Source organism: Stylophora pistillata, chromosome 2, assembly GCF_964205215.1.
Source record: "Stylophora pistillata chromosome 2, jaStyPist1.2, whole genome shotgun sequence".
NCBI lineage: Eukaryota > Metazoa > Cnidaria > Anthozoa > Scleractinia > Pocilloporidae > Stylophora > Stylophora pistillata.
In genome coordinates this window covers 38,581,481-38,653,569 of record NC_142520.1, presented here as the reverse complement: position 1 = coordinate 38,653,569, position 72,089 = coordinate 38,581,481, and the positions used below count along the sequence as shown (strand labels likewise).

At 38.6% G+C, this 72,089-nt stretch overlaps 2 protein-coding genes, 1 long non-coding RNA gene and 2 pseudogenes across 3 annotated transcripts in view; 2 read left to right on the top strand and 3 right to left on the bottom strand.

The window, feature by feature from the left end:
• The window catches only part of LOC111318843 (uncharacterized), a 77,103-nt gene extending 66,903 nt beyond the window's left edge, over nt 1-10,200 (bottom strand). Inside the window, exons 1-4 of the mRNA XM_088749474.1 lie at nt 9,467-10,200; nt 8,766-8,915; nt 8,368-8,490; nt 6,318-6,440 (exon numbers count right to left, since the gene is read on the bottom strand). Of these exons, the coding sequence (XP_088605600.1) occupies nt 6,318-6,440; nt 8,368-8,490; nt 8,766-8,915; nt 9,467-9,779 (709 nt within the window). The 5' untranslated portion in view covers nt 9,780-10,200. The remainder of the gene's footprint in view (nt 1-6,317; nt 6,441-8,367; nt 8,491-8,765; nt 8,916-9,466) is intronic.
• Nucleotides 10,201-24,871: 14,671 nt separating this feature from the next.
• Nucleotides 24,872-25,990, bottom strand: LOC148739409 (uncharacterized). The gene has a single exon (XM_088749473.1). It carries the CDS (start codon nt 25,988-25,990, stop codon nt 24,872-24,874), a length of 1,119 nt encoding a protein of 372 aa, XP_088605599.1.
• Nucleotides 25,991-28,218: 2,228 nt separating this feature from the next.
• On the bottom strand, nt 28,219-64,270 carry LOC148739407 (uncharacterized; annotated as a pseudogene).
• Nucleotides 34,345-35,411, top strand: LOC148739408 (uncharacterized protein KIAA1958-like; annotated as a pseudogene).
• A 3,747-nt stretch (nt 64,271-68,017) lies between the features above and the next one.
• On the top strand, nt 68,018-69,292 carry LOC148739406 (uncharacterized). The gene is made up of 2 exons (XR_015997376.1): nt 68,018-68,247; nt 68,758-69,292. It is a non-coding gene; the product is annotated as an uncharacterized LOC148739406 (long non-coding RNA).
• The last annotated feature ends 2,797 nt before the right edge of the window (nt 69,293-72,089 follow it).

Sequence of the window (72,089 nt, the reverse complement as noted above, 5' to 3'; positions counted from 1 at the left end):
TTTGGCCCTTAAGCAACACCCTCAAAAAATGCTGTACACGGGGCGAAAAATTGGTAAAATTTAATGCGATAAAAGTATACCTGGTACATAATGTTTTAACTTTTTAACTAGATATTCATAATAAAATGTCCGTCTTCAATACCTGAGTAAAATTTGGTGCTTTGAATCGGAACGCCTCCTTTTGGAAATACCACGAATATTTGTGTCCTGAGCGAACAGAAGATATGTGTTGTGTAAACAAACGCTAATCTAATTATTCCCTTCCAGGTAGAAAAAGGTTTTGAAATCAACTTTAATTTTGGAAATTTTGGCTGGTATGCCACAAGATATTAGGCAAAAGGGAAATCATACATTTAGAGTTGCGTGAGAGCAAAGAGAAAATAAAATCAGTGTCAAAAATGTACATACAGTTGTTACGTCGATCACCATTAGGCAAGTTATGACCTCAGCTGTAGGAAAACTATGATATCTCTTGCTCAGTTTGTTGAATGACTCTTAAACAATTCAATGGTTGTTTTTCACATATATAGAGATAATATGTATATATTGATCAATAATTCCTGAGAATGCAGGGGGAGAACAGTATTCTGTACAAGCATTTCAGTGTACCAATGCGAATTATTTCTATTTATCATAACCGACGTCCGATCCCAGCAAACACGCACCACATGAGACCCTAAATGGGCTGTCATAAATATACCAAAGACTGAAAAAAACGAAAACTTCATTCAAGGTCTGATAACCACACGATAACACTTCTACACTTCAATCTCAGATTTACTACAAAGGGCAAAGGATAGTACGTCAGTATACCCAGTATACTGTGGGAAACGTAGATTCTCGTATTTCTCTGAAAGAAGGCTGGGCTGTCAGAGTAATAAAGAAGGCTTACAGATTCAACGAAAAACAAAAGTCGTACCTTCTGTCTAAATTTCGAATAGGGCAGACGACAGGCCACAAGCTTGACGCTGAGGTAGTTGCTCGAGATATGCGGCGTGCCCGGGGCACCGATGGTGCACGACTTTTCAAGTCATCGGAATTCCTCACAACTACTCAGATCACCTCTTTCTTCTCAAGACAGAGTGTGTTAGTACGCCAATGAGATGCTGATGACGCTGATATCCGAGAAGCTCAGGAGGAGAGTAATTTTAGCGAGGCAAAGGAGACTGTCACGTCAATACAACTTGACCATCCCCTGATCTACGATCAGTACGATCTTTCTGAAATGGTGCTAAAGGACTCTTTGAAAATCTTGAGGTTACCCACGTTGCAACAAATGTGTGAAGATCTTGGCCTCAATATACCATCAAAGTCCATTCATAAAAAAACCCCGTACTTGGCTCTACTGAAAGAGATCGTCAGCAAATGTACTTGCCAAAAGTCACCATAATGCTGACTTTACTTGAATGTGAGAAGGTGGTAATGTAATGTGTACTTCACTTGCAGATTTTTCAGCCCAAAAATGTTTTGGAGAACCTTATCAAACATCTTGAAAAATTTTTGACCTGTCTCTTTACATTTTACAAGCTAGAAGTCATTACAACGGAGACCCAATTTAATTTACATATTTAACAACTCAATATGGTTAAGTATGATGCACAATCTTCACAGTAGAGAGCGCTATTTATGCAATAGCGAAAATCAGACCTGAAAAAGATGACGCCTGTACGGGATTCGAACCACTGCCCTCTGCGATACTAGTGCAGCGCTCTACCAATTGAGCTAACAAGCCAACGGGGAGCAGGCTGCTAAGTTGATTCGTAATAAACTCGTGATGATAAATCAGATACAATGAATATATGAAAGTTCATATATTTTGGACTGTTCCCCCTAGTAATTTATTATAAACCTGTAATTTATTCCATCCTAACCCTAACCCCAACCCTAACCCTAATCGTAATTTAACCCTAACTCCAACCTTACCGTAATTTATCCCTAACCCTAACCCCTAAGGGGTTAGGGTTAGGATAAGTAAAAATTTTTCTAAGCTCTTCCATCCAGTAATTTATTATAACCCTGTAATTTATTCCATCCTAACCCTAACGGGTTTATTACGAATCAACTTAACGGCCTGCTCCCAGTTGGCTTGTTAGCTCAATTGGTAGAGCGCTACATTAGTATCGCAGAGGTCAGTGGTTCGAGTCCCGTACAGGCCTGATCTTTTTCAGGTCTGATTTTCGCTATTGCATAAATAGCGCTCTCTACTGTGAAGATCATACATCATACTTATCTAATACCGCAGTTCAAAATATATGAACTTTCATATATTCATCGTATCAATATGGTTAAATTACCTAGTTATTTGTTTACACAGTCCATCATTTTGCTCGCTCAGGTCACGAACACTTCTGACATTTTCGAAAGAAAGCAATACGATTCAGAGCCTCAAAAATTGCACAGTGAATGGAAATAGCAATGTTTGACGAATATATTGTTAAAAATCCAAAGTGTCAGGTAGCAGCTACATTTTTTTCGCGCGAAATATCACCGTTTTTCAACGCCATTTTGCATGGTCTGTAAGGTTGTTCTTTTAAGGGCTTAAGTAATCCCAAAATCGATGTGCCCGAAAAAATTTACTCACCAGAATTGAATAAGAATAGCTTTCCTTACAACGTGTGAAGTTTGGTGTTGATTGATTTCATTTTAAGTCTTGAGCGGAGCTTGGTTTTCGCAGTTAATTTTTGACTGTCCGACATGCGGAGACTGAACTCAGGTAACCTAAAACCGCGTTTTCAGATTTTCGTAAATTTATGAAAAGTTAAGAATCGCTGGAACTTAAAAACATGGTTTTTGAAAAGGGTTTACTGAAAGGTTTCTTTGGGCGAAATATTAGCAATTCACCAAAATGGTTAAAAGAGTCATTCAACAAAATGAGCAAGAGATATCATAGTTTTCCTACAGCTGAGGTAGTAATTTGCAGAATGGTGATCGATGTAACAACCGTATGTACATTTTCGACACTGATTTTATTTTACTCTCTGCTCTCACGCAACTCTGAAAGTATGATTTCCCTTTTCCCTAATATCTTGTGACATAACAGCAAAAAATTTGCAAAATTAAAGTTGATTTCAAAACCTTTTTCTACCCTGGCAGGGGATAATTAGATTAGCATTTGTTTACACAACAGATATCTTTGCTCGCTCAGGACACAAACATTTGTGGTATTTTCAAAAGGAAGCGTTCCGATTCAAAGCCTCAAATTTTACTCAGGTATTGAATAAGGACATTTTATTACGAATATCTAGTTTAAAATTTAAAAAAATTATGTACCAGGTACACTTTTATCGCGTTAAATTTTATCTATTTTTCGCCCCATGTACAGCACTTTTTGAGGGTGTTGCTTAAGGGACAAAACAAAATCACAATATAACTGTGTACGGAAAAAATTAACATAACAAAATGAATGGGAAGACTTTTTCTTAAATCGTGTGAAGTTTGGTGTTAATTGAATTAATTTTAAGCCTTCAACGGAGCTTGGGTTTTACGCAGTGAGTTTTGGACAATTTGCCATGCGGAAAACCGCACTTAAACCGCGTTTTCAAATTTTCGCAAATTTCTGAAAAATGAACACTCGTCGGAACTTTTAAACTTGATTTTTGAAAACAGTTTACCAAAGGGTATCGTTGAGCAAAGTATGAGCAACTCACCAAAATGGTCGCTGACGGACGATTCTCGATCCTTACAGGCAGCCATTCTTAAGTGCTGCTTGTTTTCATCAGGCAACGACGTTTGAATAGCTACCCGTCGCTAATGTTGTGGTATAGTGACTTGTTACTGATATGTCTTAGAGCACTGTTGTTGATACATTAATGCTCCAAGATGGCGTTGCTCTGCCACAGATCTGTTTTGTTATTGGCTGGACTGACTACTCCGCCTTTAAGTTGCAGGTATTCGCGCTTACTCTCGATTCCTCTGTATCTTCTGATATTGTTTGCATAAGCTATCAACTTATCGGAAAATTGAGAAAACTCACACCGATAGCAACAATAATGCAGAATTAATAAGCGACAGTGACTAAACACAACTTTTAACACAGTTCTGGAATACCTTTTCCACTTCACGTTTATCCTGTGTAACTGTTTTATTATGCTGCAGCGAAAGGTGTGTAGAGATTAGATTTAAAAAGTTTTTTTTAGTTTTTTGGTGATGTTTATTTTCCTACTGTACACCATGCGTACATACTTTTTTTCCAATAGAAATCTTTCATGCATTACTTAAGCACGTATATTTCCACCCTTAAACAGGGATGGTTATGGTGTGAGACAGGATAAAACCGAACGTATCTGGCTTTGAAGTCAGTTCTAAGTGAATGCCTCACGATGCTTGTTCTATCTGAGTTTCCTTGAAAGACCTAGAATAAAGAAAACCGAAAAAAAAAAAAAAAAGAAACTGAGCACCTTGTTGTAGTCCACCAATTCTAAATTCCATTTAAACAAGGAGGTACTTGTAGGTGAAGGAGGGGAGGGAGGGGATGGAGGGGGCATCTGACCATGTCTCAACAGCTCACATCATTAACATCATGTTGTGCTTTTTTGTTGCGGCCGGAATTTTCTAAACGGAGTAAAATTTTCTGTCACTTTTCTTGTTTTGATCGCTCGTTCATACACCCTCCTATACTCATAGAAAATGTTAAAGATGGCACGAATTCCTTAGCTTTATATCTGCTTGCAAACTATCCGTATTCGCCACAAACTCTTTGATTTTTTTACTAAAAAATGTCAATTGTAGTGCTCTCCAAACCTTTTAGACATGTAGTTCTTTTTTAATGCATTTAACAGATGGCTATTTTGTTTCTCCAGCTGTGCAATATTTCTGGTTCACTGGTCACAAGACTTTCTGTCCCACCGTAAAATAACCATATGCATACTGTACTCGTGAATAACAACAATTCACACTCTTGCTTGCAGTGATACAATGTTGTAACTCACTCACGTTATTCACAGACCAAATTGGATTCCCCTTGCCCTATAACCATTACTGATAGTCGTTGATCAAATCAACGCTTTATTTACTGGTACTTCCAAACCTTTGTCTTATTCGTCTCCTCGTAAGTGTTCCAAGTTAAACCGTCAATGGATAGGCGCAGTTTATAGCTGGTGGTCCATTCCGGAAATCGCACTTCTCCTTGAGTAGCCACAGCACAAACAGACAGCACTGAACCCATATCTACTTGAAGGTAGTCGGTTCTATTAAATTTATTCCTAGGACACCACCCTCCCCGTCCTCTGGTTTCACTCAGTCGGCCGAAGTATGAAGCATAAGAATCATCATACACACTGCTTGCTGTCATTCTGGCATCTGGAATTGTGTTGCGGTCTGCTACACCAACAGGCCCACATGTGTTTCCTTTTCTATCTGGAAAAGTATGATATGATAAGTATACACTTTGGGCACGTATAATATTACTTTTCTCTCGAATGTGATGGTTCACAAATGTAATACATTAAATACCTGTACAATTGCTTCCATTTCCAGTACATTCGGGCTTACAAGTACAAACGTATGATCCGTTGCCGTTCGCGTAGGTAGCATTCAGGTGACAAGAGTGATTTCCTTTACATTCGTCAATACTTGAGACACCATAAATATATTTTGCACTTTTTTCATTTTTGTTGCCTTAAAGTGGATAAAGAATGTGAATCGTGCGATGCTATTAATCATTGCAAAGGATAAAACAACGGTTTCTCCTTTTTGTGTTTTACGAGTTAGATATTGTAAACGAACATTTCATCACAATTATTTTTAACCCACCACTATAATGGCTCTGAAACAGGCAAAATGTAGATCACGGTGAACCCTTGCATAAACAGGCATGGGTAAGGCTGCTTAAAATGCAACACGTAGCACTTAATAGGATAATAGGGACTTTAAGCAGTCAGGACGGCAACGCCACGGAAGACGTCGATTAAAAAATGAGTTTCTACTTTTAGTTAGAATTTCGAAAATGGATGGATGTGTTTACCGTCTCATAGGGACCTCAAACGCAACATAACGCATAAAAGTAGCGTTGAGTTCAAAATGTAAATTGAAATAATTTTCCGCCGCGGTTTAGCTTCACAGACGACGCAAATTTTGGTGATTTCACGTTGTTGTATTGCAAAGGACGGCTAAGAAATGTACAAAGTTTGAAAACGCACATGCTGGGCTATTGTTCTGCAAATTGGATCTATTGTTTTTCCACGTTCTCGTTGCCGTAGCCGTCATGGTTTGCTTAAAGTCCCTAATAGTTCCTGCTAACGATGCTTTGTTTAAGGCTAAGGCTACTATAATGTAGCGTGCGATCGAAGTCATATTTCTGATTCATTATTCGCTCGTACCTTGGCATGACTGTCCATCTCCGATGTATTCTTCCCTGCAGGTGCAGTTGTGGGAACCGTCAGTGTTGGTACAGTTCGCATGGACGTCACAGAGATGGTCTCCGTTACTGCACTCATCGATATCTGGAAGTAAAAGGGATGTCGTGGCAATTCAATAGAAGCAAAAAACCAAAAAAACAAACAAACAAACAAACAAAGGAATAAACGAACAAAATTATATCGCTAAAAAGTATATCAGCCGTGATATACGAACAAAATAGGCGATTTCGGTGAGTTTCGTAAAATTAATGCTAGCTAGAGAAGTGTCCACATGACTTGTCATCGGTATATTGCCATTATCATCTCATAGATGGAACAGCATTCAAAAATCCAAGAAGTAACAGCTACTAAGGCGATAGTAATTATATAGTTTCGGCTAGTGAGGCTAATCTGAATTACCCTCGCATGACCATCCATCTCCACCGTATCCTTCCTTGCATGTGCGATTATAAGGTGGTGCAGTTACGAGAGCCCTTAGTATTGGTGCAGTTGGCTTTCATATCACAAGCATGGTTTACATTACCGCACTCATCGATAACTTCAACGTAACTCTTTGGACAAAAAAATATCGTGGATGACTAGGAATTAAGTTAAGCAAACCAGGTTTTTTCTTTTTTTTTTTTTTTTTTTGTCTTCTTTTTAAATCTCTATTGTCTTTGAGCGAAAAGAATTGAGTATTGCACCTCGAGATGACGGTAAGCTTTCTTTTTATCTGAACATGTGTCCATCTCTAGTAAATCCATCTTTGCAGGTGCAATTGTAAGACCCAAAGCATTGGAGCAGTACGCATTTTCGTCACAGAAGTTATTGCCACCTTCGCATTCATCGATATCGAATTAGATTTGTCGAAAGAAAACATTGCAAGTAGAAAACATTTAAACAAAAAGGAAGTTTTAAGGCGAAACAAACTTTGTATAAACTGATTCTGCTCTTTGTATACTGACTTAACTCCCAAGTTCAAAGTAAAATAACAATGTATCAGTTATTAAAATGTTTCATTCACAAGTCAGGAACATAACCCTAGAGGTCCTGACGGCTGCATAAACTAAAACTAGTCTAACTGATATATTTTCGAATTCCCTGGTAACTTGGCTGAATGGCGCGGCATTGTAGTCAACGCGTCTTGCTGGAATATTTTGATCAATATTTTATAACACAGAGATTCAATTCACCTGTACAATTTTGTCCATTTCCAGTATATCCAGGGTAACATTCACATAAATGTGATCCAATGTTGTTTGCGCAGCTAGCGTTCACGTGACAAGAATTGTTTCCTTTACACTCGTCAATATCTGTAAGATCATAAACATAAGAAAAAAATACGTAAGATGCACGATCCTCGCAGTAGAGAGCGCTATTTATGCAATAGCGAAAATCAGACCTGAGAAAAATCAGGCCTGTACGGGATTCGAACCACTGACCTCTGCGATACATATATTCATCGTATAAGAAAAAAAATTGAGTTCTAGATGCATGCACCAGATTTTTTTACGATTCCCTCGACTTCACATCCGTGGTTCTTCCCCATTAGTAATCATCTAGTCTGTCTTCTACCAGTTGATATATTTCATGACTAATACATTTGTTTCATTAAAAGTTTTTATCACGGAATGTTTATTTAATACATTTCTGTCATTGTCAACATTGTCTTCAGGCCCACACTCATCGCTATTTTCTGTAAGGCATGCTAGTAAAACAAGTCTTGCAAAGATGATAGTACTTATCTTTCTGATATCAGGGGTTTCAAAAAGAAAGGAATCTAGTACCTATACAGTTGCGTCCATTTCCTGTAAATTCAGGGTGACAAGTACAGGTATACTATATGTTGTTCATATTTTTCAGCAGAGTTTTTTTACCAGATCTATCAACACAACAGCTTTGAAACAAGCCGGATGTAGATCATGGTAACTGTACGAAAACTTACATGGGTACTGCTGTATAAGGTTATGAGACGATACACCAAAAAAAAAAATGCTGAAGCATTTATCCACTAGACCATCTTCAAAGTTACCTGAACATGAGTGTCCATCGCCGGTGTATCCCACTTTACATGTGCAGTTGTAAGAACCATATGTGTTAGTACAATTTGCATTCACGTCGCAGTCGCTGATGTTATATTTACATTCATCCATATCTAGAGTTTAGAAAGAGAAGCAGTGACTAAGTTAGAGCAACTTAATTACGAGAGGCATCCACACTGGAACGGATCCAAACCAAATATTACGATGGAGATATTAATGAAAGCACATGCATAATTCATAATACTTTCATGGTACGGATAACTATTCATAAAATAAAGTAACTCAAAAAGTAACCACTGTGATAACGACAGTATAGTTTATAATACTTTCGTGATACTGACAACTCCGTGCAAAATAAAACAATTCAAACAAAACTTATGGGACTTACCTTCGTTAACCATGTCGCAATAAATCAGTTGTGCCTTCCCTTTCTCTGTTGGATCCAGCCAATACTTGCCGCTTATGGTGTGTTTCCCTTCACTCGCTTTTATTTCTTGACAAGACATCGCCGGTAATTCAGGGATAGAGCCTAAGAGAGCTGCAATGATATATATACTTATTGACTAAGTGAGAGGGCCGCACGGAAAAATATTTGGTTCGAGGTCATGACGTAAGGACCAAGTGCAGCGAGGTCCGTGCCTTATGACCGCCCCGACCAAACTCAGTCAATAAGCATTTTATAATATGACGACTTAGTGTTGAATATTTCAACCTAAAATAGGACGCGATAGACGAGCACACAGCCACACAAGCACAAAAAATAGTCAGCAATTAAAATTATTTCTTTATTTTTCAAGTCAGAACAAGAAATTCGCAGTTCCTTGAAAAACGAGACCTTTTTTCTCATTTCTCTTTCTTTTAAGTTTTTTCAACAAAGATACGCGAGGGCAGCAAGGCGGCTTTTTTTCCGTACCGACGCACGTCAACCCGTCCGGCCATGCACCCGTCAGCTTTTAGTATGGTTTTCTATGGAATTGCGCGAGCGGGGTCGGACGGGTCATATGATAAAGACAATTATTTTATTTTCTTCATATTCTAAGTGTTATCAAGTGAGAAGAAACCGAAATACATAGACTTTTGATTTCTTACCTCTGCCGTTTAATCGCCGGATGTAAAACCATCCAGGGGCTGAAAGGAAATTCTCTGGTCTCGCCTCCTTGGTGCGGTTATTGAGTTCACATATCTGGTATTTTCGATCGTAATTATAGCTTTGGCACCTGATCTCTTGTCCACATTTTACATGGCAGAGGTGAGGAGCCGCCACTGACCATCTTTTAAAGACAGAGCGCTTGAGAGCCATTCCTTCTATGCTTACTTCTGTCCCGCATTGATCAATAGCTGTGACAAGCTCCATGACAGAGGTGAAAAGGGCAAATCTCAAATGGCGGAACAGCCACCACATACTTCTTTTCTTGTGCTGAATCTGAAAACATTGAAAGTGAGACCACGTAAGAACATTGTGAGAGCTTATCTTGAAAGGAAAAAATGTCGTTTTTCTCTAAAAAGATTGATTATGTACTAGATAGAGACATATAGCAATCATATCTCATCCACATTAAACTATTGCTTCACAGTTTTATTTTGTAAGAACAAAATTTACACAATGTTAAGAAGAACAGAAAAACGCTTATTGACCTTTATTCAAATATTTGAGTTTTAAAGGATCTTTCAGCGTCTGTCGAATTATGAATTTGATATGCTTCACCCATGATATTGTAATCCTTTTTTGATGTAATAACTCTTTATTGTGTTCTCCTGATGAATTCCAAACGCTTTACGCGACCTAAGAATAATGTATATACAAGTATGAAAAATATCCACCCAGAAATGTTGGTTCTAAATGCTAAGTAAAAAGATTCTTATGTAAAGAAAACTTTGAAAGAAATGATCTGGTCATATTGACCGAGAAAAAAAAACTTTTAAACTGAAATCCAGAAGCTCCTGATTACAGGTATTCTCCGTTTTTTAAATAAAAATCCTGAAGCGTTTTACCCGTCATCTAACAGACTACGAACAGTTCCTCCTATTCGGCGATTCCTCTCGCGCAAGTCAAAAAAATACCAGTGAAAAAGAATTGCTGAAAGCTGACGTCATGCTGCAAAGTCAAATTCGTGCCGGAAAAAAATTGAAGGCGTGCCAGAATGATAAAGTCTTACAAGAAAATTGAAGGTGTGCCAGAAAGTTGAAGTCGTGCCGAAAAAATTGAAGGCGTGCCTGAAAGTTGCCACAGGGTGACCAAACGTGCGCAACACTTCGCGCACAACACTGTCGCAAGTGGTTGCATTCAAATGTTGCATGAGTTTGGCCGGGCCACAAGACAAATGTGAGCAAAATAAATATGTACCAGGCAGGTGAAAACCGCAATGATTGTTGTCAGTAGAATGTTCTTATTCCAGTTCGTGTGAAATGATCGGTTGGTTTTGCCGTGATGTTATTGGCTGTAAGACTCAAGCGACGTAAGTCGGTCGCGATTGGTCTGTTTCGATCTGTCAGTAAAGTTATGTCGTTCTTTATCGGTCGTTTGTGATGTTTATGTCGTGAATGAGTCGTTTGTATGGATCGGGTAGTTGTTGACATCTGTTTAGGGGAGTCTGTTCTAAGTTAGTAAACCAGCTTACCAGAGTCAGTCGCTGAAAATAGTCAATGCTGTAGGTTAGGCATTGTGCAGAGTCCCAGTCAATGTTGTGGTTGGTAAGTCGATGGTGTTCAGCAATGTGATTGCTGACATTACCTTTCCTCGTCGCCCGTCAATTGGCATTACAATGCACTGAGACTGCAATCCGACAATCTACTGACCAAATACCGCTATCGACAGACGACATTATGTGTTAGTTGTGAAACGCTATTTATTTTCTTTGTCCTTTAGATTATTGCTTAACCGCCTATTGTCTATGCTTAGTTAATGTTTATCTACGTTACGGTTTATTTTTGGATACAATGAAATATATGAAGTTCATATATTTTGAACTGCGGTATTAGATACGTATGATGCACGATCCTCGCAGTAGATAGCGCTATTTAAGCAATAAATAGCGCTATTTGTCGATTACTGTAACTGGTGTGAAAATGTTACGCAAGTTATGTCAGTCATTCGCTCATATTACGGGCTTGCGACAAAGAGAGAACCATTTTTTGATCGCTGGCAAGAGGTCGTGCGCTCCGCTACTCAGTGTAAAATTGTTTTGTCTACTCCGCTACCCGCGCTTATCAAGTACGCTAGGAGCTCTACCAAAGCAAGTTACCTATATTGTTTATGCTCGATTTAGTTTATCTTTTCTTTCATTATTAGTTCAGCTGATTTCAAGAATAGGTCACTGTGCTGTGTCATCGTTTTGTAGGTCAATTAATTAGCTTCGTTTCGTTTTCTGTTACCTTCTAGTTTGAACCACACACACATAATTATATCACATTTGCTATCGCAATCACACCAAGTATTCAGCAACTACCTTATTTATCGCTACCTGGCTACGTTCCATTTTGTATCACATAAAATTAAAACACTTGGGATTGTTACATGTGGTGCTTGTGCGTTCATTTTGGGGCTCTATGTAATAGCTATCCTTCCACTACTAAGCGACGCTACCATGTGATTCTCTGGAATTCACATCATGGACTTGCTAAACGTTTGCCTAACGTCTACTCACTTTCAGCACAACGGTAAGGGTCTCCAGTTTCTGTTGTTATAGCAGAAATTGTGATGCAGAACATCGAGAAACGCGCCCTTTCGACTTGCCGACAAACGATACCGCTTTGGCTAAGTTACGTTGACGACACATTCACCGCCGTTCGACACGACGAAATTGACGCATTCCACCCCCACCTTAACAAACAAAACACTGACATACAGTTTACCAGAGAAGTCGAAGAAAATGGCAAACTTCCTTTTCTAGACTGCCTGGTAAGCCACAACGACAACTCATTACGGACGACAGTTTACAGGAAACCGACACACACCGACAGATTACTAGACGAGTCATCCTACAACCCTACACCACACAAAGCCACAACTATCAGAACTCTAACACGACGCGCACAACTAGCATGCCACTCGGCAGACAGCTTATCCGACGAAAACAAATACCTTCATCGTGTTTTTACGAAGAACAACTACAGCAACGACTTCATCCGACGAAACACTCACCGACCCACTACCACTACCGAAACAAACGACACGGCAACCCCTACGACTACAGCAACCATATCGTACATAAAAAGACATGTCTGAAAATATCTCGCGCATCTTACTACCCTTCAATATCCGCGTCGCCCACAAACCCATCACCACACTACGTCAGTTACTAACCAACGTTAAAAACAAAGACGAACCGAGGAACAGACATGGAACGATTTATAGGATCAATTGTTCCGACTGCCAAGCCTCCTACATTGGTGAGACTGGCAGAAACCTCACAACAAGACTGACTGAACACAGACGGGCGACGAGAAAAGGTGATGTCAGCAATCACATTGCTGAACACCATCGACTTACCAACCATAACATTGACTGGGACTCTGCGCAATGCCTAACCTACAGCACTGACTATTTTCAACGACTGACTCTGGTAAGCTGGTTTATTAACTTAGAACAGACTCCCCTAAACAGATGTCAACAACTACCCGATCCATACAAACGACTCATTAACGACATAAACATCACAAACGACCGAAAAAGAACGACCTAACTTTACTGACAGATCGAAACAGACCAATCACGACCGACTTACGTCATTTGAGTCTTACAGCCAATAACATCACGGCAAAACCAACCGATCATTTCACACGAACTGGAATAAGAACATTCTACTGACAACAATCATTCACTTGACTCTGCTGATGACTTCCGCACGGGTTGTCGAAACGTCAGTCACTACCACCGACAACAGTCCTTTTCAGGTCTACACTCACCCGGACGATCAGACTACACCCTCACATGTTACCCCCGGGTTCAAGCCATTTACTGCACAACTAGTGTTGTTTACATTCTCGCTCGCTTTATCAGTCTTGGAAATTACTGACTCATAATAATACATTGTTGGTTTTTATCTTGTGTTATCAATACGAAACGAAGTTTTACGCCAGCTATCTTTATTCTAGAAGAATTACATTGAATTGGAGGTGATATTTCTATAGACCACTATTTCTTTCCTCTAGCTGTTTATGCCGACTTGTCCGTATTTCCTGACCTTACATTTTCTGAGGTTGAAGCGTATACCCAGAAAGAATCTGGCTGCAGGCACACAACCACAGGCTTTAAGTTTTTCGCTGAGCTTGGATATTTACACGATGTGCGTCGAATTTTTACGATCCACTCTGCTCTGAGTTGTTCGTCTTTCTTAGGAAAACGATGAAAAGACAACGAGCTGTTGTAACGGGTGTCATTTTTACATTGTGGAACACAACAATGCAACGCACAGCAACGTTTTTTCTTGTTGGCAGGTTATAAAACAGAACAAAATATTGTAGTCAGTTGTGAATCCGCAATTGGTTGGCGAAAATATTATGATTACGAAATACCAAGATGGGAATTTGGCCACTCAGTTGCGACAAAAATGAAAGCGAGCGAGAGTGTGAACACTAGTTGCGTTCAACGAACTCAAAAGAATTCAACACGCAAAATCGGAAATACAGATCATAATTTTCTGGATTCAAGCAAATGTAATTCCTAACACTAGAAACTGTTTTCTGTATCGAACGACATTACGTTTATAAGATTGAAATACGACTGTTAACAAAGAAACTCACCGTCACTCGTTCTTGGGGAATCGACCATATCTTGTCTTATATTTGGGCTTTTCGCTGGTCTTTACTCCCAGAGCAAAGGTAAATCAGGCGAAATTCAAGCTCGATGAAACTAAAGTCACAATAAATCTCGTTTTTCGTTCTTAAACAACAAGCGTTTGCGATGTTTTCGACCAAAATGTCAAAGTTCGTTTCGCTTGAGTTGAACGCCACGATGAGCGGGACGCGGGTTTGCTTACTCACCAGCAGTGCGTTGCTATGTGGTATCCAAGCAAGCGATTAAGTCCTGCAAAGAGCCTATTTATCTTTTATTTTCCGTCCTAAGAGATGTTATGCTTGTTTTCGGTTTTGACAGTTGGTTTTCTAATCAAGAAAGGAGTTTTATTTTTTAACTTTGAAATTTAGTCTTAAAACTTCCTCTGGCCTCCAATAGAGAGAATTACTATTTTGTAAAGTGTCAAATCGTCAATCCACTTTTAAAAAAGCACATTTGCAAATCTCAAAACTCACTTCCATCCAAACTAATTTTTTAGCAGAAAACCAAGACGGTTATTTTCACCTGATTATCATGATATGAAAACAAATTAAAAATTCAGATTGAAATATTTTGAAATTACAACAAAGTTTTCATACAATGGAAGGGTCATAGAATTATCTTATATCGCAATAGTCATGGTTTTTGATTCCGTTTCTGTTCACCACGAGAGGATGCGAAACACATTTTTTGGTGGTTTAAGGGCCTCTAGGAGGTGAAAATTCAAAAAATTATATTTTTGGAAAATATCAATTACAAGAAACCGAATCTTGTATTTCCTAAAAGAGCTTTATAAGGGATTTAATGTAACAAAGTTTGGGCGACCTCGATTTTTCCATCTTGGACACCTAACCTTGGTATTTTACAGAAAGTCGTTCTTAAGTGACAGAACAAAAATTCTGAGAAACAGCGAAAATATAAAAAAAGGTGCACCGCATTGGCTTTATAGACCCAAAGGGACTATTCCTTTTTTGACCCTCTACTAAATACTGTTAGTTTACTTGAATAATGTTGTTTTGTTTTGTTTTGTTTGTTGTTTTTTTTTTATTCGCAAAACTTTAGGTTAGATTAATTAAAAACTGGTTTGGCGTCTCTCATCCGCAACATTAAAGAAGAAAAGTATTTCAAAACTTTGCACCTCACAAAAATTCGTAGAAAGTTGTAGAACGTCAATAAAAAGCAATTCCATTTGAATTTCCTTAGGCTCTGGCCAAATTTCAGAATGTAAAGGTTTCTTGTCACCTTTGGCGATCAGTTATGCCTCATTCACGTCCAATGTGCTGCATCGCACACGTAAATTTCGAGATGTAATGAAGAGAATTTCATCATTATAAATGGACGAAAAGTTTGAAAAAATGTCATGTAAATATCATGTCTCGAATCTGTCGATTAAAAAAAAATTGCGTTCTCTGTTATTTAGATATTTAGTGATATCATGTCAATTTTACCATCTTATTTCTTGACAGAAAATGATAAAATGCGAAATCTAGGCAAGGAATATAAAACTCAAAACTAATCGCTTTAAAGTTTAATTTTCTTCATGGGCGGAAAATCATCAGATCTTATTCGCTCGGAAACTTTTTAACTTTTTTATTTTTAAAGGGGAAGAAGTAGTATTGTCTCAATTATTTAAATGTAGTGTTTTCATTCATAGAGTGTCGACAAGTGTTAAAGAAACTAGCTTACCTTTCAAGATGCAACACCTTTTCTATGGAGTTTTTATGTTTTTTTCAGAAATTCAAAACGTCTTAAAAGGAGGCTGTTGTCAGCATTTGCCGTCTTGTTACCGTAGTTGCAGTTAAATAGTCAAAAGAAAAAAACATTATCAATAATGAATTTCTTGTTCCTGTTTGTTTCTTGAGGATACATAACAACAATTCCTTTTTTAGTCGTGAAACGATTTAGAATTTATCTATTAAAGTCGCAACTTTTCGTAGTAGCATGAGTGTCTCGAGTGTTGCTTTGAGAAACACTTACTTTCTTAAATTTGCCATCAGCCATAAGAAAGAAGAATATGAAGGACTCGGTAATGATGGAAGGAATCGCACACACCCTGTGGAGTAGAATAACAATAAGAAATAACACGTTTTTGATCCTCACAATGCACGCACGGACAATAGTACCATTATAAAGTAAGTATCCGCTTAGATAAATTATTTGCCTAGCACAAATCAAAGCTATACACGGGTTTCTACTTGTATTTTACTCAGTTTTCTAATAATTTAGTATCATTATTAGGTAACTTCTTTCCATAAAATGTCCATTTCAAAATTTTATTCTACCGCAAGGACGGCGTTAAAAAAAAAAAAAAAAAATTCTCGCTCTCGATTTTCGCTTTCTTCAGGAGCGGGAATCCCATCTTATTTGTTCGGATAATGCTTTTCTTTTTACCTTCAGAAAGGAATAAGCACATTATTATTAGTTGTATCCAGATGATTTGAATGAAGTCTTTCATTTTCAGAGTTTTAACATGGTAGCATCAAAGAAAACTGGCCTACCTTTTCAGCGTGCAGCAGGCTTTCTCTAGGGTTTTTAATTGAGGAATTAAAAACATCTTAAAAACGATTCTGCCATCGACATTTGTCGTTTTACAACCGTAGTGACAGTGACAATAGGTAATATATAACCTGTAATTAATCATTTAGGTGTTGTTCCTATCTGGTCCTTGACAATAAAAATGGCTGCTTTTTTTTTTTTTTTTTTTCTTCAGTCTTGGAAGTTTGACATTTTTTGAAAGAAATGTTACAACTGTTGAAGCGGTATAAGTATCGTGAGTGCAACATTTAGTAAAATAGAACGTAAATGGTTTTCTTAGACTTTTCATCAGTTGTTGACATAAAAATGAATCGCATACATCCCGTAGCGCAGAATAATTAGAAGGAATAACGCGCTTTTCTCCATCACGACACACGCATGTATTAGCGACCCAAAGAATCAATGATCAGCTATAACATATTACAGTCAGTGTACACACATCGAATCGGATCCCTTTATGTATTTTACTCTGGCCTACTGTATTTTCGTATCGCTATTAGTGTGTGAAGCATTTCATAGACGCGAATCCCCAGCAAGTCTGGGCGATTTCAATAAGTTAAACTATGAATTTGTTGCAATCCACTGAAAACCATTAAATTAAATATAATAAAAATACTTGGAATAAAAGGCGTCCTGTACTCTTAATATATATGATTGAAAAGAGCCAAGACACCGAAAACACACCGATACTGGACACAAAAACCCCTTAAATCCAGCAGATGGAAAAACGGGAAACGTGTACCCCCAACTAAGGCAGTGATACTAATTATGATTATGTGCAAGAGGTAAGAACGTCACCTTACGTGCACTGACATACAACTCACTATAATATGATGCGATCCACTACTTTGCTAAATGGAAAATATTAATTCCGGAAGCTGAGACCTTCATATTTGCAAAAGAATTTGTCAGCATAACATCCTACGCCGGTAATGGTATAATGAATAGATAATGACTAGATGTCAGAAGCAAATTGTCTCACACGAGTTAAAACATAACCACACGAACAGTGAGCCACGATATTTTAAAAGCGTACAACTTCTTTGTAGAGCAAAGAACAGAATATCCGTACTTGAACATGCTGTGTCCTCGAAAAGTCTGGAGTTATGCTTTTCCCTACTTTTGTTTCCTTTGGAAGATTTCTGTGAACGGTTCGATATTTATTTCGCTTTTTTTTTTGGCGAGAAAGCGGCTGTTTCTTGTGTTTTCATTTGACATTTCGCCAGGGAAATTCGCATGCAGTCGGCAAGAATTCATTCCCTCTCGCATGCCCGACGTTTGACCGCTATTTTACAAAAATTGAGCATGGTTACCCAATTCGATTCATCGTCGGAACTTAGATCTTTTCCGGCTTTGTCTCGAACCCTTGGCAAAATTGAATAGCATATTTCTTTGCATCACAACCAAGCTCAAATTTTACCATCTTCCTAACTCTATCTATTGTATCGCATCTCCCTTGAAAAGTACCACGCGAATAGACTTAATGACTATCTAATTGCAAAATAAAGCTCGTTACGCTGTTTAATGCTTTATGTCAAAGTATTTATATAGGTTATTCTCCTCTTCTACCTATTATAGGTTTCCCAAGTATTTGGTGTTTCATCATCATCACGTCATCTGTTTTTAAAGGGGAAGAAGTTGTATTCTCTAGATTATTTAAATGTAGTGTCTTACTTCATAGAGTGTTGACTAGTGTTAAAGAAACTAGCCTACCTTTGAAGATGCAACACCTTTTCTGTGGAGTTTTTTTCTTTCAGAAATTCAAAACGTCTTAAAAGGAGGCTGTTGTCAGCATTTGCCTTCTTGTTACCGTAGTTGCAGTTACAACAATAATAAAAAAAAACATTATCAATAATAAATTTCTTGTTCCTGTTTGTTCCTTGAGGATATATATAACAATTCTTTTTTTAGTCGTGAAACGGTTTTAGAACTTATCCATAAATGTCGCAACTTTTCGTAGTAGTATGATTGTCTCGAGTGTTACTTTGAAAAAACAAGAAATGTATTTACTTTTTTTAAATTTGCCATCAGCCCTAAGAAAGAAGAAATTAGAGACCTTACGATTTGAGGACGTCACCTGTCTAGGACGCCACCGGAAGTTCGTTTTCACCTAAAAATGACATTGCGCATGTCTGTGTGTGAATGGGACAATGTTTCAGATGTGGTGAGTACGCCATTTTTTAAATTTCCCGTCGTGCACAAAACGTGAGTATTTGTTTGGTTTTGGAGCTGAAATTATTAATTTATATCGCCGTTTTCGCTGTTATTTTGTATAATCTGTGGTTAACAGTCCTTGTTTTTTCAGAGATAGACGATGGATTCCAGTTCCGAGTAAGTAGACTCCACATGTTTTCCTTATAAACAGAATGGAAAAAATTTATCATGTTTAGCATCAATTTATCATGTCATGTGAGAGGTCGGCTGATGTAAGTAGAGTATAGTTATAATCAGAAGTCAAACTCGCAGTTTCTACAGCGAGCCTAATAAAAAGTTTTCGAGCGCTGCGATCTTTCTTTTAAAGTCTCAATACATTTTCCTCCTGTTTGCCATGTTTACCGATTTATTCATGAATTGGTAATTTAATGGTTACTCTCATGCCGTTTCCGCGACTTGAGAAGAGATATATCGAAGATGCTTGTTTTCTCGGCTTACCTTTAAAGCCAGTTTCATCCCACTACAAAGAATACTCATTTCGAAAGCCTCCATTGCATTAATTTTTTATACTTTATAAGAGACCAGCTAACCTCAGGATTTTAATTATATTTCGTCAGGTAAGCCAAGAACATCAACCAAGAGAGGGATGTCGTAATTTTCGTAGCGAAAATCTGTCTTACACTCAGTCTCACTTTTATCTTGCAATGTAAATCTTTCATAATTCCAATAAAGATACTGTGGATTTTTCGACTCGTTAACATCATACAACAACAGAAATTCATCCTCATTGATTATTTCCTCGCAAAAACTTAACAGACGTTCTTCCAGCGCTTTCCTGAAGGACGCTATTCTCGACCAGGGGCTGGAAAAAGTTCGCGTCTTATTTACCTTTTCTTAAGTCTAAATTCCCGCACAAAGAACGGCGTCCTCGCCCCAGGCCTTTATATGCCGTGAAGTCCCAGAAGAAGACGCCGTCCTCAAATCTTAAGGTCCCTATTGAAGGACTCGGTAATGATGGAAGGAATCGCACATACCCGGTAGAGCAGAAGGATGATAAAAAATAACACGTTTTTGGTCCTCAAAATGTAAGCGCAGACAATAGTACCGTAATAAAGTAAGTATCAGCTTAGATAAACCATTTATGCTCTTCTTTTAACTTCCCGCTTGAAAGTAAGTGCTGGTCATGCTGCTTTGCCTGAGCTCTGTTTGCTGGGCCACGGGTCAATAAGCAAGCCAAGGTTGAACACAAAGGACTATGGGTAAAAACCCAAAGCCAGTTCTTAGCAAAATAAGTTCAATCCAGTAACAACATTAAAAAATGAAATTGCTTGAATTTGGCCCAGGGAAGGTGAGGGCAAAACAAACGCCAAACACATGTACAACCGGGCCGGGCTGGGAGGGAAAAAAATTGAAACTCTGTAAGCAACTTTTGGGGCAACTGGACCCACTAGACTGTTCACGTTATCTGGGGTGCCCAAGACTGAGAGCGCATGTTCGGTTTGGGCCTAGTGACGGTTGCCATGTAAATGGTGAAGTGTCTATGCTTTCATAGCAACTTAAGAACCACAACAAATGAGGAAGTTATAAGGAGCATAAAAATCCTATTCGCTAGCAAATGTTTAATTTACTTTACACAAATCAAACCTATACACGGGTTTCTACTTGTATTTCATTCAGTTTTCTAATAATTTCGTATCATTATTAGGTTATAAATTACTTCGTGGACACGAGTTAACACAACTAAGTAATTAACTTAAACAAAGAAAGACGTACAAATAAGTTAAAAAAGGTGTCTGCATTCTTAAAATATGCATGATAACTGAGAAACTCTGCACGTCTTAAGTGAACTCCGTGCCATCTAGGTTTGAAAAGAAAAAGAGAAATGCATGCTTAGCGAAATCATCCAAAATCGAAGAAGGCTTTCGTACATCGTTAGAACTTTGGAAGACTTTGATTTGAAAGCTATCGTTTAAAGTTATTGGTTTTCTCTTTTTTTTTTTTTTCATAAGTGAAATAATAGAGCTGGTGTATCAAATTTGTCTCCAAAGGGTAAAGATCATAATAGGCTACCACAACGTCAGTTATTCTTTTCTTCTTCACTTAAAACCACCTCCCGGTTAGCTCAATTGGTTAGAGCGCTGGACTGTTGTGCGGGAGGTCGAGGTCGATGGTTTGAGTCCCGGCCGGACCAACACTCAAGGTCTTAAAGTAACTGAGGAGAATGCGCTACCTTTCTATAATATCAAGAAATGGATGGACTTTCTAGTCTTCTCGGATAATAACGAATAAACCGTAGGCCCCGTCTCCTACATCTATTAATTAGTTAATTTAGTTAGGCAGGGGACGTTAAAGAACCCACTCACGAGATTACTATGATGTGGTCTGGCCTGTTTACTGGGAATTGGGGGGAGGGGGCATCTTCAAATAAGTTTCCTTCGATTGATTCTAAACTGCTGATGCAGTCCAGCCAAAGTCCCCCGAAAAGTGTTGTGATGCGCATTTCATCATATCCACATGTTAATTTGCGCAATATAAATATTAATTTTTATTAATAATAAATATTATAATTCTGATTATCATTATTAAATCATAACCGTTATCTTCAATGGCGGTGTGCGTTAACCGCCATAGCGGAAGAGTACAAACTATTTAATTCAAAAAGCGTGGTGTTATTAAAATTTCCTTTTTGAAATGCGTTTGCAGCCACAGCAGACAATGTTAGTCGTTTTATTGAAAGGCAACTACACATTTCTGCATAGTTCTCGATATTAATGGTGATGTTTATTTCTTATAATGATAGTCACGCAGCAAGACGTTTTTGAATCTTCCTTGCAATGATTCTTTAGAAACAAAAACAACCTTTCTTATTTTCATAACAATGAAAACTAAAATCGTGCTCACCCTTAAGGAATAATGAAAAAAATTACCACGCAACGAAGGAGGATATCCTCTCTTGCAAGAGATTTTTCTTTATAGCCCCCCGTCCTCACCAACATCGAAAAGAATTGATTATCGGCTCTTATGGGCTTTTAACCTTAAATATGTCGAGGCTAGATCTGCTCAGGCCAGATGTCCTTAAACAATTATGGATGATGTGCTGACATACTGTAATATAGAATGCCACAGAGATTACTTCCATTGCTGCACTCAACCATATCTGGAGGTAAAAGTAATATCGTGACAATTTCATAGAAGTAAGTCCCTCTAAAAAAAACCAAGCAAACAAACATATCTTGCTGAAATTTATATCCTTGTAACACGCATAACTATAAAACTAATTAATACCCCAACTTATTCCGCTGGATTAACGCCTGCTTTTTAATGAGGGAGTCCTCGAAAGATCTGCATTTTTTATGAATGCCGTGCCTGTAACAGGCGGAACAACATGACGAATGCGACGTGTGCGACTAAAGTTTTTTAAAGTTTAACAGAATGATAAGGTGGTGCCAATGAGCAGAGAACGAACCAAAGTCTAGATCTACATCAAGTCTAAACGAAAACTGTCAAAAATGGTATGTCATTTCGCATTTTTATAACGATCAGTAAAACGAGGGAAATGTGATGCTAAACTTTAAGGGTCCGTGAGAGGTCTGATGGATTTTACGGTCAATTCGCCATCACAACAAACTCGCCACCACAAAACTTGCCTGCACTCAAAGTCAAATCGCCACCGGTGGCGATTTGACTAAGGACGTTATGTGTGAAACTTACATCAAATAAAAGCTAAGACATAGTATATGTAGAGCGAGGTTTACTCAATAAACTTTGGCGTCCTTACTTTGTTTGGTAAACCCTTAGTTTTAATGAATTATCGAACGCGATCGTCAGAGGGAACATCGCTGACATGCGACTTATTACTCTAACTCATTCTAAGTTTGATCCGTTTGCCCTTCAGGGACTCCTAGAGGATGCTAAGTCGCTTTCTGCGAAATTTTTCCGTGTTTGGATATAGTCTTAATATCACATCATAACAATTAAACGATCAATAAACAGCAAGATCTAACCTTCTGTTTAACATAAGTCATTAGCTTTGATTGCGAATCATGTTTATAAGAACGAAATTCGTGTTAAACCTCACGTCGACATTCTTTGTGTTTGAAACATAGGGTTTACCAAACAAAGAAAGGACGCCAAAATCGGTTGAGTAAACCTCGCTGTATTTATACGCGCTTTTAATTTTGCAATATACTTCGACTTCTTAGCATTTATATGTTGTAAGTTGCATGTACGATTTCATTCCTATCGGCGGAAATCACTTATTTCACTGGGTAAATATCACCCTGGTTTCGCTGTTCGCTAACTGATCACAATCTTTCGTGATATCAGCATGTTTTGTTTCGTTTACTGTCCCATTATTGAGACGCTACATTTACCAAAAAGCTCTGCTCGTGTGGTCGGGATTCGTTTTGTGGTCATTTGACGGAGGCCGTATAAGAGACGGTTTTTTCAGAACCACCACAAAAATCGCAACGTTTAACTGATGAGTGTTTTTTTCTTCAACTTAGCAATATATATAATTCTGTTTCACTGGTCACGAGACTTTCGGTCCCACCATAAAGTCAATAACCATACTTGTGAATAACAACATTTCACACTCTTGCATAATATCACGATAAGTGAAAATAGTGCTTGCTGTCAGTCTGGCATTTGGAATTACATTATTGTCTGCCTCGCCAACAGGCCCACAATGTTTTCCCTTTCCACTTAGAATATTATGATATGATTACAGAATTAAACGAGACTTACCTGTAAGTTGAAATTTGATTGGGATTCTATCCTGTCATCAGTCTGGAACGAAGGAGTCACATGAGATGCGCGCGCATGCTGCTGATCAGTCTTCAACGTGAATGGCACAGGATAAGGAACGAAGGAGAAGGGTGGGTGGGTTGGGATGTTACTCCTTCGTTCCGGACTGATGACAGGAGAGAATCCCAACCAAACTTCAACTTACAGGTAAGTCTCGTTTAATTTTGTAATTCTATCCTGTCATCAGTCTACGTCATTACGGTGTCACATGAGACTTCAAATTCCTGTGCCATGAGTTATCAACAAAATCAGACATAGTTCAACAACAATAACGACATTTATTGTCAAAAGGGGCTACAGATGTGAATCATTGTTCACTCCAATAACGTGTCCAAAATTTGCTGCTCTATCGACCGGCTTCTCATAGAAACGTGCAAAAGTTCCAGAGCTGAGCCATCCTGCTGCTTTCAAAATTTCTTGTATCGCAAGTCCCTTAGCTTTACAAGACGAAGTGGACGCAGATCTGGTACTGTGTGCAGAATAGGCAGTGATGTCAATTCCTGCTGATTTCATAGCTGCCTTTGTCCATCTAGATACAGTGTCCCGCGAAACAGGATCATGAGGCTTGATGTAGGTTGAGAGCAACTGGGAATACTCCTTCCTTAGTGGCTTGGTCCTACTAAGGTATTCAGTCAGGTGCTCCACTACACAAATTTTTTGTCCTCTTTAAAGGCTAAAAGTTCGATAGGCCCCAGGTGCTTTCCTGCCTTTGATTGCCTTAGCTTGTCCATGACGGTAATCCTATACATGTCCCCAACTGCTCGTATATGATTGATGTCAAATAAATGAACCCGTCTGGCCTCGTTGGCCAGTTGTTAGATGTAACAACATTGTCAATTTTAACGAAAAATATTTCAACGATAACTCCTAGGCCAACTTCATGGTCCTGAAGTAGTCCAAAACAATATTAACGTCCCAAATCTCGCTGTATCTAGGCAATGCAGGCCTAAGTTCATAAATCCCTTATAAACAGCGACAAACTAAGGGTGCTCCCCAAATTTACTCCCATCATCAATGATTATCACCGCTGAGAGTGCTGAGCGTGCCGAATTTACAGCAGTATAGCCAAGTCCTGAAGAGTAGAGAGATACTAAAAATTCAATTGCCTGGGTAATGGTCGGATGACATCTGTTAATGCCATTATCCTTGCAAATAGTCAGACCAGGTAGGAATCATACTGTTTCGAAATACCAGGCCTCCATGATGCCATTACCTGTTTTTGTGCACTAGAGGACAGCCCAATGCGATTTAGGTTTCCCTGATAATAGACATACCATCAGACTGAGTTTTTCCCACAGGGGATGTACTTCGGACGGGTGGCTCGGTAGAAACAGAAGTTCCTTTCTTGCTTTTATCAGCACTCTCTCCTTGACCATCATGTGCAGAACTTTGGGAAACCAACTCTGAGTTGGCCAATCTGGGAGAACAACAATTCCTGCTGCCTGATCTGATACCATTTTGCTTAGGCAGGCTGGAATGACACTAAAGGGGGGAAATGCATTTAATTTCAGCACCGACCAATCCAATGAGAATGCATCTATAGCACTAGCAGTTGGATCTGGTTTGTAGGAAACACAACTTGGAAACTGATTATTAATGCGAAAAGCGAATAAGTCAATTTCTGGCAGGAACGTTAATTTTTCTAAGGCATGAAACAAGGCATCTTTGTCTAGCATCCACTCTGACTCTCTCTCATTTCTCCTGGATTCAAAATCAGCAACCAAGTTATGCTTTCCTGGTATATGGGCAACGCTCAGCCAGATTCCCCTGTCCGTACACCATTCCCAAATTTCTTTTGTCATTAGATTACAGCTATGCGAATGGCTAGAACCCATATGATTTAACACACTGACAGCTGTTGTATTATCACACATTATTCTGACATGGAAATTTTTCTTTTCTTTTGCAAAGGTTTTCAGAGCCAGTAGAATAGCATGCATTTCTAGCTGATTAATATGATTCTGGGATTCAGAGAAAGACCAGTTTCCTCCAGTTGAGATCTCCCCACAATGAGCACCCCTCCCAAAGAGTGAGGCATCTGTGGTTATAAGGAGCTCAAGTTTAGGGTGGTAAATTACATAGAAGGACTTTTCGACTTTTCTAACCCACCACTGTAGCTCCTGAAGGGCTCCATGTGACAATGTCATATAGTAGTCAAAATTTCCTTTATTTCTTTTAAGAGCTGCAGTTTTGTCAGCCTCGAGTTGTCTGTAGTATAAAGGACCATGCATGACCCCTGGGAAACTTGATACTAGTTTACCAAGTACTCTGGCTTCTTCTCTGATGGTAATTTTGCCATGCTGAACATCCTTGCACGCATCGCATATTCCTTTTTGCTTTCTCATTGATAAGTCTGATAGTCATTGTCACTGAGTTTATGAGAAAACCAAGGACTACTATCTCATGGGAAGGGATCAAAAGAGACTTCACAGGGTGTACAATGAAGCCAAGCTACTCAAGAATCAGCATAGCCTCTGTGACATTCAAAATAAATTGATCATATGTCTGCGCTTGGAGATAAACATCATCCAAGTGAGCAACTGACATGTACCCTTTAGTATGCAGGTGGGCCAGCACTGGCCTAAGTATTTTAGTAAACTTCCGGGGGCACAAGCTAACCCATTTGGCAGACAGGAAAACTGGTAGGTCTTATTTTCCCAGTGAAAACGTAAATACTTTCTTTCTGATTGCTTGATTGGTATAGAGTAATAGGTATCCTTCATGTCTATGCCTGCCATGTAGCAATTTTGGGTAGCCAATTTTGTTATAGTGCCAAGAGAATCCATTTTAAAATGATAGTTAGTAACAACCTCATTAAACTTTTTTAAGTTTAAAATAAGTCTATGAGTCCCATATTTCTTAGGTATTAGAAAGATATTTGAGCTTATTTGTTCTGGATAATAGCTAGCCTCTTCAATTAGCCCTTTCGAAGGCAATTTTTGAACTTCCAGATTGATGTTTATAGTATCATTCTCATTGTGCTTGTTTGTTGGGAGTTTATGTTGCACTGGAGTGTCATCACATTGGATGCTTACTCCGAGGACATCAGATAAGATATCCTTGTCACTAGTTAGTTTTGTCCAAGCTGAGTAGTGTAATTTCACCTGCCCAGCTGTAAAACTGGTACATCGGCTATGAAGGTAATTCAATAAGAGTGGCAAAATTTGTGTAAACATACTTACCGAGTTTTGGATTTCTCTCAATTTTTTTACCACTTGGTGGCTCTCTGGCCCTGTTGTTTGCCTTGATTGCCCCGGCTTTTGAAAGGTGGCTATCTCCCTGAAACGAGTCTTTCCTGGCAGGCACATTTCGATTGGGGTCGGTTGCTTGCAGTGTTTTTGGGTTTTATAACCTTCCTCAGTTTACTAGTTTCCCTTGCATCCTTTAGATGCTTGGACAATTCGTCCCCAAAGAGTTGTTGTGAAGTAGCAGGTACTTCAAATGAGCATATTGACTTATACTCGTAGCTTAGTGCAGGCTTAATTTGCTCTCGTCTTAACTGAGACATCTGGGTCTGTACATGACCCAACATTGCAATGGTATCGGCGAGATTATTTATAAGCTCTGGTGTATTTTCAGCATTTGCAGTAATCCACTGAGGGGTTTGTAAATTGATGATAGCTGTCTTATTGACAAGCTGCTGAGGATTGGCAGTTTGTAAAACAGCTTTCCGCTGGCGGGCATTTAATTGCGCCCATATCTCCTGATTGACCTTTATCTGTTTGAGTTCAGGACAATTTACCGGACGTTTGTGCTTTTCAACAATTGTCTTGATTTTATTAGGATTTAATTTCTTACCCCATCGCTTTTTGACAAGAGTTGTCACATTCTCATCCAAATCATCGCCGATGGCGTCTTCAGTGTTATAGGCATCAGTCAATGAGTTGAGCATCTTTCCTTTGCTACTTTTCTGGTCGGTGACCTTTTTAGGGTTTTTATTACGCTCGGTGAGCACTTTGACGGCATCGTCGTCCTCCAATTCACCGCTAGCATACAACTTAACATTATCATCCATGTGATGAGAGGTTGAAAGCCCGGCCTCCTCCTCTGACTCTGGGTCAGAGGCTGACATGCTGTCTTCACCTCTAGCCTTTCGTTTCTTGGCCGGTGGCCCTTTAGTGTCGCACATGTTCTCAAAAATGGCCGCCATCTTAGTCATATTTTCGTTAATTGAGAAAATAGCCTTGTTAAGGCTGCCCTCCTCGGCACTCTGTGATCTTCGTGAGGTGTCCTCGTGCAATTCATTCATTTCAGGAGCGGCATTGTTTGAATCGCCCATCAGGATATTTTCGCTGAGATTTGTGGACAAATCAAAAAATCATGGACTTCCACGTACCTTAAGCTTGGAATTTTGTAGAAAGGATTCCAAAGGAGCGCAGGATTGCGGATATTTTCCTTGCATTACGAAGTTGAAAAAAGATGGTTTGAAGATCTAGACCAGCAAGCGAGCACTGACCAGCAGCATGTGCGTGCATCTCGTAGTGACGTAGACTGATGACAGGATATAATTAATATACACTTTGGGCAAGGATATTACTTTTCTCTCGAATTTGAAGGGTCACAGTAAAAGACATTAAGTACCTGTAGAATTGTGTCCATTTCCAGTATATCCGGGCTTACAAGTACAAACGTACGATCCATCGGTGTTCGTGCAGGTAGCATTCACGTGACAAGAGTGATTTCCTTTACATTCGTCAATATCTGAGACATCATAAATATATTTTGCACTCCTTTTTTATTTTTGTCACCTTGAAATGGATGAACACTCTCAGTTGCACGATGCTATTAATCATTGCAAAGCATAAAACAAAGGTCTCTCCTTTTTCTGTTTTACGAATTAGATATTGTAAACAAACATCTCAGCACAAATATCTCTTAACCCACCAATATGATGGCTCTGAAACAAGCAAAATGTGGCCGGATAATTGTGACTCCTTGCATAAACATGCAAGGAGACATGATGCAAAACGTAGCGCTTAATAGGATTAATATTTCCTGCTAAAGATGCTTCGTTTAATGCTAAGGCTTCTTTGATATTGCGTGCGAGCGAGGTCGTATTTCTGATTCATTATTCGCTCGCCTGATGGTAGCTCAAACTTACCTTGGCATGACTGTCCATCTCCGATGTATCCTTCCCTGCAGGTGCAGTTGTGGGAACCGTTAGTGTTGGTACAGTTCGCACTGACGTCACAGAGATGGTCTCCATTATTGCACTCATCGATATCTGGAAGCAAAACACCCCAAAACACCAAACAAACAAACAAATAAACGCACGAAAATATGTCACTGAAAAGTATATCAGCTGTAACAAAAAAACAAGATAGGCGACTTCCGTGAGTTTCGTAAAATAAATGCTAGATAGAGAATTGTCCACATAACTAAGCATATTCAACTCATAGATGGAACAGCATTAAAAAATCTAAGGAATAACAGCTACTAAGGTGATAGTTGTTATGTAGAGTCGGATTCTGATGCTAATTTCAATTACCTCGGTATGATTGCCCATCTCCAATGAACCCTTTCTTGCAGGTGCAGTTACGAGAGCCCTTAGTGTTGGTACAGTTGGCTTTCCTATCACAAATATGGCTTCCATTGCTGCACTCATCGATATCTGGAAGCAGTAGGTATGTCAATGTAACTTTTTGGATACAAAAAATAAAGTGAATGACCAGGAATTAAGTTAAGCAACCGGTTTTTTTGTTTGTTTTGTTTTGTTTTTTGTTTTTCAAAATCTCCATTGCCTTCGTGCGAAACGATTTGAGTATTGTACTTCGAGACGACTGTAGGTTTTCATTTTACCTGAGCACAAGTGTCCATCTCCAGTAAATCCATCTTCGCAGGTGCAACTATAAGACCCAAAAGTATTGGAGCAATTTGCAATTTCGTCACAGAGGTTATTGCTGCCTTTGCATCCATCGACATCAAATTAGAAAGTTGTCGAAAGAAAACATTACACGGAGAAAGAATTTAAACAGAAAGGAAGGTTTAAGGTCCTGGAACCAAACTTTGTATAAACTGATTCTGCTCTTAGTTTACTGACCAAGTTCAAATCAGAATAACAATGCATCAGTTATTAAAATGTTTCATTTACAAGTCAGAACAAAACCTAAGAGTCCCTGACGGATCCTTAAACTTAAACGGGTCATGAGTGATATATTTTCTAATTCTCTAGTAACGCGGCTGAATAGCGCGGCATTATAGTCAACGCGTCATGTTGGAAAATTCTGGACATGATTTGATTGCAATGAGACTAACTTCGCTTGTACAGTTTTGTCCATTTCCAGCATATCCAGGTTAAAATTTACATACTTAGTTCTTACCCACTAGTAATCATCAAGTCTGCCTTCTACCAGTTGAGATTTTTTACCACTAATACAACGATTTGTGTCATTAAGATTTTTTATCACGCAATGTTTATTTAATATATTTGTGTTATTGTCGGCATTGTCTTCAGGCCTACACCCGTCGCTATTTTCTTTAAGGCATGCTGGTAAAACAAGTCTTTCTAAGATGACAGTACCTTTCTTTCTAATATGAGGGGTTTAAAAAAAGGAAGGAATCTAGTACCCGTACAGTTGCGTCCATTTCCTGTAAATCCGTGGTGACAAGTACAAGTATACAATCTGTTGTTCGTATATTTCAGCACAAAGATTTTTTTTAAATCTATGAACACAACAGCTTTGAAACAAGCCAGACGCACATCACGGAAACTTTACGAAAACATTGCATGGATAATGCTGTATAATGATATGAGACGATATACCAAAAAAAAAAAAAAATGCTAAGGCAGTTATTCGGAAGGCATCCACTAGATCATCCTCAAAATTAACTGAGCATGAGTGTCCATCGCTAGTGTATCCCACTTTACAAGTGCAGATGTAAGAACCATACGTATTCGTACAGTCTGCATTCACGTCGCAGCCGCTGATGTTAAATTTACATTCATCCATATCTACAGTTTAGAAAGAGAAGAAGTGACTAAGTTAGAGTAACTCACGAGAGGCATCCACCATAGAACTGGTCCAAACCAAATATTACGATAGTGATATTAATGATAGTACATGAATAATTTATAATACTTTCATGATACTGATAACTATTCATAAAATACAATAACTCAAACAAAACTTATGGGACCTACCTTCGTTAACCATAACATGGTAAATCAGTACTGCCTTCCCTTTCCTAGTTGGATCCAGCCAATACTTTCTGTCCATGGTGTATTTACCTTCACTTGCTTATATTTCTTGACAAGTCAGCGCCGGTAATTCAGGGATAGAGCCTAAGGGAGCTGCAGTAAAGGCAGATATTTTAGTTTCTTTATATTTTAAGTTCTTTCAGGTGAGAAGGAACCGGATCGGCCCAGGATAGAGAATAATTCAAGGAATACCAACCAAACATAGAGATAAACTTTTGATTTCATACCTTTGCCGTTCAGTCGCTGAATGTAAAACCATCCAGGGGTTGAAAGAAAATTCCCTGGTCTCGCCTCCCTGGTGCGGCTATTTAGTTCACACATTTGGTATTTTCGATTCTAGTTATAGCTTTGGCACCTGATCTCCTGTCCGCATTTGACATTGCAGAGGCGAGGAGCCGCCACTGACCATCTTTTGAAGACAGAGCGCTTGAGAGCCATTCCTTGTATGTTTACTTCTGTCCCGCATTGATCATTAGCTGTGACAAACTCCATCACAGAAGCGAGAGGGGCGAGTCTTAAATGGCGGAAAATCCACCAAATACTTCCTTTCTTGAGCTAAATCTGAAAATATTGAGTATAAGACCACATGAATACATTGTAAGTGCTTGCGCTGAAGCAAAATAATCCTTTTTTCACTCAAAGAAGAAATGATTGTGTGCCAGATGAAGACGTACAACAGTCATATTACTTCCACATTAAATTGTTGCCTAAAATTAACAAATGGTAAACACCACAGCGTACACTATTGAGTTATGGATGCACGCGGGAGGTTGTTAAGCACGAAAGAAGCGTAAGAGTCGCTCAAGGCGATAGCCGAGAGCGACTCTAGCTTCTTGAGTGCTTAGCAAACCTCCCAAGTGCATCCATAACTCAATAGTGTACGCTGTGGTGTTTACCATTTGTTTTATTTATAACATTGATGCACTGTAGCTAAAGAGTTCCTTTTATTTAACAAATCTTACGCGACCAGAAAAAACAAGCGCGCGCGGAAAAATAGTCTTTGCATTTGCTCACGTCAGCAGCGTACACCCATGGGCAAATGGGGGACGCTAAATTGACCAATCAGAGCGCGCGCTTTACTTTGGTTATGTTATAAAAACTTTTAAAAAACACTCCATACTTTAAATTGTGAGAACAGAACGAAATTACTCGTAATTTGCTATATTTGAATGTTTTAGTTTTGAAGGATCTTCAAGTTCAGCTTTTGTGGAATGATAAATTTGATATGCTTAAAGCATTTTGATCTCGTAGCCCTGTATTGCGTCCTCGTAATCAATCTAACTTTCCCCAGCCAATGCCTATGCAAGCAAAATGTATCGTATCAAGGGCTATCAGAATCCAATACAAAAAAAAAAAAATTGGGGGTAGCCACGCAATATTACGAGATAACTGGCTTTGAAATGTGAGAAAAGTGCTGACTTTGCATTTTATGGAAAGTGAAGGAAAATAAAATTTCCCCGTCAATTCCATTTGAATTCGATATTTTTAGAAACAAAATGAATAATACACGTAGAAATTCTTTAAAATAACTAGCAAATACAATACTCAGAACAAGGTCCTGTAAGTTTTTATAATCAAAATGACTGCATTGAAGCCATTTTTAACCCTTATCACTACTACTAACACAACCAAAAATACTGGCAAAACAGTCTTTGCACAGGATGAAAAGTGAACTGCGTGTTTATAGATTTTTTCCTTTTATTCGGTGTCATTAAAATAGGAATCACTGCGCGTTTTTTTTTTTCTTTAAATCATTTCGTTATTTTTTAAAATTCTCATCGCACTTTGTTCAAGCTAGCCTACTCCCCTCCTCCTCTCCCCCATTGTATGTAAACACATTGACGTCCGCGTGGCGCGCATGTCTCGCGTAAAGTAATTTCTTGAAAAGTAATTTCTCCTCAGAATAACAACACACTGTCAAGCAAAGGTGATGACAGGGCAGAAAATTTAAATGAATGGGGCATTACTTGCTTTATTACCAAATTCTCCAGATAGGAAAAAAATTTGCATTGTATGGTGAGCAGAAAGGGCAATACTCGAGTTTTTGAAAGTGGTAAACATGGATTAAAAGAAAACTGCTAACCTCCAAAATTAGTTAGTTGATTCACAAATTGTACCAGTATTACAATACTTTTTATTTAACTGAAAGTACCTGATATAATCCTTTTAAGCCGTTTGTTCTCACAATTGACTTAACTGCATCAGTAAGTCCTTTGTAAGCGAGTAACTTTCCACTTCCATCATTAACTAAGAAAAATTTATTTAAAAAATGTTTCATTGCATACAGTCACATACATGTACACTACAAACACATTCTTGCAGTAAATACTCTTGAGAAAGACTGTTCCTGGTATTGGTAGTTGATGTTTTGACAACCTTAATGGAAGTTGACTCCGCATGCTAACTTCAATTAAAGTCTGCGACACACTGGGCCATTTAAAACGAAAGTCACCGAGTATGCTTGGTATGGCAATCGTGATATTCGCAGATCACTGTGATTGGCGTATAAAATCACCAGGTGTGTCTCCGCATTTCTAACATGCTAATATCAGTGATTCAATAAGCCAATCACAGCTATGAAATTTGTTACGATCCCCAAATAAAATTGCCACATGCATCATCAGCATAAGATTGTGGAAATAACAGTCACCCCAACCAACTTACCAACACATGGACAATAAGATTTTACAAGCTAAAACATTTTGCAGAAAAGCCAATCACCTCACATTTACAATAATTATAGGCATGAGGCTGACTTTTATCCACAAGTTTCCATTACGACCAGTATCTGTACAAGCAGACTAAACTAGAATTTCCCTGACAACATCAAAGGACACATTTTTTTTTTCATGACAAATTTTTGTCTCCTCTGTTGCATCTACACTAAAAATGTTGAAGCTGCTTAAACTATCAAGTTCGGTTAACAGCCAAAAATAAGACCGATACCATATTTCACTTTATTACATTCATTTTGAAATCACTGGTGGTCCCTGTAATCTGATTGGCTCTAATTGGTGCGATTTATTCCCAAATCGCACCATTTTTTGCTCTAAATCGCATCTTTTTTCCAGCCAATGAGGAATTTACACTTAAAAAAAACAACCAATCAGATTTCAAGGCTTGTTTAAAGTGACCAATTAAATTGCAGGAAAATGAAAAACAAGGAGTATCATCTGGCAAATTTTGCAACTTTCGTTTCCAAAACTCTTATTTTTTTCCCCCAAAAATGGATGAGTTTAATTTCATCCAGTTTTTGAATGATGACAATGATATTCTTCAGGCTGAAGACCAACATGCCAGGGACTTTCCCACTTTTTGTCTACATTTTAGTGAATATTTTGACGATTTTGTACCTTCTCAGGCTCAAAATCCGCGCGATCCCGAGTCCACCGAGTCAACAACAAAAGAAGAAAATCAGAAGCCACTACAAGAGTTGGATATTGCAAGATTTCCCATCATTTCAAGCGATAAAATACATGAGCGTAAGTCTGTTACTTCCAATAAAAATACGTCCCGCTCCACAAAACAATGGATGAATGTTTTCAGAAGCTGGTGTCAATGCCGCCACCTTGAATAAGTCTCCATCGAAACAATGGCGCCTGAAGAACTTGACAAAGTCCTGAGTAAGTTTTACGCCGAAGTAAGAAAAAAGGACGGAGATGATTACGAGCCAGAATCCCTTAAAATCATGCAGAGTGCCATAGAAAGATATCTAAAGGAGAAGAACTATCCATTGAGCATCGTGCAATCGAGGGAGTTTCACTCCTCACGAGAAATCCTCAATGCGAAAGCAATTTCCCTGCGTCAACAAGGAAAGGGAAAGAGACCCAACAAAGCTCAGCCAATCACATCTGAAGAAGAGTCAGCCCTGTGGGAAAAAGGTCAGTTGGGCGATTTTAATGGAAAGGTCTTGACCAATGGCAACTTTAAAAATTTGACGGAACAACTGGGATTTCGTGGTCGCCAAGAACACTACGATGCGTACGTGGAAGATGTAATTATAAGACAGCGAGAAGATGGAACTGAAGTTGTTGAGTTCAGAGAAGGTCCCACCATATGGTCCCACTAAAACACGGAGCGGTGGTCTCACCATCAGGCGAAGAACAACACCACAAACAATGTTCAGCACCGATGGCGGAAAAAGCGATCCAGTGCGGCTATTCAAGCTTTGGTTGTCCAAGCGACCCGAAGGAATGAAGAACACAGGGCCACTCTATCTAAGCATCATAAATCGTCCTAAATCAGCAGATGTTTGGTATACCAAAGTTCAAATGGGACAAAACACCATCGGCAATTAAATGAAATCTATGGCCTCCTGTCTCAGGACGATTAAGAAGCTGACGAACCACAGCATGAGGAAAACATTGGTATCAAAACTGAAGAAATCAGGTCAACCGCGCAATATCATCTGTGAAATAACAAGCCATGTACGTGAATCTTCATTAGACGACTACGATAAAATAGACGAGAATCACAGGAAAGAACTGTCTCTTATTATCAGTGGATATAAAGACGTGTCAAACGAAAATCAAGCAAACGAAGTCACCCGCCAAAACACTGCATATTAAGCCTTAAATCAGGAGATTGCAGTCCAACATTTAAAAAAACATTTAAAAAACTTGCGAGTAAAAATGATATCCTATTCCTAACAAGTGGTTGTCGCATATATCACCATAAACTAAATCATAATTAATAAGGAAGCCAACACTAATACAGGGATATTTAATTAACAATTGGTTCATGCTTTAGCGTGCACTATCAAGTTATGGAGCACACGGGAAGTTTGGAGATCATGAAAGAAGCATAAGAGTTGCCCGAGGCGATAGCCGAGGGCAACTCTAGCTTCTTGAGTGCTCTCCAAACTTCCCATGTGCTCCATAACTCGATAATGCACAGCTGAAAGTATGAACCAATTGTTTTAGAACATAGCCGGTGGAATTGTGCATCAAATCCGACGCGAGAAGCGGAAACAATATCAGTTGAAGCGAATCGTGACGGCGCTGATGCCAAGTCTCCTTTTCCGTTGTTTTTCTCTTTTTCTGCCTCATTAAGAACTCTAGCCCAAGGGAAAAGGTTGAAACATTGTCTTTGTTTTCCGACTAGTAGGCCAAGCTTCTGTTTGTATCCATTATTATCGCGAAATATATTATTTTTCCCTGCACTAGCAATGGCTGCTCGCGTGAAACAAAAAATTTCTCGCGAAGCGATTTGCTGACGCTGTCAGCGTGCACTATCGGGATTTTGAGCACGCTTACAAATAATTACTGAATTTGATTGTGCGGTTCTGCTAGCTGTGTTCTAAATTAGAAATAAAACATCCATTCATTAAGTTTAAACAATAAGAGTTTTTAGTAAATTAAAGTTTCCAGTAAGTCGTACAATGAGAAGTTTCAAATACTTCCCACAGCATTGCTGTAATCAATTCCTTTTTTGAATGCTTTTGCTAAAGCGAAAGTCAAAACAGTTCTGTATATGAGAAGATTTAATTATTTCAAGATCATCTAAATTGCTCACGTCAGTTCAAATTGATATAAAAATGTGCGGAAACTTTCGTTCATTAAATAGAGGTGAAAATTTAATGAAATAGGCTTATCTGTGCGGAAATAAACTCAGACAGGAATGTTTTACATCGCTGCTGATGTTCCCGTTTTCAAAATAGCCTCGCCTCACAATAAATTGATGGGGGTCTCCTAATATGTTATTTTATACCGTGCCTCACCTTGAAATCTAATTTTGATCAGGTCCAACGGATGCAGCACAAGAGTTAAAGTAACCCCTCCGGACACGCCGGCTACAAGATGCTCGTAGCGAATGAACCGAGTGATTGAAGGCGTTTTTGAAGCTGGTTGACGGTCAGAATTGCTTGTTGCTCACTCATGTTGTTTTAAATTGAATATATACTCTGACCTCATTATTACGGGTAAGGAAACCAATAACGGTTCACACGATCACATTCGGAATTATTTCATCAGCTTCGTCCGCCATGTTGACAAAAGGTTATTACCAGTTTCCCTCTGCCCCTCTTGACCGGTGGTGTGCGCACTCTGATTGCGTTGCATCATGGTCGTAAAACAAAAATTGAGCATATGCATCTTGACGCGTTAGAGTAAACATCTTTTGTGACAGCGTGATGCGGCGTGAACATACGTGGATTGTGATGGGGATTCACTGTCTGTTGCTACTCCTTCGAAAGTTAAATCGTTTGACGAGCCTGTGCGACTCCTGTCATTCTTCCGTGACGAATTCGTTCTTAGGAGGCAACTGACGTTATTTACAAAGATTCGAAACTGCAATCTGCCTAAGAATCTCGACACAAATGGCGACAGTTACGTTCACAACCGATGGCGGGATGAGTAATTTCAAAGTCAGTAGTTACATTCCAAGACGCGAGTTATTCAACTGTGAATTGACCCTTGACATGCAAACGGATATTAGAGAGAAAGAGACCTTGTACTAGACGAACTTTTTCCACTGAGCGTAAATACGGGATTTGTAAAAGGAGAAGCCCCACGCCTCCTAAGAACGAATTTGTCGCGCTCCACGTTTAGTAAAAACGTAGAGTTTCAAAATACCCTTCGAGAGTAGAGGAACCTACATGAGGGTTTTGAGAACGTATCTCTAGAGTTATTACTTCAAAGAAAATAGCGCGGGCACAAAAAAAAATATTGCCTTTTGTAACACAATCTCATCCGGCTTCGCCAAAGAGAATTATGACACCTCAAAACTGACCCATATTATCACATCGCAAAGGAAAGTCATCAAAAGATATCCTAATAAGAGCTAAACGTTGAGAGTAGAAGGTTTAAAAGCGCTAGAAAATGGTAGGAGACGCACTGGCCTACCAACACCTTTCAATAGTCGACTGCGTTTTACTTTCTGGCTTTCCGGCGTGTCGCCTCACGCAAGGTAGAGGTTTTCATGGATCAAGTGACTCTTTTCATTGCTCTAATTAAACTGTCCTTCATTCAGTGATCAAGATAGAAGATTTACCCCACAACACTCGCTATTATTTAATTTTCCTTCACTTAGGAAAGTGGGTTTACAACACGATTGATAAATGCCCTTGCAGTAGTAACGCTATGTAACGCAACACACTAAACGCAACAATGGGCCTTTTCGCTCCACAAAAGAGTCTCAAACACTATCACTTGAAATGCCTAAAACATTTGTACCATTGGAGTGCGTTTGAGCGCGTTTGGTCAGAGCTGCTGAACAAGGATCAAAGTGGCCGTATAAATCTTTGAAAGGCTTTAAACTACGACGTACAACGAGTTTGATCTGGTCGAAAACCGGTCTAAAATTACATGCTAAAACGCAGTGCTTGCGTTTGTTCTTGAGAACGATATAATACGTGACAAATACGCACGAAAAATACTTCTACACGTTCGGACTATATCAAACTATATTTACCTATAGTGAAAGGAAAAAGAAATGGCCTTACTTTTACGGAATGTTCACTCAAACTCTACCCATTTCTGCGGCTTTTACCGCCATATTGAAAATAACGCTACCACAATGCAATGCAATCGGAGTGCGCACACCGCCTGGGTGAATGGAGACCGAACAGAAATAGTAAGAGTACATCTTATTAGACGTTTTACTGTGTAGCATAGCTGAGTATTTTTTCGATTTGTGCCGTATTTTGACGAGAAAAATATGAATATTATACAAACAACGATGATTAAAAATAATCCAAGATACGACACACCAAAACGTTTAGTAAGTATTTATTATTCAACACGCCAAATTGTTAATTGAGTGAGGGCCAATTTCACGGATGTTTATTTAAGAGGAGTGCGTGACAGAAATATGCGAAACGGAACGGAATTGAGGCGTTGCATAACGAGCCTCACGCCGTTAGCAACCAAAAAAAGTCTAGGTATCCAGCAGAGAATCCGTACTTTTAGTCCGCATTCTCTGCTGGATACCAGTGGCTTGCTTGGGTAAAATTTTTGATCGTTTTTCGCTCCTAATCTGATAGAGGCGTCAACTTTTACACAATCATGTCATCATCCTATGGCGTGAAAAGGTAATTAAAGAAGCCGTATCCGAAAAAAGTGTACATGGCCGGCGCTTAAAAATAGTGACAAGACGAAGCGCTCGCCCGTAGTGTGTTGCGGCAGTTACAGTCACGTCGAAGAAACATTTCTTAGTCAATGCTTGCGGATTTAGTTAACTTCATTAATACTAACATAGGCTGCGACGCTTATTTACTACGACATTTAACTGGCGGCCTGAGTGTTTTGTTTTCTAATCAATTTTACCAGATTTTTGAAAGTAAATTCCAGAACCGATGACTTTTTTTCCGCTGTGTTCGGAATCTTTGACAGCTGACGCTTGGTGCTGTAATTTTTGAGCATCCGGGTACCAGTTATTGGGAATAAACTCGGGGTATTACAACCTATAATTTCATTTGCTGTTTAACGCAGAGTCCACAATACATGGCGGCTTTTTCTCACTGATATTTTAAGTCGCATTTATAGTTTACATACTGTTCCAGTTTTTTTTAATCTATATTCATGCAGTACTCATAAGATTCTTTGTCACTGGCCTTCAGATGACCTATATTGGTGCCTGAATCCTCTAGATAGTTGCGACAGATTACAGACATTATAGGTACGATGTGATTAAGGCACTGGTGTTGAAAATCTTTTTGCGTTACCTCCTCCGCAACGATGATTCAAATCGTGAATAAACAGAGACCGGGGGTAGTAATAATTGTTTTCAAATCAAGATAGGTGTTGAACAAGCTGACAAAGCTTTTAAACAGACAAAGACCAACTTTCGTTTAATGACACGTTACGAACAAGTTTAAACTCCCTTGAACTTTAACAGGGTTCGTACTGTCTTGCAAGTCCGTTAATTTCAGGGCAAGTCCCCCAATGAATTTAACCAATCCTTGGAAAGTCCTTGAATTTTTATATTCTAAAAGCTTCTTGAGAGGGGTGGGACGTTGACTTTTTCCGAAACACCAACTTAAAATACTGAGTCAAGCGCTCTGCGCTAGGGTGGTTTGGAAATTAACATAGAGCGCGGTAGATCCAGTAATGCGTTATTGACCAAGCAGGAAGACTCAAACCTGAGCCAAGCGTTAAGAGCCGAGCGAGAGCTTGCCTGCAGGTTACACAAAGACAAAATGGCTGCAACGCTGGCCACCGCAGAAAACGAAAAATAAGCAAGGGTTAATAGCCAATCAGCTCACAGAATTCGCTGCATCTTGCACCGCTTGCGAAGCCAGCCATATAAAAAGGAAAGGTAATACATCGGCGTAATATAACTCTTAAAGCAAGAATCTCTCCCAACATATTTATCTAAGGTAGTAAAAGTTTAAAATGTTATGAAAGCTGAAAAAGAAAGGGTTCCGGTGTCGCGCTTATTCAGAGTTACAAGTTTGAATGGCCGAGGGGTGGACACTTATTCAAGGAAATACGGTATATCGATCACTTGAGGCTGTGCGCGTTACTTCGCGTTGTTTCATACTTTATATTATCTCATATTACCCAGTTTGTCAGGAAATCAATCGTCGTCGTGTGTTTACGTCCTACAAAAACGTCGCATCAGAGATTTCACGATCTAGCTTCGCAAACAAATGTACCAGCAATGTTTTGCCTTCCGTTATTTATTGAGTTTTTTGGCAGCATTTTTTGTTTTGATGTTCTCTTCCCGTCGCGGTTTGCAGGGCGACTTTTAACAGTAAATGAGCTGTTTTTCAAATTTTTGTCTCAAACGACTATTTACTCCTGTCGCTCTGCTGTAGATATAGGTGAAGAGCTCAAATAACAGAAAAGTTTGCATCACAAGAATTTCTTCACATATATCCCAGAAAACCTCAGGCATTACTCTGAATGCCAGAACTTCAGCCTGGGTAAACCAGGAAGGATAGACAACACTTCCCTATATTAACCATGAATGAAAAGCTAAGTAAGTCAAATATCTCAGAAGCGCTCAGGCATTAAACTGAATGCCAGGACTTCAGCCTGGGTGAACCAGTAAGGCCGATAGACAACACTTCCCTAGATTAACCTGTGAATGTCAAAGAAAATAAGAATGTTAGGTATCCCAGAAGCACTCAGGGATTACTGTGAATAGCAGAACTTCCGTTCAGCCTGGGTGAACCAGAAAAGATAAACAACACTTCCCCGTATTGACCATGAATGAAAAAACTTGAAGTATGTTGTATATCCCAGAAGCGCTCAGGCGTTACACTGAATGCCAGGACTTCAGCCTGGGTGAACCAGAAAGGATACACAACACTTCCCTATATTCACCATGAATGAAAAGCTAAGTATTTTGAATATACCAGAAGCGCTCAGGCATTACACTGAATGCCAGGACTTCAGCCTGGGTGGACCAGAAAGGATAGACAACACTTCCCTATATTGACAATGAATGAAAAGCTAAGTATGTTATATATCCCAGAAGCGCTCAGGCATTACTCTGAATGCCAGGACTTCAGCCTGGGTGAACCAGAAAGGATAGACAACACTTCCCTATATTGACAATGAATGAAAAGCTAAGTATGTTATATATCCCAGAAGCCCTCAGGCATTACTCTGAATGCCAGGACTTCAGCCTGGGTGAACCAGAAAGGATAGACAACACTTCCCTATATTGACCATGAATACAAAGCTCAGTATGTTGTATATCCCAGAAGTGCTCAGGCATTACACTGAATGCCAGGACTTCAGCCTGGGTGAACCAGAAAGGATAGACAACACTTCCCTGTATTGACCATGAATGAAAAGCTAAGTATGTTGTATATCCCAGAAGCGCTCAGGCATTACACTGAATGCCAGGACTTCAGCCTGGGTGGACCAGAAAGGATAGACAACACTTCCCTATATTGACAATGAATGAAAAGCTGAGTATGTTATATATACCAGAAGCCCTCAGGCATTACTCTGAATGCCAGGACTTCAGCCTGGGTGAACCAGAAAGGATAGACAACACTTCCCTATATTGACCATGAATACAAAGCTCAGTATGTTGTATATCCCAGAAGTGCTCAGGCATTACACTGAATGCCAGGACCTCAGCCTAGGTGAACCAGAAAGGATAGACAACACTTCCCTATATTGACAATGAATGAAAAGGTAAGTATGTTATATATCCCAGAAGCGCTCAGGCATTACTCTGAATGCCACGACTTCAGCTTGGGTGAACCAGAAATGATAGACAACACTTCCCTATATTGACCATGAATAAAAAGTTCAGTATGTTGTACATCCCAGAAGTGCTCAGGCATTACACTGAATGCCAGGACCTCAGCCTAGGTGAACCAGAAAGGATAGACAACACTTCCCTATATTGACCATGAATGAAAAGCTAAGTATGTTATATATCCCAGAAGCGCTCAGGCATTACAGTCAATGCCAGGACTTCAGCCTGGGTGAACCAGAAAGGATAGACAACACTTCCCTATATTGACAATGAATGAAAAGCTAAGTGTGTTGTATATCCCAGAAGCCCTCAGGCATTACACTGAATGCCAGGACTTCAGCCTGGGTGAACCAGAAATGATAGACAACACTTCCCTATATTGACCATGAATGAAAAGCTAAGTATGTTATATATCCCAGAAGCGCTCTGGCATTACACTGGATGCCGGGACTTCAGCCTGGGTTAACCAGAAAGGATAGACAACAACTCTCTATATTGACCACGAATGAAAAGCTATGTAAAACTTTTTTATTTATCCCAGAAGCGCTCAAGCATTACAGTCAATGACAGGACTTCAGCCTGGGTGAACCAGAAAGGATAGACAACACTTCCCTATATTGACCATGAATGAAAAGCTAAGTATGTTGTATATCCCAGAAGCGTTCAGGCATTACACTGAATGCCAGGACTTCACTCTGGGTGAACCAGAAAGGATGGACAACACTTCCCTATATTGACCACGAATGAAAAGCTATGTATGTTATATATCCCAGAAGTGCTCAGGCATTACACTGAATGCCAGGACTTCAGCCTGGGTGGACCAGAAAGGATAGACAACACTTCCCTATATTGACCATGAATGAAAAGCTATGTATGTTATATATCCCAGAAGCCCTTAGGCATTACACTGAATGCCAGGACTTCTGCCAGGGTGAACCAGAAAGGATAGACAACACTTCCCTGTATTGACCATGAATGAAAAGCTAAGTATATTATAAATCCCAGAAGTGCTCTGGTATTACTCTGAATGTCTGGACTTCAGCCTGTGTGAACCAGAAAGGATAGACAACACTTCCCTATATTGACCATGAATGAAAAGCTAGGTATGTTACATATCCCAGAAGTGCTCAGGCATTACTCTGAATGAAGGACTTCAGCCTGGGTGAACCAGAAAGGAAAGACATAATTTCCGTCTATTAACAGTGAATGAAAAACTAAGTTTGCTATATCCCAGAAGCTCTTAGGTATTACGCTGAATGCCATATAAATCTTAGAAATATGACAAATAAATATATATCTCAGAAGTGACCAGGCAACACTAAACAAAATAATATTGTTACAGGATAAGACTTCAAGATGAACATGTGGTTTGGCTAAATGGAGTTGATTTAAATAATTGATATTAAAGAATAGTAAAAAACAGATGATGAAATAAATTCACACCCAGTTTCTTCTGCATGCCCATTCCTACCTTCAACAATTAGCTTCGCAGACTGACTCTCGGAACCAAGAACATTTCTTCCAACGCAAGTGTAATTTCCAGCGTCGCTAAGAGTCACGTGATGGAATTCTAATCTCCCACCTCGAGCGCCAAGGTGAGAATTACTTTGGAGATGAGTGCCATTTGTCCCCACCCAAGTCATAGTCGGTTGAGGATTTCCACTTACTGAACATTGGAACAGTGCACTTTGATTTTCTCTGAGTGTTTGCTTCATTGGAGAAACAACAACTACAGGGAGAGAGATAGGTTCCCCAGGTTCTCCCTTAGCTCCCGGTGGGCCCCTGGGACCCGGAACCCCTGTGATACCCTGTGCACCCTTTTGACCTGGTGGTCCGATATTTCCTTGCTTTCCGGAAGGCCCTGGTTCTCCTCTAAAACCGCGTGACCCTTTCCTTCCTGTAGATCCACGCGGACCTCTCCTTCCCCGTGATCCTTTTGGTCCTTGCAATCCTGGTGGCCCCTGTACGCAAATTTGTTCTTTGGGCGAACAAAATGATCGTGGTGACCATGAATTCATGGTCTTGTTTATCTCACTTCTAACCACCTCTATCGTAACTTTACCAGGGTTGGCTCCTTTCTCAGGTAACTTGAAATGGCGACGGCTTCTGGCGTTAACTGGAAATAGTTTTTTTTTTCCAAAAAGTGTTTGAAAATTAAAGCGGTAACACTTTTAAATCTCCTTACCAGACAATAATCTCAACAGTGGTTTATTTATACAACCTTTGGCTCCAAACCAGATTCGTCTAAATGACGGTTACCAGGTTCTTACTAAGCTTTCCGTCGCTGAAAATTTGTGCAGGAAAATAATGAAAGGAGGCTGCCATATTCTCGAGCAAACACTGATTTTCTTTTGCTCGCTTTTACGTGTACGATCGCCTCGTTTAAACGAGAACCTAAATTAAGCTCAACCTTTCCTTGTGGCACGCAAGAGTACTTCACGTTTTTCCACCCCCCACCCCCCCCCCCCCCACACCCATTCCTCACGTTTCAAAACGTTTAGCTATCCAAGACCTTTTTGTGCTGTTATTATGATAAACAGCAGACGTCGCACTGTTGTTTTAGTCATTCAAGGATGGACCCTTCATATTCCTGAAGGGTTTATCTGGCCAACAATACATCAAATATATTAATCCAAGTTAGGGAAAAAGGGATATCTTTGAATGATCAATTGCATAATGTTACTCATATGATTGCTCTCTTGAGCTTTTACAACGGTGACCGCTATTACTTTTTCGCTATCGACCCCTCAGAAATGAGTTTATGTAGTTACTAAAATAGACAAATTCATTAGCCACTTTAAGTACCATTGTGACTCCCAATTTCTTCACCAAAGTAAGCCTCGGCAAAATTCAGGGGATCGAAAAGAGTTCGCCAGGAAAATGTATTTCGTATCGTTGTCGAAGCGAGGGTCCTTTACTAAGTTATAAGTTGACGAGAGAAAGCATACTACCTTCGGTCATATCTCTTCTCTCCTGAGCAATATTGCCAGCAAAGTTCCCGACAAAACCAGTGCTTTCAGAAGGTTGAGTACCTGCTGCTTCGGTAGAATCCCTCATGGATTCATGTATTCGCCCCACTTCCGCCATAACATCTTCAACATTATGAACTCGCTGGTTTATGATCTCAACACGAACCAAGGCGGTAGTACAGATCAATAAACATACGAACGATACTGGAAAAGCAAACTTGGATAAACAGCTGGGCACATCACCAACAGAAGGGCGATCTTGTTTTTGAAACATAATAAAACGCTGTTAGGATTGAACCGACTTGTAACGCTCCAACATGTTTTGAAAACCAGCCAAGACACGTACGATCGCGAAATGTAATACTGACATTCGAGTCGCTTGTTGACAAAAGTGCAGATTAACTTCCTTTCTGTCACGTTGACATCAAAAGTCAACACACGGGATATTGAGCCATTAAAAATCCATATTTTAGAATTCTAAATTTCCATACCCATAGTGTAAATATGGATAAATAGACACAAGAATCTTGCCTTAAAGCGCGGCCTGTCGAGTTCAATTTTAACCTCTAGATTAACATTCCAATTCTCCACACTGTTACCCGATCATTTTCTATGCCTGTGGTGAGCAGAAACTGCTTGAAAAGTAAGCTCAATGATTATTATTTCATCTCGCTAGGCTTTAGACTGAGCTTCTATGAGGAAAACGCTCTCTCTCTCTCTCTCTCTCTCTCTCTCTCTCTCTCTCTCTCTCTCTCTCTCTCTCTCTCTCTCTCTCTCCAGATTCAAGGCTGAGTATCTGCTACCTTTTCTCCTCTTCTTTTTTTGATATAAAATTTTCCAATATTTTCCCGTTTTTACAGTGGAATATATCAGTCTATTTTTCACTTAGAATACTTCTATTCAAAGTTACCGACCAATACGAAATTTTAGTCAGTATATCAATCTAAACACGACCAATGTAGCAAATACTCAATCTTTGGTACACATATCGAAAAAATCACGAAAATAAAAAATTTTGACGGACGTCTTTAAAGGTCTTCAAGTTCTTTTTTATTGCCGTAAAACCCCTTTGGGATCCGGAATATTTTACTTTCTACACCATCTTAATTTTAGAACAAAACTGCGTTCCCACATATAGTATCATTTTGACTTAACAAGTCAGATTTTTTGAGAAGGTCAATTATCTTTTTTCTTTATAAAATCATTATATTTTACTTTAAATTCGTTTTTATGGAAGGAAAGTTCTGCGCTTGTGAAAGAAAACATGTTAAACCTGTTTTTCAATTATATGTCACAATTAAAAGATTTTATTGCACAAAAACCACTCCGTAGCAAATAACCATTTAACGTAGCAAGTACCCACTTTATGTAGCAAATACCCATTTCTACTTCTTTTGCTCCAGAGAAACATTTTCTTTGGTAAAAGATTAAGTTTTAAGGAACTATTTGGGTATTGCTTGAGAACAATCTATCCCCCTGTATTTTTCAATTTAAAAAAGCGTACACGCGCATTTTTGTAAGAAATAGTTTCGTTTCCAAATGGCTGAAATATTAAGCAATTAAAAGTGTTGTGGAAAGGATTTTGTTATGTTTATATTAGTTAAATCATGATAGCATCTTAATCTTATAAACGCTGCACTTTACATAGGTAGTTTGAACGATTACGAGCGCTTATTGTGGTGTGAAAAATTTCCTTCAAGTGTTACTTTAGATAGCATAACAGGCATCAGCAATCAATCCTTATTCAAATCTGAAAGGGACAAAATTTTTTCCAGTGTTACCCTTGTTTTGCTTTTACTGCATTTATAACTCTGTTGGAATGTGAACCTTATTCTTTTTTCTAGTGTAGGCCGAACGTTAACTTATATCCACTAATTGATTTTTAAATCGCACAAAGCTTTGTTACAATGTAATCTTAGTTTTCATTCATGTTTAAACTTAGTTCAGTTTTAAATGCCCGTACGACTCTATTCATACAAGTTTAGTTGCATTTCTGTAAAAGCCTTGTTCCGTTCTATATGCGCGAAAATAACTCACATTGTGACTTTAGCCTATTTCCAGTCTATGTGTGATATAGCTTTAGATGGACTCGTACCTCACTTACAATGTGAGCTTGGTATTCTGTCTAGTTTATGCTTAGTTTAGTTGAGTTTTAAGCGGTACGCATAGCTTTGTCACAATATAAGTTTACTTTTCTCTCTATTGTGATCAGTTTTTAATGCGTGCATAACTCTGTTACAGTGTGAGCTAGTTTTTGTATCCAGTATGCGCCTAGTCCAGTTTAAAATACACACATAACTCTCTAACAATGCAAGCTTAGTTTTACTTCCAATGTGCGCTAAGTTCAGTGTTAATTGCACACATTACTAAGATACGTCGGGATCTGAGTCATTCTGGTATACGCCTTGTTCAGTTTCAAAGGTAGGCATTACTCTGTTATAATGTAAACTTAGTGTTGTTTCTAATATACCCTTTATTTGAATTTTAAATGCGTGTAAAACTTAGCTACAACGTGGGCTTAGTTTTGTTTACTGTGTCAACCAAGTTCAGTTTTAACTGCTTGCATAAATCATGTATTGCAATGTGAGTTTATTTTGTTTCTAGGGTGTATTAAGTTAAGTTTTAAATGAGCTTACAACTCAATTACAATGCAAACTTAGTTTTTTGTGTGCATAACCCAGTTTTAATATCATATGAGCTTCATCAGTCCATGCCTAGTTCAGTTTTAAATGTGAATATTGCTCAGTTAGAATGTGAGCTTAGTTTTGTATGCAGTGTACTCCTAGTTCAGTTTTAAATTCTCGCGTGTAAGTCAGTTCCAATGCGGGCTTAGTTTCAGGCTTTAGCCTAGGTTCCAACACACCCAGTTTCAGATGAACACATATAGTTCATGAGTTCTTTTTCCTGTATGACTGCAACACTTAATAATAACGTACTGCTTCATTCACAATTGCTTGTTTTTCGCCTGATGCTTGATTCATTCACTGTTTACATTTCCTTATGGTCTTTATTTGCTACGTACTATACTTTAGATAGCATTTAGCAAGTGCAGAGAAACAGGGCCACAGAGAGTCTTATCTAACGAGCTTGTTTCCTTTAAGATACATTAAGCAATAAAGTATTAAGAAAAGATAGACGTAGAAAGCTTGTATTTTAGGGCTTATTTTACAGGCTGATAGTAATCGAAGTGTCCCTTTTTAAATGATAAACACCAACTATTCCCTTAGTTATACCAACAAACGAACGCAGTCTTCAACCAACATGGGTATTGGGCATTTATCTTCCTAGGTAAGGGTATTCCCAAGCTGGGCTAGGGAGAAACAACAAAAACAGGACTACAACAACAATAACACCAGTAACAATGTATTCGTTAGCTACTTTACGTCAAAGAAATTGATATATCATTGGGATTAAACGCAACTGATTTTGAAACGAAATTCAAGTTGAAATCTAAGAATAGAATTGCAATTATCTGAAGAAAACAGTTCCAGTCCTTTAACTCTTAGTCAGATATTATTACATGTAATCATCATACTTCTTATCCCTTTCACTTATAGTGTTTCCCGTTTTTTGTGAACTTCTATTTCCTTTACCATTGTGAAAAGATGATTTCTTAACATAATCGATAGAATATTGCAACTATACATATATGAACGAGAACGACTAAATAAATCATTTTACTAAAAACCGACTAGAATTTCAAACTCTTACTGATAAGAACAACAATATCTCGATCTTCTTGAAAAAACAACTTCAAAAACCGTGGAGCGCTATTTAATTGAAATTGGAGCGTCGTTATATCCAAATTCAGTAGGAGCCGAAATGTATCTTAAACTTATACCTGACTTTCTGCAGGCTAATCACATGTTACCCACCTCGTAGTGATTTTCTTTTTTATATTCGTTAACGCTAAAATAAGAATCCATAAAGTAGAACTACTTTCATACGAGAAAAGTTCTCATAGTTTTGGCGTCAAATGTACAGTGCAGCCTACTGCATAGTACCATGTAACAGTTTTCAACAGTTCAGTGTACAGTGCAGCCCACTGCACAGTAAGATGTAGCAGTTCCAACAGTTCAGTGTCGTGTTCTTGAGCACAATGCAAAGGACTGCATAGTAACATTTAATCTTACTATGCAGTGTACTTCACTGTACCGAACAACAATACACTGAATAGTACAGTGTAGCGCCCTATATAGTAATATTTAAGAGTTTTTTCCCAGTTCGGTGTTGTTACTCAGTTCAGATGTTCTGTAAGTGCAGTCTGTACAGTATGGCGCACTGCTGAGTAACATTTGATAGTTGTGAACAGCTCAGCATACAATGCATTGCACTGCTTAGAAAATATTTAAGAATTTTTTTAGTTGCGACGCTACCTGTGACTGTAAGTCTTTGTTCTTGAGAAATAATCGTTTATCTCCATTGCGATTTCTTCGATCTGACGATCACGTTTCAAATTATTTGCTTATTTTACTTCAACCATCTACCACCTTTGCGCTTTGAGGTGACAATGCGGACGGTTTATTATGGCACGAACTAATCTTGTACGATTCTCAATATTTCACTCGTTAAAATTTTTCAGAAAACTCGCTCGTTCTTTTCGCACCCTCATTCTTTTTCTGAGGCCCGTGCTAAACGTTCCAACATTGTCATCGAAGACTTGTTGACTCAATAATGTTAAAGCACTTAGCATATATGCTTGTCCAACATTTTTTGTAGGACTAATGTTTGAGAACTTATGAAACGTTCGTCCAACAATTAATGTTGAACAAACATGGATGTTTAACGCCCCAATAATGTCAGATCAACAAATTTTATCGAAGAAAGTTGGAACGTTTAACCCGGCTTGATACTTCTCAACTCGTGCAAAACCATCTCGCGCACGCCTTTTCCAAGGATTAACCTCTAGTTGACATTCTTTAACAGTTCAGAGTATTTTAGTGTAGTGGAGAGCATTTCAGAGCAAAATAAGACTCCGCGTTATAGCTTTGAAATGTGCACGTTATCAACCTTTTCATTAGACTTTCATGTTTCTAGAAGCTTATTGTTAAATCGTGCGTTTACAACCGTAAAGGATAGAACACTCTCAGAGGAACTAAAACGTAGAACGTATACAATTAACATGGACACAGGGGCACCGAGAAGAGGACAAACTATCCATTTAAAATAGAAATACGATAAAACGACGTAGATGTGTGTTTTTCAGGTATTGAGCAGTTTGGTAGTAGTTAGAATTTAATTTGAGTATTTACTACCGTTGCAAATACTCAACTACCTACTGAGTATTTGTTACCGTAGCAAATAATCATTAATGGTGGCAAATACGCACTAGCGGGTATTTGCTACCGTAGCAAACACTCAGTGGGTAGTTGCTACGGTAGCAAATACCCATCAATGGTAGCAAATACGCACTAGTGGGTATTTGCTACCGTAGCAAATACTCAGTGGGTAGTTGCTACGGTAGCAAATACGCAATCAATGTAGCAAATACCCACTCGAATCGGACTCTCTCTCTCTCTCTTTCTCTCTCTCTCTCTCTCTCTCTCTCTCTCTCTCTCTCTCTCTCTCTCTCTCTCTCTCTCTCTTTCTCTCTCTATCTCTCTCTATCCCTTCGTTTAAGAAAGGATAAAAAATGGGCGACAATTTGTTTTTCGATGGGAGAACTTTTGGAAGGAAGGTTGTCGAGCAAAGTTTTACCAAATTAAATTGGTAACACAATACCTTTATCTTCTGTCGGGTTAACAGCACGTCAGTGGTGGGAAATTGTTCATTACAATTTGACTGGCGTTTTGTTGCACTCGCTAGCACCAGTACATGGTTGAGGAATTGTGATTGAGGAATTGGTTGATTTATCTCATTAATTAAATTTTGCTGATGGATTATTTGCCCTCAGGCGTAGCGGAGACTGTCACAATCGCTTACAACTGAACAGAAAAAGGTATGGCATTTTAAGTGGCAATGTATGCAGAACCCACCCTCGCCGAAAAACGATTGGAGATCGTTTACAATATTCATACGTCTACTCACATTCTGCATCACGCAAAGCACTTCAAAGGAGAAAAACAAACCGATCCCTTTTAAGTCGCATGACATTCTTTGATCCAAGTCTAGATCTCCTCAAAGAAAAACGCGCACTGACCAATTGATTTAAAAAACAAAATTCTGTTTTAAAAATAATTCTTCCGCCTTAAATTAAAAACAAAAACGACAATCGAGGGCCAAAAGACAAAATTTTTACAAGAGGAAACTGGTGTGCCTGCCTAGTACATCAAAATACTATATTTTCCTTTATTCTTTTCGCTGGGCTGAACCGCATTTGATTCTTTTTAAACATATCTGTTACCAAATAAATAGGAAGCTGTAAAAATACTACAGCCCATGTTCTTTTCAGGGCTGATAAGGAACAAAGCCGTAATAGGAAGCAAATTAAAGTTTACGTCTATTGTTTTCTACTCCTCTAGGCGGAAACGATCAGCGCATATAGACATAATTTTGAGCTCTCACGCCAGTGCTTGCCCCAAAGGAGTAGGAGGGATAAAATAGGAAAAGGGGCACTCGAAACAAACCTACTCTTTTTACGGAAACCACGCTGGTGTTTCCCCCAGGGGAGCAGGGTAAGATAGAATAGGATAGGGGCAATCGACTTTACGAAGAAAATCAACACCGCATGCTCAAAAGAGATTAGGTTCTTCGCTGCCATTCCTCAAGATGTCTCGCATCGCCCAGAGGCGTGACACCTCAAGAAGCGGTTCGAAAGAGACTTGACTAAAGAGAGAGAAGTTCAAGCTTGCTCATAACAGAGCGTCACTTTGTAAAAATCTTGAATATCATGATGGTCTATGATAGTAATTCGAAGTGAGCATGCGTGGACGTAAATCCAAGAGACAAAAAGAAATGGTGCAACTTGCTCTATGATAGTGAAGTTAGAATCTCATTGTAAAGCACAACGAAGATATGAGAGACTCTGCCCCCAATTTTTACAACCACGGCAATCCATCATTGGATTCATTTTGACATTTATTCGTCACTAAACCTCTTATTCAGGTAAATTGTGCGCAGATCAATTGTATGTTTGATGTATCTTGTTCTTCTTCACACATCAGCAATTGGACTTCTCCACTGAAAAAGATGAATTTCAATTTAAATTAAGGTGGCACCTGTATTTTTAATATCGCCAGCCTGTGAACGTCGGTGACATAAAGGAAATTTCATATGGTGAGCTTAAGTGATCGAGAATTTCATTGATTTCTCTTTTAACCAATTGCAACCAGATGCAAACTTGCCGGAAAGTCGATGACTCCTTAGTCATTTGCGTTTTTCATGCTTGAGGACACTAAGTGGCTTTTCCTAAGGGATTGTTGGAGTTTTAAGATATCTACCTTTAATGGGGCTAACCGATACAGCGTAAAACGGCTAACCAATTCGGCCAATAGGCGTAGAAATTGACAAATTGTAAACGTTCGTCGTAAAAAGAAATTAACTGCAAAAAAGACTTCTAGTGACAATAATAGAATGCTATTAACTGTTGGTTGTAAAATGGCCCAAATCGTAACCGTCAACTGTGAAAGCTATCGCCCCTTTGAGGCCCTCTGATTGGCAGTTATACTCTGCAGTAATCGCGCTTATAGAAACTCGGCCCAGGCTTTCGTGCTCAAAACCCGGCTCTTCCTCATTGTTTTGTAAGCTAATATGGCGTGTCCTGGGCGCAATAAAATGTACTCTCTTTTCTTTTGTAAATTTAATTAATCATGAAGAGTTATACTTTCTTATGAATCAATGATATGTCGCACTTCGCCCTTAATATTTCTTGTCGAGGAGGAAGGCAAGAAGAATTCTCAAGTGCTCAGGTTCTTTTAAGAACATCGATTTAAATATTTATGATCACTCACCTGCCGAGAGTAATTGCCGCCCATTAACGAAAGTTCCACAGGTTATCATGCAAAAGTAGAATGAAACAGTTTTGAACCTGTGCCTCTTCGCACAAATTCCCCTGCAGCAATTAATTACAAATTACAAATTCGGCCAGAATAGACTTTAATCCACCTATACCTAATTACCAATTCGAACAGTTGCCAACTCCTCTTTCTTGTGGAGGTGTCGGTATGTATGTTGACGCCAGTTTAAATTACACAGTCCTCGAAAAAACCTCTAACGATGCTTTCCAGGCCTCATGGATTGAACTCGAATTTTTAAAAGGTGAAAATGTTATATGTGGTGTAATCTATCGGCAACATACTTCTCCTGAACAATTTCAATCGTATTTCGATATGACAATAGAAAGACTAAGCTCTACTAATAAACCGATATATGTCATGGGTGACTTCAACATTGATCTCCTCAAATCTGAAAACTGTGATTTTTCTCATAACTTTCTGCTATCCCTGCAAAGTTACTCCTTTTTTTCCAGCAATTGACAAGCCTACAAGAGTCCATAATAATTCTGCCTCACTTATTGACAATATTCTTTTTAACAGAATTGGCTTTAAACTCTCCAGCGGCAACATTGTCTCAGATATAAGTGACCACTACTCTCAATTTTGCATCATCCATTCTTCATCTTTAAAATCTCGCTATCAGGGGAGTAAAATCCGTGACTATTCGAGATTTTCGGAAGAAAACTTTATTAGTGATATTTCTCAAACTGACTGGACCGGTTTGATCTCTAATGGCTCTCTTGACAAACGCTTTTCTTCGTTCTACAACAAATTGAATAAACTTGTTAATGGACATACTCCTCTCAAAATTCTATTAAAACGCAAAGCCAAGCAACTATCTAAACCGTGGATAACGAGAGGTTTACGTAGATCAATAAAAATAAAGAACGATCTCTTTTACTCTGGTGACATGGCTACATACAAGCTGTACAGGAACACAATTTTAAACCTTACTCGCCAAAGTAAAAGACTTTACTATCAATCCTATTTTAGTAGAAACCTAAATAATATGAAAAAAACTTGGGAGGGGATTAACACTTTAATTAATAAGCACAAAAAGACTAAGCTCGTATTATCGCTCCAGCTTCCAGACAACCGGGGTACAACACAAAACCAGTCAGAAATGGCTAATGCATTGAATTATCATTTCGCATCCATCGGACCTAAACTTGCAAATAGCATACCATTATCCACCAGGGACTTTAAGGATTACCAAGGGAATTCAAATTACACCAATTCTTTCTTCTTTGACCCTGTCACTTTTACTGAAATTGAAATGGAAATTTTGAGTACTCCATCAAAAAAAGCCTACGGACTTTATTCATGTCCAGTTCCTCTTTTGAAGTCCGCACATCAAGCTAAATCTCATACCCTAGCTGAACTAATGAACATGTCCATTTCAACTGGTATCTATCCCCACAAATTAAAGCACGCTATAGTAATTCCAATTTATAAAGCGGATGATGAAACTGACCCAAACAATTATCGCCAAGTATCGTTACTGTCCGTGTTTAATCGAATTTTCGAAAAGCTAATGTACAAACGCCTAAAATCTTTTATAAATAAGAATGATATATTTTTTCACATCGCAATATGGATTTAGAGAGAACTGCTCAACTCAACATGCAATTCTAGATATTCTAAATACAATTCAAAACAACATTGATAAAAAATTATATTCCTGTGGCACTTTCATTGACTTGAAAAAGGCCTTCGACCCGGTTGATCATTCGATTTTGTTAAATAAATTTCACCATTATGGAATTAGAGGATTGATTAATGACTGGTTGTCGTCATACTTGTCTGTCAGGATGCGATCAACCCAAAGCGGTTCTGTTGTCTCAAGCAAAGAGAGAATAGTGGGTGGAGTCCCTCAAGGTTCTGTACTTGGTTTGCTTCTTTTCTTAATTTATGTCAATGACATGCATCGTTCCTCTAAAAAGTTTGACTTTTACCTATTTGCTAATGATACCAATTTACTATATGCAGAAAAAGATCTAAACAAACTTGAAGTTATCGTCAATGAAGAGTTATTAAAGTTGTGTGAATGGCTGAATTCAAATAAATTATCTCTTAACGTATCTAAATCTAATTTCGTTATTTCTCATCCTTATCAACACAAACTATACCGAGAAGTAAACCTTAAAATACTTGATAATAACTCGGAACAATTGGTATCTCTTGAACGTAAGACATATGTTAAATACCTAGGTGTTCTAATTGACATTAATCTCTCCTGGAAGCACCATATTAACTACATTTCCATGAAAATAAGCAAAGGTATCGGCTTTGTTGCAAGGCTAAGACACTTGGTACCGCTCACTACTCTTATAAACATTTACCGCTCGCTCATTGAACCGTATATTTCCTATGGTCTCGTTGCTTGGGGCCAAGCCGCAAATACTCATCTAAAGAAAATCGTCATTTTACAAAAGCGGGTTCTTCGTCTAATGTACTTTTCCGATTATACATCTCACAGTGCTCCTCTTTTTAGTAGTTCGGGAATTCTACCGATAAAAATGCTTTACTTCAAATCGGTTGCCTCTCTGTTACATGACATCAAAAATCGCTGTGTTTCTCCCAATATTTCTGAACTTTTTACTCACTCTGAACAGGTTCATTCCTACTCTACTCGTTTCTCAGTAGCTGGAAGCTTTTATATAAAACAGGCGAGAACAAATCATCAGTTGTTTTCCTTTTCCAGAGTTGGTGCGAAAATATAAAATGGCACCCCCCCTGAAATTCGTAAGCCAAGGAAAGCACCTTTTAAACGTGAGCTAACTCACTTGCTTTTGGAAAATTCTTGATTTTGAGGAGATGAATGTTGACTTGCGCTACCTTGACCTTTCTAGCTTATATTTGTATTTCAACTGATTAGCTTTCTCTTTGACCTGTTAAAAACTCCCTTGTGTGACTGGCCCAGTTAAAACCTTTAACATGATTATCACTACTATTATTTATTATTTATTTTTATTTGCGCATTTTATATATTTCATTGTTGCGTGTGTGTGTGCGTGCGTGCGTGTGTGTGTGTGTGTGTGTGTGTGTGTGTGTGTGTGTGTGTGTGTGTGTGTGTGTATGTGTGAGAGCCTATACAGTGTCTGTTTAGGTAGCCAGCCTAGAATAGCTTTGCTAACTGCGGGCTACAAAAGCCTTTATTTCTTTAATTTAAAGAAAAAAAAAATAAAGTCAATGTTGTTGTTGTAGCGGATTTCGATTTCTTTAATTTATTAAAGATAATCATAAAAGTAACTTCAGCCACTTTAATATCCTGAATGAAAACAAGTTCCTTGCCGAGCAGCTCACCGGCCTCCATGCTGACTGGTCCATGACTCAGAGTCAAAGGTCTGATCAGAGTATTTAGCTGTCACAATTTAACTTTGGCATTGTCTTAGCAGAACAGATAAGAGCCCTTTTTGTGTCCCAAGCCTATAGATCACGGTTAAAACATGCCGGGTAAAACGCACGTTACTTGGTAGTCACGTTTCGCGGTATAACCAGGCCATCCTCAAATGTCATGACACATCTAGGCTTAGCTAGGCCGTTCCCGCCACCGAATCATTATACAACAGTGAAAATTGTGCGAGAGAGTCCTAATTTAACACTGTTAACGCACAAGCAGCATGGATCCTCGCGCCTGGAAATATTTTCATTGTTAACTTTAATTAATTTCACATTTGAAGCTAAACGCCTCTCCTTCACTTGCTCGTGGAGTCCTCCCCCTTTACCTTGACAGACCTATGGATCATTTTAGGCTTTCACGGTGAGAATTTTTTATCCAGAGCAAAGCTCGTCATGAGGATTCAACTTTGACCTGTAATGGGTAACAATCAATTTCGACGCAAAACTGAAAAAATTAAAGTTATATATAAAGTTTATATTCCACGATGATTCCTGATAAAGTCCAGTAATTCTCTTTAATAGGTTTTTAATCTAAATTATACAAAAAAAAACTAGCATTGTTAACAATACTTATGTTACTTATATTGACCTATGTGCAACACAAAAGCAACTTGAAGAAACTAACATTACCTTTAGTGTTTTAATACATGTATGCTCTAGTGGTATATTTTCTAACAGCGATATTCAAGATCAACCCAGCTTGAAAGATCATCGTTTTAAAACAGACTACTATTCTAAATTACAATCGCATCAGGTTCTGATTGTTCCCAAATTATGCACAGTTTTATCCCGATTTCTCTGGCCTGCATCATGTAAGGTTCATTTTCATGAAGATTTGAAGTGAATTAAATCTAATTTCTTGTGTTGGCGATTTGAGAATTAGCTACCAATCATAATGATTAAATTACTGATAGATCTGAAGATTTCTAACTCAATTTGCATGCTACTATGCAGTGCCGTTGTTGCTAAAAGAAACATTAGGTTTCAGGCCGGGGGTTGATGAATGAATTCCTTATTTATATTGCGCCCATTCTATACAATATTCAAAGGCGCAGTACCCCCCAATCAATTTGATAGACGCTACACAAAGATAGACCACAACACCAGGCACTACGTGCCCTACTCATTTCGAACAGTGTGTGAGTTCTTTAACGTCCCACAAATTTTTTTATCACATACAAGGGCCTTGTGAGACGGGACCTCCATTTATCGTCCCTATCCGAGAAGACTAGAAAGTCTAACCATTTGCAGATATTATTACAAAAGCAGCACTTTCTTCTCAGTTACTTAAAGACCCTGCGTGTTGGTCCGGCCGGATTTGAACTCACGACCTCCCGCACAACAGTCCGGCGCTCTACCCATTGAGCTAACCGGGAGGCGGTTCGTATTTTCTTTTTTTTTTTTCTCCCTTGTTTGTTTCTTCTTTGGTCGTTTTTCTTTTTATTATCTTATTTGACATTATTTATAATTGTCGACCCAAGAGTTATCCCTGCTAAAGTTATAACTTAACTTAGTTTGAAAGTTGTTCTCGGTTTTCGTTTGTTGCGATATTTCTATTTCTAACATAATCATCACAAGTGATTCCAGACGAAATGGTGCAAAACCTTTCAAAGTACATATTAATTAGCATATATAGCACCACCCTCTACCTTTCTCCATGGGAATTACGCATGTCATCTGATACGTTTTAATTCATTAATTATTACCAAGTGCTTCGAAAAGCTGATCTTAGATAGTAAATGAACGTTAAGTGCAACCTTTTTTCTCATTATAAAGATCATATATTACTTGTGGAGACATGCTATCCAGGGCAAATTGCGTCTCTACCAATGCTTAAGTGCTGCTTGTTTTCATCAGGCAACGACGTTTGAATAGCTACCCGTCGCTAATGTTGTGGTATAGTGACTTGTTACTGATATGTCTTAGAGCACTGTTGTTGATACATTAATGCTCCAAGATGGCGTTGCTCTGCCACAGATCTGTTTTGTTATTGGCTGGACTGACTACTCCGCCTTTAAGTTGCAGGTATTCGCGCTTACTCTCGATTCCTCTGTATCTTCTGATATTGTTTGCATAAGCTATCAACTTATCGGAAAATTGAGAAAACTCACACCGATAGCAACGATAATGCAGAATTAATAAGCGACAGTGACTAAACACAACTTTCAACACAGTTCTGGAATACCTTTTCCACTTCACGTTTATCCTGTGTAACTGTTTTATTATGCTGCAGCGAAAGGTGTGTAGAGATTAGATTTAAAAAGTTTTTTTAGTTTTTTGGTGATGTTTATTTTCCTACTGTGCACCATGCGTACATACTTTTTTTCCAATAGAAATCTCTCATGCATTACTTAAGCACGTATATTTCCACCCTCAAACAAGGATGGTTATGGTGTGAGACAGGATAAAACCGAACATATCTGGCTTTGAAGTCAGTTCTAAGTGAATGCCTCACGATGCTTGTTCTATCTGAGTTTCCTTGAAAGACCTAGAATAAAGAAAACCGAAAAAAAAAAAAAAGAAAGAAACTGAGCACCTTGTTGTAGTCCACCAATTCTAAATTCCATTTAAACAGGGAGGTACTTGTAGGTGAAGGAGGGGAGGGAGGAGATGGAGGGGGCATCTGACCATGTCTCAACAGCTCACAACATTAACATAATGTTGTGCTTTTTTGTTGCGGCCGGAATTTTCTAAACGGAGTAAAATTTTCTGTCACTTTTCTTGTTTTGATTCCTCGTTTATACACCCTCCTATACTCATAGAAAATGTTAAAGATGGCACGAATTCCATAGCTTTATATCTGCTTGCAAACTATCCGTATTCGCCACAAACTCTTTGATTTTTACTAAAACATGTCAATTGTAGTGCTTTCCAAACCTTTTAGACATGTGGTTCTTTTTTAATGCATTTAACAGATGGCTATTTTGTTTCTCCAGCTGTGCAATATTTCTGGTTCACTGGTCACAAGACTTTCTGTCCCACCGTAAAATAACCATATGCATACTGTACTCGTGAATAACAACAATTCACACTCTTGTTTGCAGTGATACAATGTTATAACTCACTCACGTTATTCACGGACCAAATTGGATTCCCCTTGCCCTATAACCATTACTGATAGTTGTTGATCAAATCAACGCTTTATTTACTGGTACTTCCAAACCTTTGTCTTATTCGTCTCCTCGTAGGTGTTCCAAGTTAAACCGTCAATGGATAGGCGCAGTTTATAGCTGGTAGTCCATTCCAAAAGTTCCTCTCCTCCTTGAGTAGCCAAAGCACAAACAGACAGCACTGAACCCATATCTACTTGAAGGTAGTCGGTTCTATTAAATTTAGTCTTAGGACACCACGCTCCTCGTCCCCTGGTTTCTTTCAGTCGGCCGAGGTAGGAAGCATAAAAATCATCACTCATAAGAAACACACTGCTTGCTGTCATTCTGGCATCTGGAATTGTGTTGTTGTCTGCCACACCAACAGGCCCACATGTGTTTCCTTTTCTATCTGGAAAAGTATGATGTGATAAGTATACACTTTGGGCACGTATGATATTACTTTTCTCTCGAATGTGATGGTTCACAAATGTAATACATTACATACCTGTACAATTGCTTCCATTTCCAGTACATTCGGGCTTACAAGTACAAACGTATGATCCGTTGCCGTTCGCTTAGGTAGCATTAAGGTGACAAGAGTGATTTCCTTTACATTCGTCAATACTTGAGACACCATAAATATATTTTGCACTTTTTTCATTTTTGTTGCTTTAAAGTGGATAAAGAATGTGAATCGTGCGGTGCTATTAATCATTGCAAAGGATAAAACAACGGTTTCTCCTTTTTGTGTTTTACGAGTTAGATATTGTAAACGAACATTTTATCACAATTATTTTTAACCCACCACTATAATGGCTCTGAAACAGGCAAAATGTAGATCATGGTGAACCCTTGCATAAACATACATGGGTAAGGCTGCTTAAAATGCAACACATAGCACTTAATAAGATAATAGAGACTTTAAGCAATCAGGAAGGTAACGCCACGGAAGACGTCGATTAAAAAATGAGTTTCTACTTTTAGTTAGAATTTCGAAAATGGATGGATGTGTTTACCGTCTCATAGGGCGGCAGACCTCAAACGCAACATAACGCATAAAAGTAGCGTTGAGTTCAAAATGTAAATTAAAATAATTTTCCTCCACGGTTTAGCTCCACAGACGACGCAAATTTTGGTGATTTCACGTTGTTGTTTTGCAAAGGACGGATAAGAAATGTACAAAGTTTTAAAATGTACGTGCTGGGCTATTGTTCTGCCAATTAGATCTATTGTTTTTCCACGTTCTCGTTGCCGTAGCCGTCATGGTTTGCTTAAAGTCCCTAATAGTTCCTGCTAACGATGCTTTGTTTAATGCTAAGGCTACTATGATGTAGCGTGCGATCGAAGTCATATTTCTGATTCATTATTCGCTCGTACCTTGGCATGACTGTCCATCTCCGATGTATTCTTCCCTGCAGGTGCAGTTGTGGGAACCGTCAGTGTTGGTACAGTTCGCATTGACGTCACAGAGATGGTCTCCGTTACTGCACTCATCGATATCTGGAAGTAAAAGGGATGTCGTGGCAATTCAATAGAAGCAAAAAAACAAACAAACAAACAAACAAACAAACAAAGGAATAAACGAACAAAATTATATCGCTGACAAGTATATCAGCCGTGACATACGAACAAAATAGGCGACTTCGGTGAGTTTCGTAAAATTAATGCTAGCTAGAGAAGTGTCCACATGACTTGCCATCGGTATATTGCCATTATCATCTCATAGATGGAACAGCATTCAAAAATCCAAGAAGTAACAGCTACTAAGGCTATAGTAATTATATAGTTTCGGCTAGTGAGGCTAATCTGAATTACCCTCGCATGACCATCCATCTCCACTGTATCCTTCCTTGCATGTGCGATTATAAGGTGCAGTTACGAGAGCCCTAAGTGTTGGTACAGTTGGCTTTCATATCACAAGCATGGTTTACATTACCGCACTCATCGATAACTTCAACGTAACTCTTTGGACAAAAAAATATCGTGGATGACTAGGAATTAAGTTAAGCAAACCAGTTTTTTTTTTTTTTTTTTTTTTTTTTTTTTGTCTTCTTTTTAAATTTCTATTGTCTTTGAGCGAAAAGAATTGAGTATTGCACCTCGAGATGACGGTAAGCTTTCTTTTTATCTGAACATGTGTCCATCTCTAGTAAATCCATCTTTGCAGGTGCAACTGTAAGACCCAAAGCATTGGAGCAGTACGCATTTTCGTCACAGAAGTTATTGCCACCTTCGCATTCATCGATATCGAATTAGATTTGTCGAAAGAAAACATTGCAAGTAGAAAACATTTAAACAAAAAGGAAGTTTTAAGGTGAAACAAACTTTGTATAAACTGATTCTGTTCTTTGTATACTGACTTAAATCCCAAGTTCAAAGCAAAATAATAATGTCTCAGTTATTAAAATGTTTCATTCACAAGTCAGGAACATAACCCTAGAGGTCCTGACGGCTGCATAAACTAAAACTAGTCTAACTGATATATTTTCGAATTCCCTGGTAACTTGGCTGAATGGCGCGGCATTGTAGTCAGCCCGTCTTGCTGGAATATTTTGATCAATATTTGATAACACAGAGATTAAATTCACCTGTACAATTTTGTCCATTTCCAGTATATCCAGGGTAACATTCACATAAATGTGATCCAATGTTGTTTGCGCAGCTAGCGTTCACGTGACAAGAATTGTTTCCTTTACGCTCGTCAATATCTGTAAAATCATAAACATAAGAAAAAAATACGTATGGTGCACGATCCTCGCAGTAGAGAGCGCTATTTATGCAATAGCGAAAATCAGACCTGAGAAAAATCAGGCCTGTACGGGATTCGAACCACTGACCTCTGCGATACATATATTCATCGTATAAGAAAAAAAATTGAGTTCTAGATGCATGCACCAGATTTTTTTACGATTCCCTCGACTTCACATCCGTGGTTCTTCCCCGTTAGTAATCATCTAGTCTGTCTTCTACCAGTTGATATATTTCATGACTAATACATTTGTTTCATTAAGAGTCTTTATCACGGAATGTTTATTTAATACATTTCTGTCATTTTCAACATTGTCTTCAGGCCTACACTCATCGCTATTTTCTGTAAGGCATGCTAGTAAAATAAGTCTTTCAAAGATGATAGTAATTATCTTTCTGATATCAGGGGTTTCAAAAAGAAAGGAATCTAGTACCTATACAGTAGCGTCCATTTCCTGTAAATTTGGGGTGACAAGTACAGGTATACAATATGTTGTTCATATTTTTCAGCAGAATTTTTTTACCAGATCTATCAACACAACAGCTTTGAAACAAGCCAGATGTAGATCATGGTAACTGTACGAAAACTTACATGGGTACTGCTGTATAAGGTTATGAGACGATACACCAAAAAAAAAAACAAAAATGCTGAAGCATTTATCCACTAGACCATCTTCAAAGCTACCTGAACATGAGTGTCCATCGCCGGTGTATCCCACTTTACATGTGCAGTTGTAAGAACCATACGTGTTAGTACAATTTGCATTCACGTCGCAGTCGCTGATGTTATATTTACATTCATCCATATCTAGAGTTTAGAAAGAGAAGCAGTGACTAAGTTAGAGCAACTTAATTACGAGAGGCATGCACAAGGGAACTGATCCAAACCAAATATTACGATGGTGATATTAATGAAAGCACATGCATAATTTATAATACTTTCATGATACTGATAACTATTCATAAAAGAAAGTAACTCAAAAAGTAACCAAAGTGATAACGACAGTATAGTTTATAATACTTTCGTGATACTGACAACTCCGTGCAAAATAAAACAATTCAAACAAAACTTATGGGACTTACCTTCGTTAACCATGTCGCAATAAATCAGTTGTTCCTTCCCTTTCTCTGTTGGATCCAGCCAATACTTGCCGCTTATGGTGTGTTTACCTTCACTCGCTTTTATTTCTTGACAAAACATCGCCGGTAATTCAGGGATAGAGCCTAAGAAAGCTGCAATGATATATATACGTATTGACTGAGTGAGAGGGCCGCACGGAAAATTATTTGCCTCGAGGTCATGACGTAAGGACCAAGTGCAGCGAGGTCCGTGCCTTATGACCGGCCCGACCAAACTCAGTCAATAAGCATTTTATCATATGACGACTTAGTGTTGAATATTTCAACCTAAAATAGGACGCGATAGACGAGCACACAGCCACACAAGCACAAAAAAAACTCAGCAATTACAATTTTTCCTTTATTTTTCAAGTCAGAACAAGAAATTCGCAGTTCCTTGAAAAACGCGACCTTTTTTTCTCATTTCTCTTTCTTTTAAGTTTTTTCAACAAAGATACGTGAGGGCAGCAGGGCGGCTTTTTTTCCGGACCGAAGCACGTCAACCCGTCTGGCCATGTACACGTCAACTTTTAGTATGGTTTTCTATGGAATTGCGCGAGCGGGGTCGGACGGGTCATATGATAAAGACAATTATTTCATTTTCTTCATATTCTAAGTGCTATCAAGTGAGAAGAAACCGAAATACATAGACTTTTGATTTCTTACCTCTGCCGTTTAATCGCCGGATGTAAAACCATCCAGGGGCTGAAAGAAAATTCTCTGGTCTCGCCTCCCTGGTGCGGTTATTTAGTTCACACATTTGGTATTTTCGATTGTAGTTATAGCTTTGGCACGTGATCTCCTGTCCACATTTGACATCGCAGAGGTGAGGAGCTGCCACTGACCATCTTTTGAAGACAGAGCGCTTAAGAGCCATTCCTTGTATGTTTACTTCTGTACTGCATTGGTCATTAGCTGTGACAAACTCCACGGCAGAAGCGAAAAGGGCGAATCTTAAATGGCGGAATATCCAATACATACTTCTTTGCTTGTGATGAGTCTGAAAATACAAGTAGAGTACAGGACTTCTTAGAAGCTTACTTTGAGAAATAAAAACCCATTTTTCTCTCAACAAAACTAATAGCGTATCAGATGAAGACATATAACAATCATACTACACCCACCGGCATGAAGATTTTGCTTTCAGATTTCTAAAACTACTCAGAAGATTAGATTGTAATGGCAAAATTTGCACAATGCTCTATGAAATGCCAAATTAAACGTCGAGGAAGATCAGTAGAACCCTCACAGAGCTTTATTCGATAAAATGATTTTTCGGTTTTAGCAACTTTGATGTGAATATATGAAATTTATATTTCTGAACTGCGGTTATAGAAACGATCCTCGCAGTACAGAGCAATTATAAGCAATAATGAAAATCAGACCTGAAAAATTCCGGCCTGTACGGGATTCGAACCACTGACCTCTGCGATACTAGTGTAGCGCTGTACCAATTGAGCTAACAAGCCAACTGGGAGCAGGTTATCAAATTAATTCAGGCCGTACAGGCCTGAAATTTTTCAGGTCTGATTTTCACTATTGCTAAAATAGTGCTATATACTGCGAGGATCGCACTTGTCATGCAACAAGAGTGCAAAGTTGTAACACGACTGCAAATTACAAATAGTGCGCTGGAACTTTGAAAATTTTGTCTGTCTTAACTATCTGTGGTGGCTTTTTAAATTTTGCTTAACTGTTTTTATATTCTTGTTTTCTTTTTCTTATGCTAGAAACTATATAAATTTCAGAAAAAAAAAAACCTATACTCGAAACTTGTGAGCAAACTCATTCAGCTTCCCTCTCAAGGTCCTTTTTCAAGTCGAGAAATTAGCAGATTATTTTGTCTATCACCTGCTTGCCAGTCGCTTTCGCATATTCACTCTAGTGCGCCGGCAAGGTTGCATTAAGGAAAGCAATCAATTGCGTCATAGTATTATGAAAATGAAATACTTACATATGAATGCTTCAAATGAAGTCAAGTTGACCTATCCTCCGACAATTTAGACTCATAATTCTGCTACATACGTTGCAATGAACTTTTTAACCCAGGAAAGAATCATAGAAATGTTTGTATGAATCTGTCCTTTAATCGCATGTTGATTAAATGAACGATTCGATTTAAGCCTTAGCTACGTGTTTCTCTTTATTCGAAGCCAAGACAGTGTAAGCTCGAGCATGATTTCCGGAAAGAATGTTATGAACTCAGAGATATTCGTTTTTCTTTATCAACACTACTTAGAAATTTTGTTCTCGCTACTACTCATTAGCGATTTTCTATGCTATTGTGTGTTAACCTCCAACATTTGGCGAACTCATTGTCCTTATTATACATTCTAACTATTCTTATCACCTTTATTGTTTTTATAGCGCTCATGGCGAAATGTTTTCTTTATATTTCCCGGTAACTATGCCGTAGATCGGCAAAAGCTTAAGATAAGAAAGAGAAAGAGTAGTTCAAAGCCTCATTTGAATCTTTCATTTTAATCATAGAAACGAAAATACTAGAAATGCTGAGTAATGTGATGTCTTCCATCTTCTATGTTATAAATCATCCTGTATGTTATTTTTGACATGTTGTATCTTTGATCTTACTCTTTAAAAAGTTGCATCTCTTTTGCCTGGGCACTCAAGTAATGCAAGTAATGAAACGAAACTGGAAAAACGTTTAAAATATATTGGCAGCAATAACAATACTACTTCCGCTGAGAACAATTCATGGATATCTCCTGAAGACCACCCAAACATGTCATTAAACTCTTCGTTTTAATATTGAAATCGGAATCTTTGAGACCTTTTTGCCAACACGGACACATTAAAGTATTGAGGAGTTAAAGACTTACGGTTAAAATTCAATTCGCGAAGAATAGAACTTTTCTAGTAAATGTTTTACTCAAGTCATCCATCGGTTTATTTGATATGATCAGCTCTTACCTCTCAATATGCACAGCTCGTTGTCTCCTCACCGCTTTTGAATTAAAGGTGCTTTCTTTTATAACTTTACAGTAGCTATGGTTACGAAATAACAGTTTATTTCGAGTGAAAATGATAATTAACTTTAGAAAACAGCTTTCTCCGTTCCCTCTAAAGTTTCGCCGAACACTGGCAAAGATAAAATATTTATTTCTACAAAAATTAAGCAGTTGTTGCGACCCTGAATTGTGCGATTTGAAACTGCCAAAATTGACAAGTTATTATTATGAAACATCATAATCGGTCTAATTTAGTTTTCAAGAACACGTCTTTGTAAGAATCAAGCATCTTGGAAAGTTAAATTTTCAACCCCTTCAAAATTTGCATGCAGTTAGTAACTGCATGCAAAACTTGGAGGGGGATTGAAAGTTTTCATTTCCCAAGATGCTTGATTCATACAGATACTTTTTCTTAAACGTCGTGTAAAGAGTTATCCCTCGAGTTCTCCAATAATGTAATGTTTAACTAAGGAACTCCACAATGTGTTAATAAAGGATCGCCAGGGGAAAAATTAATAAGAAAAGAATATCTTTGACGAGGGAATATTTCTAGCTTCAAAGAACCTGAAGCCTTACATTGCATTAGCTTTCCACAAAACTTCTCTCAATGTACAACAATACTCTTATAGTTGTTTTAATCAAGATAACGGAACATGGCAAAGCAATGCAGGATTGATTTATTGAAAACTAGGGCATTTTTTTATGCAACACGAGTGCAAAGTTGGAACACGAATGCAAATAGTGCACGGGTGCTATCAAAATTTTGTCGTCGGTGCTTCGGCCATTGAAACTTTGCTTAACAGTCTTTATATTCTTGTTTTGTTTTCTTATGCTAAGATCTATATAAATTTCAGAACAAAAAGCCTTTACTCGAAATTTGTAAGAAAACTCATTTAGCTTTCCTCTCGAGGTCCTTTTTGCAAGTCGAGAGAAGACGATTTTGCCTATCACCTGCTGGCCAGTCGCTTTGGCAATTCACTATAATGCGCCGGCGAGGCTACATCAAGGAAAGCATTCAATTGCGTTATGCTATTATAAAAATCAAATACTTACATACATATGCTTTTGAAGTCAAGTTGACTTGTTCTAATTTCCGACAATCAAGACTCGCATTTTTTGCTAAATGTGTTGCAGTGACCTTTTTAACCTTGTAAAGAATCATGGAAACGTTTGAATGAATCTGTCCTTTAATAGCATGTTGATAAAATGAACGATTCAATTGAGGCCTATAGCTACTGTATTTCTCTTTTATTCCAAGCTAAGACAGTGTAGGCTCGAGAATGATTCCCAGAAAGAATGTTCTGAACTCAGAGACCATTAGTTTTTCACAACACTACTTAGATTTTTTGTCCTCGCTAGTACTCATCAGCGATCTTCTGTTATTGTGTGTTACTATTCTCAAATTTGGACAACTGACTGTCCTTATGAGAGGACGCATATGGCTTTTACTATAAGTATCATCTCCCGCAGCGTAATTTCCCCGGGTCTGTTGAGAATGTGTGAAAACTTGTCAAACAGTTGGAGATCAACTTGTCATCACCAGTTATTGGGGTCCTGGTTAGTCTTGTAATGCGACTCCATAACCTTTCAAATTATAGAGATCAATTTATCATCGCCCGTGGATGGAGTCCTGGTAAATGTTATAAATGTCGTAATATTTTTCTATCCACCGCTATTCCTATGGGGTCATTTCTGACCCCATAAGAGTATAAAATTATCGAAAAATTGCGTAACTTCAGTTTGACGCCAAATTTGGCACACAGGAAGTAAACTGGCGGAATTGTAGGGAAGATGCTTAATTCAGCGCACATGACGAATTTTTTCCAAACCAAGTGTAAGTTGTGATCGATCGAGCGATGGCGCCTGCAGCGAAGAGACCGAGATCGCCGAATTACTCTGTTGAAGAAGCTTTAGAAATAATATTTACTGGAGCTGAAGATTATTTGGGAATGTCTCTTGACGAAGAAAGTGAAATTGACCGAGAACTGGATTACTAGAACGGAATTTTAAGGTAAGCAATATATATACTTTCGACATCGTGGTTATGCTGATTGAAAATCTGGTCTTCAAATGCGAGAAAATACTCTTCTGGTTGCCTTCGTACGTCTGATTTCTTGGCGGTTTTATGAGCGATTTTAGGTCAAGCGACGCTAAAATATTCGGGTAAGTGATTTATAAACTTTCGACCGCGTGGTGATGCTAATTGAAAATCTGGTCTTCAAATGCGATAAAATACTCCTCTGGTTGCCTTCATAGGTCTGATTTCTGGCCAGTTTCATAAAATGTATCCATAGATTCACATATGAGAGTGAAAAGCGGCTTTATGAGCGATTTTAGGTTAAGCGACGCTAAAATACTCGGGTGAGGATCGAGATGGTACTGATTTCATATGTCGCGTTGCCATAGAAATGCGATCGCGTCCCTGACTACGCAACGTTCATTATTGCCTCTTTCCTGTTTTATTTGGCAAAATATTGGATCCCAATTGCGAAAACGTTAATATTTATTGTGTTCCTTGTAGGAAGGAACAAGTTCAACAAGATCGAGGAGAATTTGAAACAGAAAAGAGGAGATGGATTTAGACAGTTCTGTGGATGTGCCTGAGGCTACTAGTGTGTTATTTTTATTCCACTCTGCCCGTTGATTATATGTTCTAAATATAGATTCATGTATATTCATTTTCGTAAATTTGTGGGTGGATGAGGCTCTCTTTGAAAATTCATTACTACTGTCAGTTTTTGTCTTTTTCTTTCAGATTTTCAGGTCATTTTGCTGATGAAATAAGCAATATTTTCTTTTTACATTTGTTAGGAAGATATTACAACCCAGTGGAGAAAATTTCCTTTTTCTTTGAAAGCGATGCAGAAATTATGCTTTTTCAGAATTTTGTACTGAAATCTTCTGGGATGAAATCTTACGATAATTTTTTTTCTGAAAACCCCATTTTACACACTTTCAATTGAGATAAAGTAATCTACATTCCTGTAAATACCTGCTGAGATATAAAATAAAACAAAGTATAGCTTACAATAAACTTGATTACAGCAGATGACTTACCATCGATCAAAATTGATAAAATAGTGAATAATAAAAACTATACTAGATTATCGATTGCATGTCAGTATGTGTCTCTTAAGATTTATACAAAAAAGTGCATGGTCACTGCAATTCCTTAGCTCCGCAGGAATCTTGTTAAAAGCTTCTGCAGCTTGATCTTGTAGAGTGCTCTTCTCAATTTTGTTGGCAAGTTCTAATTTTGTTGCAGTTAATGACCTAAGACTATATCTATTTACGACGTGTTGCTTGAGTTTTAGTGGAAAGTCCTCATTGTATAATGACTTGTGCGCTAGCTTAGCTATATTAAATTCAAAACGCTCTTTGATTTTGAGCCAACCTAGCTCTCTAACATCCTGGAGTCCAGCAAATTTAGTTAACTCAAAACCCGCACACGTGTTCTGTACTCTTTAAAGGTGTTTGGTCTGGTACTCTGGGAGAGGACTAAACACAACGTTACAATAATCCAGTTTAGAGAGTATAAGACTTTCCACGAGTCATTTTCTTATGTGGCATGGTGCGAAGTTTTTTAGTTTCCGTAGTACTGCTAAGGCACCGTAACACGATGACAACAGCTTCGTTATGTGTTCTTGCCATGTTAGCTCCAGATCCAGATAAACTCCCAAAAGCTTGGTGCTTGAGACATTCTCAAGTTTAGTGTCACTGCAGTATACATCTGCAGAAAAATCATTCAAAGAGTGTGCGCGCGCCAATTGTCTTGTGGAGAGATGCATCCATTTGGTTTTTTCTGAATTCAGCGCCAAACTGGACGATTCAGAGTAACTGCTCAGGCTTCTTATTGTCTGATTAGCATCCTTTATGCACGCCTCTATTTCATGCAGCTTCGAGTGGTGAAGCAACGTGGTATCATCCGCATATTGAAAGCATTTGCAACTCAACTTTTTCTGGAGGTCTGCTACATAGATATTGACAATTAACGGTCTTAAGATCGATCCTTGAGGGACTCCGAAGCACGTTTCCAACCGCAGAGAACACTTGTCATCTATCATTACATAATGTTGTCTACCCGTAAGATAGGAGGTCATCCAGGTCAGAAAATCCTTTGAAAAACCCATTAAGTGCATTTTATAAATAACTGACTTGAAGTTCACAGCGTCAAAAGCTTTCGAGTAGTCTGCAAGAATCATGAGAGTTACTTCGCTGCGACGCATTGCACGTGTAATATCGTCTCTAATCCCCAGTAATGTCGTGGCCGTAGAGTGATTCTTTCTAAATCCTGAGATGTTTTCACCAAAAAGTGCTCTTTCTTCAATAAATCCAATTGTCTGATGGGCTACCAGCCTTTCAAAGATTTTGGACAGGGCTGGGAGGATGGACACAGATCGATAGTCATGTTTAGCCATTGGTTGATCTATCTTTGGTATTGGTGAGATTCGCGCCACCTCCCAGTCAATAGGGAAATAATTATTTCTGATACTGCAGTTAATTATATGTGTGAGGGGAACTGCAAACAGCTCCGCAACTGGTTTCAAAAACTTCACTGGTATATTATCTGGACCTGTTGAACTGTCCGTTCTTAGTAATATGATTTCACGTAAGACCTCTACATGGGTTACCTCGCGTAGCTTGAAAGGGACGGAGTCGCCAACATCCCCCAGTGAGATACAATGAAATATATGAAGTTCATATATTTTGAACTACGGTATTAGATACATATGATGCACGATCCTCGCAGTAAATAGCACTATTTAAGCAATAGCGAAAATCAGACCTGAAAAAATCAGGCCTGTACGGGATTCGAACCACTGACCTCTGCGATACTAGTGCAGCGCTCTACCAATTGAGCTAACAAGCCAACTGGGAGCAGGCCGTTAAGTTGATTATTGCTTAAATAGCGCTATCTACTACGAGGATCGTGCATCATATGTATCCCCCAGTGAATTTACCAGATATAATAGGTCATCGACAGAGTCCCCTGAAGATTTCCCTAAGGTTCTCTCTCCTGTAGTGGCGAAGAATGAGTTGAGCTGATCAGGATCGGCCATGAGTGGCATAGTACTGGGATTCAGCACTCTGTGAATTGTACGCCAGATTTCTTTTGGTCGTTTTGAAGAGAACGCGTTATCAAAGAACGATTTCTTAGCATGCCTTATCTTAGTTTTCAGAGTGTTCCGAGTAGCACGAAATGCCTCCCATATATTGTTGTCATTTGATTCATGTGTTCTTTTGCGTAGCTTATTGCGTTGGATCTGCAGCTCACAGATTTCGGGATCAGCTATCCAAGGAGCGGGTGGACGTGTAACTTTCACTCTTCTTAGAGGAGCATGTCTTTCAATGCATTCTGTAACAAGAGAGTTAAGCGTTGTAACCATATCATCTGGACATCCAAGGCCATAAACAATATTTAGAGGCAGGGCTGAAAATTCCTCTTTATACGATTGCAAGTTAAGATTCTTTTCGTTTCGAATAAACTTGTAGTGTGGGAGAAATCTTGTAATACGCATGTTGATGGTAGCATAAGGCACATCATGATCACTGATAGTGGGCCATGGCAGAACGTCTGTGTATGATACTTTGGAAGGCGAATTTGAAATCAGGTGGTCAATCAAAGACTTTGAAGTCCTTGTAGTTCTACTGGGTTTAGTGATATAGTTAGTCAGATTGAACCCTTTGAGTATATCCATGTATTGGCGGGTGATGTTATCTTCTTTGTCAAGCAAGTTGATGTTGATGTCGCCAGTTACAATTAATAATCCGTCCCAAGTAGAGACAATTTGAGACAAAAGATCCTCAAAACAGCAGAGCCAGTCACTGGGTGTCCATTATCGGATTAGACCT

What these genes read in the sequence shown, in the direction of transcription:
- LOC148739409 (XM_088749473.1), bottom strand. Translation starts at nt 25,990, where the DNA reads ATGAGAAAGCAAAAAGGAATATGCGATGCGTGCAAGGATGTTCAGCAT.